Source organism: Cupressus sempervirens, chromosome 6, assembly GCF_028749045.1.
Source record: "Cupressus sempervirens isolate cs-2001-9-10 chromosome 6, ASM2874904v1, whole genome shotgun sequence".
Classification (NCBI taxonomy): Eukaryota; Viridiplantae; Streptophyta; class Pinopsida; order Cupressales; family Cupressaceae; genus Cupressus; species Cupressus sempervirens.
In genome coordinates, this window is record NC_143123.1 from 87741875 (window position 1) to 87813963 (window position 72089).

At 34.3% G+C, this 72089-nt stretch overlaps 1 protein-coding gene across 4 annotated transcripts; it reads left to right on the plus strand.

Annotated features, from left to right (window-relative positions):
- The first annotated feature begins 7404 nt into the window (after positions 1-7404).
- On the plus strand, positions 7405-56711 carry LOC149551313 (phox (PX) domain-containing protein). Of its 4 annotated transcripts, none has more exons than XM_089786873.1 (16): positions 7405-7838; positions 10559-10961; positions 11058-11235; positions 11417-11572; positions 11719-13033; positions 13408-13508; positions 13701-13845; positions 19513-19581; positions 19704-19749; positions 19871-20089; positions 20184-20254; positions 35260-35339; positions 43332-43467; positions 52630-52846; positions 56061-56143; positions 56347-56711. In XM_089786873.1, exons 3-16 carry the CDS (start codon positions 11189-11191, stop codon positions 56482-56484), a joined length of 2823 nt encoding a protein of 940 aa, XP_089642999.1. In that variant the 5' UTR covers positions 7405-7838; positions 10559-10961; positions 11058-11188; the 3' UTR covers positions 56485-56711. The 4 variants fall into 4 exon arrangements, 2 of the variants coding, with proteins under 2 accessions (XP_089642999.1, XP_089642997.1); XM_089786871.1 differs by having other exon boundaries at positions 7435-7838; positions 11433-11572; XR_016352729.1 differs by having other exon boundaries at positions 7472-7838; positions 11433-11572; positions 20167-20254.
- The last annotated feature ends 15378 nt before the right edge of the window (positions 56712-72089 follow it).

Below are 72089 nucleotides of genomic sequence, written 5' to 3' on the forward strand. Positions count from 1 at the left end.
GAATGACAAAAATTATATTATAAAAAAATAATAAAATTAAAATATAAAATATTTAATTTTTTATTTTTAAAAGTATTAATTTTACAATTATCAAATTTGGCCCATATAAGAGCTAACTGAATCATACATAAAAATATATTAAATCTTAATACATTCACCTTAATAAAAAAAAACTATTTAAAAAGCATTAGTTTTACAATTATCAAATTTTCCATATAAGAGTTAAATGGATTCACCAAATCAAATCTTAGAAAAATAATTTCTAAAAATTGAAAAGTTAAAAAATATACATCTATGCTATGCACAACGTATTAGTTTATAAGAAAATTTAAAAGTGATTAATTATGAGTCGTAGAAATTAAAAAAATTAATCACTAGTTAAAGCATAAAATTCAAAATGTATCATAGTAGTACTTAGCCTGCTCACAAGTACTAATAATTATATGTGCTTTGAGAATTCTAATGAAGAGTGTGATTAGAAACCTTGATTGTAAAAATATTTTTGAAATTAAAAGCAACCAAAAGCAAGGGGGTCGACCCATATACAATCAAAAAGCTGGTAACCAGCACATTACCAGCCATAAGCACCAGCAGTCAAAAAATTAACTAAGCAAAGATTAAAAAGTTTGCAACCACGAACAAAGACTAGCAACTCAGCTAAAACCAAAAAGGAGACAAACTAACTACTAGATTTCCACATTGTCCAAAAAGGTACCCAAGCCAACCCAAGTCTTAATTACAGTTGATAACTAGCAAAACCAATACTGCCAGTAAAGTATTAAAAGTCTTTGGATCCAAAGATCCCAGTAACTGATAAGAACATAAAAAAACTTAGTTTTCCTTTTCCCCCTTCCCCTTTGCATGTAGTAGGATTTGGGCCTAGTCATCAACAAGAAACTTGAAGAGCAACTTATGATCCTCCATGTCCAAGCCCGCGTCCTCCTTTTCCTGTGCCAACAATTGAAGGGTTGTTGCATCAGCATGGGTAACTTTAAGGCAAAATTTGGAGAAGGTGAAGAACCCCTCTTCCAAAGCTTTGACCCTTCTTTCTAGATGCATGTATCGCTCGTCCATCACCTTGGTCCTATCTTTAGGCCCCACGTCTCCCTTTGCAACAACCTCCTTCATTTTCTGCACTTGTGATTTATCCTACAAAACCCGTGGGTTAGAGGAAACCTTCAAATTCTCCTTAACAAGGGATGAAATGGTTATGGGGGAATTATCCTTCTTGTTTTTCTCTTCGCAAAAGGTAATAGGTTTGAGGGAGAAGCTGGCAAACACATGGGTGGTCTCAGTTTTCCCTGCTTTTCCATCAGATGCCTAGGTTTGAGTATCATCCACCGACTTGTTCCCAGAGCTAAAAATTTTCTCCCCTTCCTCATTACCATCATCCTTCTTGGAGTTGGAAATATCTTCCTCCTTCCTTCTATCACTGTTGTTGCCAGAGCTATCTTCTTCAACCTCCTCCACTGGGTATCTAATGGACTTCTGTTTGCACCTAGCCTGGGAATGGGCAAGCCTACCAGACCTTCTTCTAGGTTTACCCCCATTATCCTCCCCCAAATCCTCTCCAACAACCTCCACTAATTTTTCAATTTTAATCTTCTTGTTTCCCTTTTGTTCTAAGGCTATGTCAGATTTTCTCTTTTTCTTAGTTTCCTTACTAGGGGATAGCCTAGGGGTGTGCATTTTCATCCCCATACTTGAGCTCAGGGGGGAGTTTTGACCATGGTGTGGGTTTTCCACAACCACCTCTCTGGGGACACAAGGCGAGGTGAAACTAATAAAGGCGAAAAATTAAGCCTTGATGAATTATGGTAAAATTTAAACCTTTAGTCTTTTTTTTCCCTATCATCAACAACCATGTCTTCAAGAGAGTGCAGAAGAAAAAAAGGAATAAAAATGAAGTCCCTATTTCTAAAATGATTCAATAGAGGAAAATGGTAGTAATAGCATACACCAAACTTGCCCTCTAGCGTCAGATACCTCATAAGGACCACACACACATCATCCCAGGGAGCGGGTAACTTATATCTTTTAAATCCACCTTTGTAACGAATCAACACCTCATCCTCCGCGAAAAAGCTATTCATGCTGGCCTCGTCAGTAATTTTGGTAACATTCCTCCATTTTTTCCCTTCATGGAGAGGTTGGTCACCATGGCGATTACTTCCTCTGTAACTTGGAAGGTGATACCATTGATGGTAACCTTCCCATCATTCCAACTATTCACAAATTAGTGCGTGCAATTCTCATCATATCCAGCCATCAACATCATGTAGGGCAAAAAACCCCCTTCCTTCAATAAAAACCAGGTAGCCATTTTGTCCTTAAAGCTCTCAATTTTTGTTGGCTCCAATTGATTTAGGTCCCCCCCATTTCAATTTCTCCAATTTCTGACTCCCCTTCTTCAGAAATACGCATTTGAACTTTTTCGGCTTCGATCTTTCTACGACTACTCACCTTCTTAACTCTTTTGAAAAGATGAAAATAAAAGGTGCAGATCCATTTTTGATGAGCTCCAAAATCCCATACCGAGTTATTATGGGAGTCATGGATGTGAAAAATCATAATTTTCTCACCTCGACGATTTCTAACACCCTGATTAATAATATCTTTCGTACTTCCCTTTGGAGAGCAATTTGAAACTCGCAATGGGTTTCGATAACTACAAAAAGACATTTTTCTTAATTCATAATCACTCCACTTGCTGTTTGTATGGCCACGTTTGCCCTTTATTTCCAAAACACAATAGTTTAATTTAGCGACTAAAATTGTCGTCTTGCCAAATTTGGCCTTACTTTTAAAGTTTATAGACATCATCTTGAATTTTCCCCACCTTTTTCCTTGGATATCAACACCCTTAAATCTTCATTGAGATCAGTTGAATTCTCCCAACATGTGATTGCCATTGCATTAAACCATGTGGCAGCCGCCGCGTCTGCCACTTGATTGCCCTCCTTGTAGATGTGCTACAGGTGGGCCATTTTCATTTCATTCAAGATTTGCTTAATATTCGAGATGATATTTCTAATCTTCCATCCTAATCTAGCCTCCACCTTAACCAAATCAATCACTAATTTGGAGTCCCCTTCTATTGTTAACTCCATAATTTGTCTTTCCCTAGAGAGTTGAAGATCCCATAATAACGCCATAGCCTCTGCCACATTATTGCTACCATTCCCCACCTTACTCGCATAAACCAACAACACATCACCATTCCTATTCTGCAGCACACCTCCAGCCGCTCCAAATCCTCCTTTTGCAACACCATCAAAGTTCAGTTTATATTGTGTTATGGTGGGAGGTCTCCATTTTGTTTGTTGTCTCCTCCTCCTACCTAAGTTATCAAAAAGGAAGAAATCCTCTTGACAACCCCAATTTTTAGTCACCAGGCCTTCAAGTCTACCTGGCTCCTCCTTTGGCATTTTACATTTAGCCACTCTTAAATTTTTCTTTAACAATTTATTCATTATTCCAAAAACCACTTCCACTGTCTTACTTTCCTCCCTAAATATCCTGTTATTTCTTTCTTTCCATATGTGCCAACAAACATATGGTGGAATAATATTCCATAAAAAAACTAATCTTAGGTGGTAAAAGGGGCAATCCAACACTCCACAAACTAGCCCAAGTTATCCTTCATAACCCAAGCCACACCAAATCTTTTCCAAACCTTAGTCCAGATCCCTAAAGCAAACTGACATTCTATGAAAAGGTGGGAAATACTTTCTTCCTTTTCCTTACACAGACATCAACGATTTGTTATATAGAACCCCCTTTTTTTCAAATTGTCAAGTGTTAAAATTTTGCCATGCTATGCTGTCCACCAAAAGAAATTGATTTTAGGAATAAGGTTAGTAATCCATACCTTACGCCATAGAATTGGGCTAGGATCCTTACTGAACATGAAAGTATATACATATTTTACAGTGAAGTTCCCATTTGGGGTTAAGTCACAAGCCATAATATCCTCTTGAGGCAGTAAGGGGAGTCTCTGTTCTTTTATCAATTCTTCCAGTTCCTTTAAGATAACAACATCCTCATGTGAGCAGCCCTCCTTATGAAGCTTCTTCCACCTCCTCCCATGATCAATATAGTCCCCAACTTTTCCCCCTATATCCTCTTTGAGAAGTTCCATTAAACCACTATATTTACTCAAGGTCAACGGTTTCCCATCCATCCACTTGTCTTCCCAAAATCTAATATTGTAGCCATTCCCCACAATCCACCTCAATCCTTCTCTCAGCAAACCTCTATTCCTAACAATATTCTGCCAAATCTTTGAACCTCCAGGGAGGTCATTATTATATAGGTTCCACCTAAAGGAGGTATTAGACAAATATTTAGCCTTCATGATATTTCCCCATCCCATATTTGCTTCTGCCAATCTCCAACCAATTTTTGTGAGGAGAGCTTTATTAAGATCCATCAGCCTTCTAACCCCTAAGCCCCCTTAAATTTTGTTTTACACACCTCCTCCCAGTTGACTAGACTCAATTAATTTTTCTCCTTTGTCCCTGACCATAGGAAATTCCTTTGAATTCTCTCAATTTTCTCTGCCATGTTTTGGTTGATTTTGAAAATGGATAAGAAGTAGATAGGGATTCCCTGAAGAGCAGTAGTGAGCAGTTGTAATTTTCCAACATTACTTAATATCTTCCCTTTCCAACCTACAAGCTTCCTCTGAATTCTCTCCACAATCATGTTCCAAAATTCATTAGTTACTTCCTTAGTAGTAAGGGGAAGACCTAGATAAGTGTCCAGGAGGCAAGCGGATTGGCAATCGAAGATTTTCCTAATCCTTCTTTGAAGCGAGGCTTCAGTGTTAAAGAAATAAATCTCACTCTTATGGTAATTCACCTGCTGCCTTGAGCTTTCTTCATAATTGTGTAAAATCATCTTCCAAGCTTCTGCCTCCATAAGTGAAGATTCCCCAAATAGGAAGGTATCATCCACAAACTGCTGTATAAACTCAGTTTCAACTTTAGTAGTTGGTTTAACACCTTTAATACAACCTGTATTAACTAATTTAAAGAAAGACCTTCCTAAAACTTCAACTATCATAATAAAAAGATAAGGAGAAGGTGGGTCACCCTGTCTTAAGCCTTTCTCTACATTCAAGTTACCCCAGGGAGAACCATTTAGCAAGACAAAATACTGTACTGAGCCCACCATCGTTATGATCAGGTTAATGATCCTATTACTAAATCCTATTCTTTCTAGCACATCATGAAGGAAGTCCCAATTGACCTTATCATATGCTTTGGAAATGTCCAACTTGAATGCCATCCCAAGTTGCCTATTCTTTTCCATTGAATGGATAACCTCATGGGTGGTTATAGCCGCATCCAATATCTGTCTTCCTGGCACAAATCCCTTCTGAGGACTTCCAATGATTCTTTCGAAGAAAGGCTTTAATCTATTCACTAAAACCTTGGCAAAGATCTTATAAATAGTATTACATAAACTTATAGATCTAAATTCAAGCAAGTTCAGAGGATTTGAATTTTTTGGAACTAGGCAATAAAGGTCTTATTTATTCTCCTTAGTAGTTTACCTGTTCTGAAAAAATCCCTAGTGGCCCAAATCACATCTGATTTAACCACCTCCTAGAAATGCTGGAAAAATGTTGAAGGGAATCCATCCAGTCCTAGGGCCTTAAAGGTCTTATTGTGTAAAAATGTTACACAATAGATACAAAAACATTATTGATAACATTACTGATAACTATTATGAATTGTAAGAAATTGATATTCTTAATTATTTTCAATTCTAAATTTTTTTTTATAAAAATCAAAATTTTAATCTTGAACATTACATTTCAAATTGAAAATATTTAAAATAAAAATAATATTATATAATCATAAATAAACAACAACTAATAACACACAAATTAAAAGTACCCTTCAATTTAATACTTTAATAAATATTTTCATGATTATTAAAACAATTAATGATTACCATCTAAATCCTAAAATATTAGTCAAATTTCAAATATTTCATATTTAAAAGCATCAATGAATTACTAGTCATTAATTTCTATAAAGAAACATTCTCATTATATACAAGTATATTCTAAGATTAAAAGAAATTACATTATTATTATTAAATCTAAAATTTAATTCAAAAATAGATTACTAGCTCCTTTACAACACAAACTACATTAAAAAGCAAAACTTACAACGAGATTGAAAGTTTATAGACCCCACTATTAAAAAAAACCAAAAAAGAAAACTTAACGACTTTCTTTGTAAGGTGTACACCTCACATCTACTCAAATACCGTGTCATGCCACTCTTGTAAGCTTACAACTACTAATCCATAATTCTTCCCTAAATGCATATCCACACAATTTTTTTAGTTGAGTGGAAAGACAAGTTATATCATATCTACCATTCTCAGCTCCAATTTGTTTTTATTAATTTTTTATGTGTTGATCTCAAATTAAATTCATTGTTCTTAAAATTTAATAATTTTTTAATAATAATGTATATTTATTAGTTAGAAAAATCTACTTGTTGGAAGTGTATGTCTTAAAAGATCAATATCTTTTATAAATTCTAGAGATAAGTGAATTTAGGAGAGTTTTCTAGTGTACGTCCCAAATTAAAATGAGATTTTAAAAATCAGTTCAACAATCTCTTCTCAACATCACTTAAGAAAATGAAACTCAAGATGCTATCAACATCACTTAATAAAATAGAACTCAATATGCCACTTCAAATACTATAGAACAATTGTTTTAAGATAATGTTAACATTCTTGAGTACCTGTATTCGACACTAGGATGCTTCCTACGTATCTTAAATAAATATTATTATATCTTAATTTTTTACTATTATACAACTTCACAAATGTTTTATTATCAAACACATAATAATTTTACACATATTAATTAAATATCATTTTATTAAAATTCAACTTCATGGTGACACTTATTCAATATATCTATGATATAAGTGATAATATAAATATTAGATCAAAACAAATCATGTATATCTCTTATGTCTTATTTAATAAATTTCTCTCGCAGAATCTCATTCACTCTACTTTCTTAAAATCAATCCTACTTACTAACTACTCCATTGACTAAATATTCTAAAAATATTGAATCTTAATTTTTTTTTCTTTTTGACATTTTACCAAATTAAAACTAAAAACATTTGTTAACACTTTACCAAATTAAAACTGAAAACATGTTTTTCACATTTTACCAAATTAAAACTAAAAACATTTTTTCACATTTTACCAAATTAAAACTGAAAACATTTTTTTCCCCATTTTACCAAATTAAAACTAAAAACATTTTTTAACATTTTACCAAATTAAATACTATTTTATCATATAATTCAACTGCCTAACTTTTAAAATCAAACTCAAACACTGCGGCAAACCACGAATAAGTTTTGGTAAATTGATTTGGTTTGCTTGATTAAAATTCAACTCCTTGCGTAACATTTTTTAACTTGCATGAAATCAGAAGCAGGAGAAATATAAGAAGAGAGAGATTATTAAAACCAAATTTGTTGACGAATGCCTGTAGACGACAAGGCATTAAATTCAGACCAAGCCGCGGACGATTCGATTCTCAGATAGGCCGAATCTTCCTCGCATATAAATTTATTCGTCCATTTTTTCCGTCTATGCGTGGAGATATAATCGGGGCTCCGTGTTACGAGGGTTTGAAATTTTTCATGTTTATTTGATTTTGTGATGAATGAGTAATAGAAGAATTATGGCTCGCAAGGAGGCTGTGCGGGATCTCGTGGAGGAAGCCAAGAAGCGCATTGTTTTGATCTTCATTTGCGTCATCGGCCTGGCATATCTCATGTCTCGTGAGTTCATGTCTTTTTTTATTCTCATTCAATGCTGGTTGCCTTTTTTAATAAAAAATAGGGTATTGTTTTAAAATAACGAGTGCCTTCAGTGAAAGGAATTGCCAGAAGTCGTTGGTAATGTCAAATTCTGCAAGAAAAAATATCAACAACTTCAGATTTTTTGACGTTTTGAATTGACGTCGGATTAAAATTATGGTCTGAAAAGAACGACCGGATAGGAGAAAGTTTTTTCGAAGATTCAGTGTTCTGAATTGTTGGTTGGAATAGGCGTTATTTGATTTTAATGTTTTACGTTGAGAACTTTATAATGCTGGAAATTATAACAAATCTTGTGGGTGATTTGATGTTTTTCATAAAAGAAATTCAATTTATATGTTGAATTGAACTTATGTGGTATAAATTTAGGAAACTTTTAGTTTTATATTTAGAAAGTGATAATCATTTAAGAGATTGGTTTTTTCCGATTGTGTCTGTTTCTTCAATTCTAAATGTATAATTGATGTTATGATGGAAAAAATAAACTTTCAATGACAAATCTACAAGAGCTTCTATGTTTTGGATTGTTGCCTGGAAAAGAGATTGGTTTTTTCGGATTGTGTCTGTTTCTTCAATTCTAAATGTAGAATTGATGTTATGATGGAAAAAATAAACTTTCAATGACGCACTTTAAAGTGATAAACCTAGAGCTTCTATGTTTTGGATTGTTGCCTGGAAAAGACAAGTACACCATCAAATTTGAATGTTTAATCTGATTTATGATGTTAAAAGAATAACAAATTTTTAGTGTTATTTTGATAATTTCAACAAACAGTATTTGATGTTTTGGATTGCTGTTTATACTAAAAAATTTTCAACTCTAAGTTCAAAATGATATTGTCTTGGAAAACTGAACAGGCCTCAATTTACTGTCTAGTTGGGATAATGAGTAGCAATCAAGTTATGAACCGAACGTTAATATTATGTTGACAAAATAATTACTTTTAAGGGATTTCATGTTTTAAAGTTCTTCGATTTTAACTACTGAAATGGAATTATGCTAGAAGTAATGAACACATTTTTTGTGTACTTGGGATAATGAGTAGCAATCAAGTTATGAACCGAACCTTAATATCATGTTGACAAAAGAATTACTCTTAAGGGATTTTATGTCTTAAAGTTATTCGGTTTTAATATTGAGTCGGAATTATGCTAGAAGTAATGAACACATATTTTTTGTCGAGAAACTGACTAGTCCTTAAAAGATGTCATGCTTTAAATTGTTGCTGGAAAATGTGTTTGTTAATTTTAAACTTTGACTTGAAACTTTCACAGAAAAGTTTAACAAAATTTTATACCTTCTTAATAAAAAAAGAAATCTTCAATTAACACCATTAGCAATAGTTACACATAAATCTAATTAATTGAAGTTATGCAGTAAACCCTAAATACTTCTGATGTTGTTAATGCATGTTTTGAAAAAGTGTTCTTCAATTTGAATAATTTAATTTGCAACGCAAAAGCAAACTTGTAACACTGTGTTGCAAAGAATTAGATTTTCTTGAAATGTTTTGAAATTGGATTTGTTTGGAGTGTACTCTTCAAATTTGACGCTGACTGGAAATTGTGTTGCAAAAGTTACAGTCCCTTAATGTTTAATGGCCAAAGATGGTGAAATGTCAACATCTGTATATTTTGGATTCTTTTTTGGAAAGTAATTTACTAATCCAAATGCTGAATTATAGTTGTATTTAAAGATCCTTAATACTACATTGCATAACCAATGAGCCCTTCATTAAATTTGATTTTTTTGGTTTTTTCTTGGAATGGGCATTTTTTACTTAATTATTAAAATGAAATTTTGCTGGAAAATCACAAGCCCTTAATTTTTTCAATGAGCACACCGTCTGTCATTTCTTATTAAGTTTTGGATTGTTGGATTGGTTGCTTGGGTAAAGGTAATATTGACATTGTGCTGCAGAGATGCCAAACAAATAATATTATATTGCAATAGCAACAAAATTTTAAAATTCTTGATGTTTTAGGTTGTCCTGTGGTAAAGGTACTCCTCAGGTCAATGTAAAATTGTTATCACAGCTAAGAAAACTACTCCAACTATTGTGTATAAAGAGGATGAAAGTTACAAACTTTTGAAAAGATCTGATTTTTTGATTGTTCTTTGATAAAAATGCTTGTGTAATGCTAAATCTGAATAATGCTGAACAAATAGCTAACCCTTAGTGACATGTAAAAATAACAAATCAGTGGAAGTGCCGCGTTTTTCAACTCTCAGTTATTTGGAAAATACAGTAGTCAATCATAAAGCAGAATTGACTTTGTGCTAGGAAAATGGCAAAGTCTTAATTACTATGTGCCATAAAAAGAAATCTGATAAAAGATTTTTGATTTTTTGGGTTGTCTGGAAAAGACGTTCAATTTTTTGCCTAACTGAATATTATATAGCAAGCCACAGATTGTGCAAATCCTTGAAGAGTTAACCCTGAGGAGGAAATTAATATGATGACTATTCCAATACAAGTAACATGACACTTAAAATGCAGTTGTTTTTCTTTTTTGACTTTTTGGTAATGGATCAAGGTATTGATGTTTAAGTTAGATTAGGGGATCTTTGGGCATGTTTTTTGGAAACATGTTTGCTAGGTAGTGATTTTGGTTAGATTGGCAGTTTTGGTATATAAATGAAATATTATTTATGAGGTAATTGTTTGCCTATGATACAGTGACAAGCTCTTCAGTATGGATGAACATGCCTGCTGCAGTTCTTGTAATAATTTTTGTTCGCTACATGTCATATGATCTTGATGCCCGAAGAAGGAAAGGAGAACAAGGTTCAGTAGCTTCATTGAATCATTCATCGCAAAATCAGTCATCCCTCAGTAATACTCCTTCTCCATCGCATCAAACACACATTGATTGGAGACAGAAAGTTGACTCTCCATTTGTTGAGGAAGCAATTGATCAATTCACAAAGCATCTTGTGTCTGAGTGGGTAACTAATTTGTGGTATAAGAAAGTAACACCTGATCAAGATGCTCCAAAGGAGCTTATAAACATCATTAATGGGGTTCTTGGAGAGATATGCATGCGTGCCAAGGATGTCAATCTTATTGATCTTTTGACAAGGTGAATAGCTTTATAGTTAATTTGAGTTTCCTGTAGTTACTACTTGAACATTATTTCATCTTCTTAAAACTTATAATAATAAATCTATCAATACAGGGATATCGTGAATCTGCTATGCGAGAATCTAGAGGTTTATCGAGTAGTACAAACCCATATTGGTGAAGAGGCCTTGAGAAGTTTGTCAAAGGATGAAAGAGATGCAAGATTGAAGTTATCTCTGGCAACTGATGACAAACTTCATCCAGCACTCTATTCAGCCGAGGCAGAGCACAAGGTTCGAGGTTATCTTGCCATCTTCACATATTTTTATTATTTTATAGATTGAATAATATTGTGGTTTACCGTAGTCTAAAGATTGCCTCCTGTAACATGGACCTGTTTTTGGCACTTTGAAATGTGTCCGTAATTTTTTGTCTGAGGATTTTGTAACCTGTTCTAATTCAAGTTTTTATCAGTACGGTCTTTTTTCAGGTTCTACAAAGGTTCATGGATGGTGTTATGAGTTTTACATGTAGATCTGAAGATTTGCAATGCAAATTGTTTCGATATATTGCTAGAGAGCTACTTGCCTGTTCTGTGGTCCGTCCACTCGTGAACTTAGCTAGTCCCAAGTATTTTCTGCCACTGGTTCTGTCCTTAAATTCATATTTTTTCCTGAATTTGAGATTCCTCATTCTAATACATCCTAAGCTGCCCTAGATACTATGGTTGTTCATGTTGTTTTATCACTTTTTGTTGTCTTTAATTTCACTGGCAGGTTCATAAATGAACGAATTGAATCTGTTGCTTTAGCCCGCAGTAATAAAGATGAAAAACAAAACAAAACTTCTGATTCTGAGACAAAACAGAGCAAGTCTTCAAGATCGAGGTCTTCGACTGATCATTTTTCTGGTTTCTTAGATCGCTCTGCTCCTGGGGTTGAACTTGTTCAGTTGGGACCTAGTCCTAAACTTGACGGGAAGGAAATGGGATCTATCTGTAGTCCTCATCACGAATCAACAAATAGCTATCTTGGGCTATCTGCAGGAGTCCAATCGAAAAATTCTATAGCTCAAAATTCCCAACAAGAGGGTAATAAAGTCATTGATATTTCTGGAGAGAGGTTTAGGTTTCCTTCTAAACAAACCGAGGGGACAGGAACTCTTGGTGTAAATGATAGAACCATTCCGGCACATCCTTCCTCAGGTGGGGACTGGGCTCAGATGCTTGATACTATCTCAAGGAAAAAAACTCAGGCCCTTGCTCCTGAGCATTTAGAGAATTTATGGACGAAAGGTCGTAATTATGTAAGGAAGGATATTGCAACAAGTTTGTCACATACAGTCAATTCTAGAGTCTTTGATAAGACAGACCTTGGAAGGAAACCATTACGTGAGCAGCCAGATAATTCAGGTATAACTAACACCTCTTTGTCAGAAAGGAGGACAAGTTTTTCTCCTCAGGTAAAACAGTCTACTGATAATTTGGACAGTGTGATGAGAAATGCTGACAAATTGAAGCAACCTCCCCAGAATTTACACATGCACACTAAAGTTGACGACCCCTTTCATCAGCATATGGAGATTGTAGAAGACAGTGGCAGTTCTTATACAAGCGAGGAGGATGAAAATGGCACTGTGACAGGACTTGGTACACCTGGTGTTAAGGTATGGGATAGCAAAAGTAATAGACGTGTATCCACGACTCATGTAAGACACCCTTTGGAAAATGCTGAGGGCGATCGGGAAAATCATGGAAACAAAAATCACCTTAGGTATCACAGGGTATATAAAACTGCATCTGGCCGTAAAAGGGCTAGATCCCGTCCGCGTGGAGATAGCTGGCAGGAAGTGGAACGAACAACATTTTATTTGGGGGAGGGTCCAGACATCTTGACCATTAAGCAGGATGAACCTGTGAAAGTGGAAGATGAGGATAGTGAGAATGATGATCAGAGTAGAGTTACTAGTGGGACAATGGCTTCTTCATCAGATGCCACTTCTTTCATTAATGGAACAGCAAATTTATCTGGAAGGAATTCTCAAACCTCTCATTTAGCTGCAAATTTACCCTGTCAGCAGCTGCGTTGCAAAGTATGTATTTATTTTACCATCAGCTCAATGTGTCAGAAATTGGACTGTATTGCAAGAAAGAATTAATTTTAATATCCAAAATTATAAGCAGAATTGGCTAATAGGTTTATTTGGCATACGTATACAGGAAGATACTATGTTTCCCATCAACAATGAGATTGTGAAGTACATACAGATAGAAAACTAGTTAGGGGAGCGCATACTGCATTTTTGAGCTATGGTGCTTATCATACCACAGACAATTTTGCATAACTGGATTCCTAATGAACTGAATGCTTTGTATAGTCATGTAAATGGGAAGGGAAGAAAATTGCATCTTCTAATTTTTATGGCTCATGAACAATGCAAAAAGTCTTATGGAATTTCTTTTGCAGGTTTTTGGAGCCGACTTTGTTAAAAGTGGATCTAAAACCATTGCTGTATATTCGATCTCTGTGACAGATTATGCAAATCATTCTTGGTCAATCAAAAGAAGGTATTTTATTTAAAAGATATTTTTTTAAAGTTCTATCCATCCATTTATTGTTGCTATCATAAATTTTTGTGTTGATGGTCAGTTCTTTTTGGTATTCTTATTTAAAGCTTCACTACTTTTGGAACCATTTTTGTTTCATGTTGTTTTTGGCCTGACTTTGTTTAAGGATTGTGGAAAATTTGATGTATATAGATTTCGACATTTTGAAGAGCTTCATAGAAGACTCAAGGATTTTCCAGAATATAATCTGAATCTTCCTCCTAAACGAATTTTCACATCAAGTTTGGATGCTTCTTTTGTTCATGAGCGCTGCAATTTGCTCGACAAGTATTTGAAAGTGAGTAATCAATGATTTAATTTCATCAAATATATTGAAAATTGATACTGGGTATGTGCTATATTGCTTAGAGATCTCTTGTTTTCTGCACATCAATTTTTTTCTCTCTGTCTGAAAGTGAGAGAAACAAATTATCCATCTTTAGAATTTAACCCATTTTAAAGCACTTAGTCATTTCTGACTTGTGAATGGTTTCTTGGATTTGATTGGCCACATCATTTTTGCCTCTATCTAAATGTTGGTCTTGCAATGTACCATTATGGGGGTCTATAGTTTCATTCATGTAGAATGATTGGCCACTTTTAGTAGTTCCTGTTGAGCTTTCTTAAAAAAGCATACAAATTTAAATGCCCACAAATAAACTTCTAAATTTTAATAATCACTCTGTTCACAGTTTGCCAATAAGATATAGTGTATGCATACGTATTATATTTTATTCTTTTTAGTTATACTTCCAACCGACTTCTATGTCTTGTTGGGATGCATTTTGACAAATAAAGCTTCAAAACATCTTGTAGCAGCCCTTCCCCAATTCATCCATCAAATATAGTGGAAGTATGTTCATTTTATCTGTGCCTCTATCTAAATGTTGGTCCTGCAATGTACCATTATAGGGCTCTATAGTTTCATTCATGTAGAATGATTGTCCACTTTTTAGTAGTTCTTGTTGAGCTTTCTTAAAAAATCATGCAAAATCAAATGCCCACAAATAAACTTCTAAAACTTTAATAACCACTCTGTTCACAGTTTGCCCATAAGATATAGTGTATGCATGTATATTATGTTTTATTCTTTTTAGTTATACTACCAACAGTGTTCTATGTCTTATTGGGATGGATTTTGACAAATAAAGCTTTGAAACATCTTGTAGCAGACCTTCCCCAATTCATCCATCAAATATAGTGGAAGCATGTACATTTTATGTCGACATGGGGATAGCTCCTAACCGAAGGAGATTACTACTTAACAGTTACAAAAGAGGCAAATCCTTATCTTTGGCTGGTTTATATTTTCCATCTCATCAATTTCTAGAAGTGACACAGAGTTTGTGAAATAGGGTTGACACTGTTAAAACTATGTGTTAATGAATATTGCAAACCATACTCTGCAGATTTTACAGGTACTGCTTGGACTAAAGATTGTGTTGAAGATTAAATTTGTGTTGGCATGCTGCTCTGACACTGAAAAATATATATATATCCTAGATCCATTTTGAGAAGCAGTGATCCCCACTACTGAAAGTTGAGGGAGGTGGTGTCGAAAGAGTTTATTTCAACTTGTCTTTTTGGTGTACCAATTCCTTGGATGAGGCATTTGACCGAGCTTCATAATTTGTTATATTGGAATTTCTTAATTTTTTTGTGTCTGGCCCATGATTTGATGGTTTAATCTGCTATTATTTTCTTCTTCTTATTTTAATTTCATGCGAATCTAAATCACACATTTCCTGTTAATTATTAATTAACTTATCACAATTCGAATTGACAATTGTTCAATCAAACTTTCCTAGCTTTGTTCATGACAGATGCAAATCTGAGTACAAAAACCAGCTAACTGGGAGCATTGAAATAAATTTAAACACGATTTTCTGGTTTAACCATGCAAGTTGAGATGTATAAACAATTGGCACCGTAGTGTGGAAAATATTTGGTTGATCGTAAGTATGAAATGTGCAACAAACAACTTCACCATTTTGATCCGCATAGCACAGACCGGAATTAATGGATATAATAATTTCATGAATGATAATTAGTGTTGGAGTTGAGAAAAGCCAACTCCGAAGACGCCCAAGATCACCTGCATGCGAGAACCTGTCAAAGAGAAGCCAAGAAGAGGAAGAGCATGGAGCAAGGGAAAAACCCTAAACGGACATGAGAGACAATATGTGCAAACACAATAAAAATGTATTTACAATATGCACAATGCCTTATGATAATACAATGAGGGAGCCCGCTTATAAAGAGCTCATGGAAGCTTGTAGAACAAGCTGGAAGGTGGTAGAAGATAAGTGTGACAGCAAGAAGGGAACAAACTCCCGTGTTGTCAACAACTAACCACTACATGCATTAAATACAAAAGTATTAAATAAATGCATGACCTAAGTAAGCTTAAGCAAATAGAATAAATAATTAATAATTAATTATTTACTCTAACACCCCCCCTTAGGTGCAACTTAGGGAAATGCCTTAAGCTCACAAAACTAAGATGAATGCATAATGGGTCCCGGCATTGAGGGCATTTTAGGTACCCAAGTACAATGCAAGAAGATGCAACCTCTGTAAACGAGGAAAGAGAGAAAACCACGTGGGAAAAACCCTCCCCCAAAAAGAGGTAAGAACCTAGTGAAGAACTGAAGAAGTCTCCAACTATAAAAATTGTCCCCTAAAACAGGAACAAGAAGTGATCATGAAGAAGCAGCATCATTGAAGCATGAAGAAGCCGCAAAATCTGCCAAACTGCTGGTTTGAAGAACCTCCATGGAAGAAGAAGGCACGAACCGAGCATGTCTATATGGTAGATGATCCATCTCACCGAAATGCATAGGTAGCCAGCCACTGCAATCGCCTTGTATATAGGATCAACCACTAAATACATAGTATACACTATCGAACCATCGAACCATGGATGCATTAGAACAACACCATAACCCCCCCTTAATGTAGGCGGAGTGTGATGACAGGCAACTGAGAAGGTGGGCCAAAGTCTCCTGCAAATGAACCAAGAACGAGGAGAGAGGGAAAGAGGTACAGACACCTATAAAGACACGGTCTAACTGACTCTGCATGGGGCTAATGTCGTGGAAGGGACACTCACTTGACAAAGGGAGAATGCCTAAAACAACAAACAATAATCCCCCCCATGGTGCTTTATGAAAATAGTGCAAGTACAACTGACTCAAAACAACATTCATGATTCTCGGAATGCAAAAGTGGCACTTTATCTCAGTGCGAAACAAAAAAGTGCTTCAAAATGATAGCTACAATGATCAAAACTGAAAATGAGCTGAACCAAAAGAAAGTACAGCCGAAAACAAAGCAAACCATGCCAGGAAAACGATCCTCGGGCCTAAAACACTCAAAATATCTACCATATAGCAAAAATGCCAAAACTATGATAGAAAGAGCAGAGGCCAAAAGTGAAGAAAAAGGACTACATTTCTGAAAAGGTGATAGAACCAGCTTTCCAAAAATATAAAGTTTTCAAAAAACTGACATGGGACGCAAAAGATATGCATGCCGAAGTCAAAAACAGGACTTCGGACTTTGACTGAAAAAACAGGCAATAAAAAAGCATCAAAACCAAAAAATACCTGCACCAAAATCTTCGTCTCGGAACCAGCTTTCTGGCGCTTCTTTCGGATCGAAAAAATACCTCCTTATGCAAAAGTTATGGCCAAAAAACCACAAGTAGGTCCAAAAGCAAATCAGGAGAGGTGCAAGGCAGGTTGATGACATCGCGCTGACGTCAGCAAGTCATGCGATTAAATTTGACGGCTTGGAGGTTGTCGCTGCAAAAGAAAAATGCCATGTGGCATCGCCATGTGGCAGGTATGGATGATGACTTGGCAGGGGCCACGTGGCAATGTGCCACGTAGCACGCCTGCCACGTGTCACGCGCGGATTGGATAACCTTCCATTGACTGTGCAGTAGTGCCAACTGTCTGGCAGGTTGAGCTGTCGGGCGCTGATTGGATGAAGACAGTCCACGTGTCGGACAGCGGGCAGAGCGGAGTGGGCGGTGGGGACCGGGCGGAGGTGGCCGCAGGGGCGGCGAAACACAGTGGCACCGCCGGAAGGGCGGAGCGGGGGGTTGCCGGCCGGTGGCGGCCGGGCCGGGGCTGCCCAACGGCGGCTCAGCCGGCTGCGGTGGCCGGTGAGCGGTGCGCAGGTGGCCGCCCGGCGGCGCGCTGGCGGCGGCCGATTATATATATATTTTTTGAATTTTTTTTCGCACTGCGTCCGTACGGCAGACCTTGGAGGCTTCAAAAAATCCCCAAAATTGCCCTGTGTCCAAAATCGAAAAGCTTTATAAGAATCCTGACTGCAAACGGCCTTCCGGATCCAATGGTGATGTCCGTTTGGGCTGAACGTGCTCCGAAAATTTGCTGATCCCCTGATTTGAAGAAAAATTACACAAACAAACTAGGGTTTGTGACTCCAAATCACGGCTTCAAAATTTCTTCAACGAAGCTGCAGCAGGAAGGCTCTGATACCATGTTGGAGTTGAGAAAAGCCAACTCCGAAGACACCCAAGATCACCTGCATGCGAGAACCTGTCAAAGAGAAGCCAAGAAGAGGAAGAGCATGGAGCAAGGGAAAAAACCTAAACGGACATGAGAGACAATATGTGCAAACACAATAAAAATGTATTTACAATATGCACAATGCCTTATGATAATACAATGAGGGAGCCCGCTTATAAAGAGCTCATGGAAGCTTGTAGAACAAGCTGGAAGGTGGTAGAAGATAAGTGTGACACTCCCGTGTTGTCAACAACTAACCACTACATGCATTAAATACAAAAGTATTAAATAAATGCATGACCTAAGTAAGCTTAAGCAAATAGAATAAATAATTAATAATTAATTATTTACTCTAACAATTAGGAGGCTTAAGCTGTATTTGTTTAATATAAAATATGAGTTTCATTTGGGATAGTTCAGTTCTTACACCATAAAGATATGTACATAATTAATTATTGAGTAATGTCATTGATGAATAAACTAAGAAACAATTTGTGAATCGAATGATGGCAGCACAAATGAGCTGCTGAGTTGTGGCTTTCTTGCGAAATATGTAAACAAGGCATCATAATTAATCTCTAGATTTCTCTGTCTCTTTCTGTCTGCCTCACTTTCTTTTTCTTTCTGTCTCTAGCGGCTTCCTTGAGAAATATGTAAACAAGGCATCATTATTGATCTCTAGATTTCTCTGTCTCTTTCTGTCTCTCTGTCTGCCCCACTCTCTTTTTCTCTGTCTGTCTCTAGCATACCATACATCAGGGCCAAAAAAGGGTGTTGTTGGTTATTGTCATCTTGTCTGCCTCACAATTATAATGTATGTGCACTAATATTTTGTTTTCAATTAACTTAATACTCCAGTTGACTTTAACCTTAAGAAATAATTGAAATGGTATGTTTATTCTACATTTACCTTAATTCTTATTTGTATCTTTTGATAGTTCATTTTAACTTTTTTTGTTTTCTTCTTTTCAAGCGTTATATTAAGAGAAATTTGATGTGTTTGAAGAATTTGAAGATACTTCCAATAAGGACTGGAATAGTTGGTCGAGAACAGAAATTACATGTGAATGTGTGGTCGGTAAATCTTGAGAAAAATAAAAGCTAAGTCTGATCTACAATTCCTTTTTAGTAGTTTCTGTTAGAGTCTTATGATGGTATCCTTTCTTGGCTCTCATCTCTTTGAACCCCTGGGCTTGTTTTTTTCGTGCTAAATCGTACATACAACCATTGGGAATGTGTGTTCACTAAATTTAACTGGACATATTAGCAATATTGATAATTTTCATACAGGATTATGTCTTCATTAATTTATAACAAGATTTATATGGATGTTGAATTGTTGGACTTCATTTTTTATGGGCTTTTGTTTGCAGGATATTTTCATTTCCAAATATAGTGAGATTGATTCTGTTATTTATTTGCAGGATTTGCTCTTACTTCCAAACGTTGCAGATTCTATTGAAGTTTGGGATTTTTTAAGTGTTGATTCGCAGGTGTGTTTTGTTTGTGTGGGAAATAATCTATTTTTATTTCCTAGTTTGCACTTCCATTTCTGCATATGTTAAATTTTAGTGATGGAAAAGTGGCTTTAACTCATTCTCTGTCTTTTTGACAGACATATATGTTCTCAAATTCGCTCTCAATAATTGAGACATTATCAGGTGAGTGATTTGGTGATGTTGTGGAAGATATACTTAGTATTTCTGTGCTAGTCATTTGTGATATTTGTCCAGTGGTCTTTTTTCTTTCGTGTATTTATCTCTTTACACAACATGTGGGCAGTTGATCTTGATGTCAAACAGCATGGGAAACATTCAAAAACCCTTGAAAATTACACGAAGAATAAACAAGAACAGTTAGATCAGATCCCAAATAAAATGCAAGTAAGGAAAAATAATTCTGCTTCTAATCTGGCAACAAGCAATGTTAAAGAAGAAATCAGATGGCAAGGCAGAGAAACTGAACAAGATCAGCTGGTAAAGACGAAGAAACAACTTGAAGGTATGCACATCTATTTTACAGATAGTGGTTCAGTCAATTGAGAGCACAGGAAATTTTAAAATATCTGAAATAAGTAGAAATGCTGCAAGGTCAGAGGCGAGTGCATCGAGGAATGCTTCTGACATATTTGGGGCAGTTGAGGATGATTCTCCAATACCTTCCGAGGTAATCTTGAGCTTGAATTCCAGTCAAATTCCTCTCCTTGGGTAATTAAGTTCATGTTACAGGATGGTATTTTACAGTTGCATTGCATATTACACAGGGAGATTTCAAGATTAGATATGGTTATTGTGAAGATATGTTGTTTCTCAAATTAGGCTTGCATTTTGTAAAATTTGTATTTCTGCATTTTGGCAAGCTCTTCAACAAAGAGGAGTGGTTAAGTAAAAAGATAAATGGTTATGTTCTATTTTACTTTAGCTATGGTATGCTAGTAGATGGAATTATTATATGAGTTGTCTATGCAAGGCATGATTTATACATTTTGCTTATGAAAATGGCATTTCTTACCAACCATGACTTGTATTCAGCAGTGCAAGGACTGTAGCATGCCAACTTTGTGTATGGCTTTGTATGCTAAACAAGCTGCCCAACGCATGGAGCAAGACAATCATTTATTGTGGATTTGGTCGTGCAGACAGATTGCATCATATTCTATCAGAGATGCCTCAGAGGGAAGGAAGATTTGGAGACCAGAGCGAATGGGAAAGAGCATCATATTCTGTATCAAATTCCAATCTTAATTGTGGGTCTACTGCGCTCATTCTTCTTTGTACCCGTCGCTGTGATGAAATGGTACCATTTCTCCGCCATTCAATTCTTTGACATTCTCCCTGGTTTCCATATCTTCCCACCCCTCGCTCATTTCTCGCAACTTCCCCACTCTTCATTTCATGACGATGTCTGTCGACTCTACGCTGTAACCATAACTGTCTATTTATCTGCAACTCTCTTCTTTCACCATCTCTCTGGTTTCTGTAGCTTTCTATAAATCTGTCTTCTATGTGCTGTGATGAAATTCCACTGTATTTTCTCTGCCATTCTTCTGCTCTTTCGCATTCCCTCTGGTCTCCATATCTTCCTTCCCTCCGAGGCATCCCTGATAGAATATGATGCAATCTGTCTGTGGATTCTACGCTGTAACCAGAACTGTCTATTTATCTGCGACTCTCTTCTTTCACCATCTCTCTGGTTTCCATAGCTTTCTATAAATCTGTCCACTTTGTGCTGTGATGAAATTCCACTGTATTTTCTCTGCCATTCTTCTGCTCTTTCTCATTTGCTCTGGTCTCCATATCTTCCTTCCCTCTGAGGCATCTCTGGTAGAATATGATGTAATCTGTCTGCCTTTGTATGCTAAACAAGTTGTCCAACGCATGGATCAAGACAATCCTTTATTGTGGATTTGGTCGTGAATATGCATAACTTTTCAACAAGGGATATGTTTTTCGTAGATTTTTATGATCACGATTCATCACTGGCCTATTACTTTCTTAGACTTATAGATTGTTGGAGCTTTGGGGGCAACACCAAAATAGGGTTGAGGGGTAGCACCCCTTGTGGGGGTTTGGGGGTAGTGGCCCTCATGGACATTTGGGGGCAGTGTAAACTGACAAGAGTCCAGCAACTAAAATTTTACATAGATTTTTCTGAAGATGGTCTAGAAGATATTAGAATATTTTTTTTTTTTTCCAATGGTCATCTTAGTTAGTCTTTAGTTTATTAAGGAGTTTCTATGTTTGTCTCTAGTTCACGATTGTTTCTTTTAGAAACATCATCTCTGTAAATCTATATATCGAGTTGTTATCTCTACTGTTTAATATAACATTGATTACTATAACATGGTATTAGAGTGGGTTGATGGGATTTCATAAAATTATAAAAAATTGGCAAATTTTATAAGGGGAATTTGAGCCTCTTTTGTTCTAAATTTTTTTCCTGATTTTTTTGTAAAGGAAAAATTGTTGGAGGTTTTTAATAAAATTTTTGTGGTTTGTCTTCGAAGATTTTTGCTAAAAAACATGAGCCTAGTTGATGGTTTTGATCTTGCAATTTCCCGGTTTGAGCAAAAGCTTCTAATTTTTGAAGGTTGCATGAACTTGCATGTGCTTTTTGTGAGTTGCATGTTGTTTGCATATGCTGTTAACCACACAAAGTTTCGTGTTTTGTTGCAAGAAGGTTTCTCTGATGGGTTTTTAAAATTTTTTCCCTTCAATTTTTTTGATAGGTTTTCATATTTTTTAGCTGATAGGTTATTTGTGAGAACTTTGCACCCGGAAATTAAATTTTTGACGGAAAATTTGCAAGAGTTTGGCCGAAAAATTGAAAATTCTTCCCGTTAATTATTTATTGGTCAGTTTTTCTCTCCCTCCACTTTTAACTCTTGTTTTGATATTTATTAGTTGTTATCTCCACTTTTAACTATTGTTTTTCTTTTTCTATTTATTAGTTGTGATCTCCACATTAGTTCATGTTGTGATCTATTCAGTTAACTTTTGATTTTTAAAATTGATTTAGATTTTAGTTTTTTAATTTTTTTTTAATATTAGTTTAGTTTTTTCTTCAAATATTATTTTTTAGTTTCTATAATTTATTTAGTCAATAGAATATTTATTAGACATTATTTTTTTGTATTTCTCTTATTAATTTTTCAATATTCGATAAATTTAATTTAAATAAATAAAACTTATTAATCTATTTAAAAGATTTTAGTAAATATTATGTTATTTAAATTAAAAATTATTAATAATCTAATTTGTTCACATAAGATTATAATTTAAATATCCACTTTTAACTATTGTTTTTCTTTTCTTATTTATTTAAAAAATAATTACTATTATGTTGTGATCTCTAGTTATTAAACTTTTGATTTTTTAAATTGATTTAGATTTTAATTTTTAAATTACTTTAAATTATTATTTTTTAATATTAGTTTAGGTTTTCTTTAAATATTGGTTTATCAGTTTCTATAATTTATTTAGTCAATAGAATATTTGTTAGAGATGTCGCTATTTTTCACATTATTTTTTTGTATTTCTCTTATTAATTTTTCATAATAATTTTTTTGATGGCGTTTTTTTAAATAATTTTTTTTCATATTTGATAAATTGAATTTAATTGTAAAATATTGAAATCATTGAACACGTTTCTTAAGCAATATTCAAATTTCCTAAATATTGTAAATTTTATATCTATGTTTTAATCGTCAACTTTTTTATTTTTGTATTTTCATTTTAAAAAAACTTATATTTACATTATTTAATGTTCATTCTACATTTTTCTCTTAAATCTCATCTCCTATCAGCGCACTCGTTGCATATACAAAAACATGCAACTGTTAGTTACTTTAAATCTTATTTTGATGGGTCTCAATAATTTTATCCTCAAAAATTGTTTGTTTGGGTTTTAATATTTTTTTGGTTAAAATTTATCTGTTGGGTTTTAATAAATTTTCCCTGAAGAATTATTTGTTGCGTTTTGCTATTTTTCTTCAAAAATAAACTTTTGTATTCTATGGTTTGTGTTGGATTTTGTTTTCTAGTTTGATTTTTCCCCTCAAAATTATAGTTTTAATTTTTTTTTCTCAAAAGTTGTTTTGGTTCTATAAGTTGCAAACTTTGTGTGGAGATTTTGTCACAGGAATTTTACCAAAAATCTATTTTTTTGGTAAACTTCAAATCATGGCATCTTTCAATCTGTTTTGGGATGTTGCGCTTTTCAATAATAGTTTGGAGGGTTTATCAAATTTTCTTTAGAATTGTAATAGTTGTTCTCAATATGTGTCTTAGTTTCTAGGGAAGGACAATTATGTTATCCAACATTAGGTTGGACATTTTGTGATTGATTTTTGTTTAGAGGTTTTGCGTTTATTTTCTTGGATACCCTTGGTCATTGACGTAGATGTTGGAGCATCCTAGGTGTAAGTGTAATCTTGCATCACCAAAAAAAAAAAAAGGTTTTGCATCACCAGTGAATTGTATATTTCACCATCATTTAATATTTTAGATTTGACAGAGTATCATGAAGGAGGTGTTGAAGATGAGGTCACACAAAGCGTAATGGAGTATTCTGACAACTATAGCCATGGAGGAGATTGAAGATAGTTTGGATAGTTGTGTTGGCAGGAGCGCAAGGAACTAGACATTTGAAAAATATATGGTGAAATGGAAAGGAAAACTTGTTGAAGATTCATCATGGCTGTCAAGGGAGGTTGATCTCCTTGGTTTTCCTCTAAATGCATGAGATGTTATAGTATCACTTCTCAAATTACTGCGGGTGTTTGATGTAAAAGCACCTTGGGTGTAAGGGAAATCTTGCAGCACTCAAAATATTATCTAGTTTGTCTTGTCAATAAGGGCTATCTTAGTGTAGAGTTGTTATTTTTGGAAACTCGCTATTTTTAGGAAGTTGTTTGTTAGAGCTTAGAATGTTCTAATTTCTTCCTTGGAGGTTTACTTTGGTAATATTAGCTTGCCAGTAAAGTTTCATTGCAAGATCAAGTCTAGTTTTAAATATATTAAAATTTTTCGTTATTGATAGAAAAGTACAGAAACTTTGGACTCAGTTTAAAGGCTTTAGGGGCACTGAAAAGGAGGTCAAACCTTGGTGCGAGTGACACTTCACACTTAAGCTTGCAGAGCATTTCACTCCATTTTCGAAATGGGGTTATAATAGCCAATCAGGTCAACTGACAAAGAGTTATGGGCTCCAAAAGTTGCACTACTTAGAAAAATAAAATTTCTTCATACCTCATTTGAGTTTCGAAAATTGTTTGGGGTCTATACCAATGTAATAACATATGAGTAGTAATATCTTAGGGATAGTCGACCTCAAGTTTTAGGGTTAAAATTTCTAGAACCTTATTTGGTAGTAAAAAATTACCTATATAAAAGACCCATAGGATTATCTAAGACAATTTGAGGATGTATAGGGTGCCCCTGACTTGCAAAATATTGTAATGAAAATGCCCATGTGGTTGTGCATGTTGTATTTCTGAATATTGTAAATCCATTCCATTGAAGATAATAGAAAGCAAATATCTTGTTCTTGTAATTTGCTGTCAATTCTCTATTTTGTTGTGTGTTGGAGTTAATAAGGGGAGTACACTTTATCAAGTGCTATAAGAGTACTAGTTCTTGAGTGTGTAGATAGATCATTGAATATGAGGTAGCTTGCACTAGGACCGTGGTTATGGGTTTAAGTGATAAGTGTGAAAATGCCTCCATGAAGGAACTGGGGCAAAAAAGTTGAGGGTGTGTCAAAAGAGGCTTTTAGAGCTTTCCAAAGACAAGTACAAGCATTGCAAGAGGAGCTGCGTAGAAGAATGAATATTACAGTAAGAGACAAAAGTGAGGAGAAATTTGAAGAAGGGCAAGTTGATCAAGAAGCACCATAAGCGGCTAGAGATTTTGAGGAGGATAGGTTTTTGAGGGTTATTTCTAGGATTGGACATAGACTCAATATTGAAGTCTGTACATTTTTGGGATATCTTAACCCAGAAGAACTAATCCGCAAGATCAATGATCTGGAAGAGTGTTTTGATTATGAAGATGTCGAAGATCCTAATAGGGTCAAATTTGTGAAGGCCAAACTGAAAGGTCATTCAAAAATTTGGTGGTAGGAGATTCAGTTGGAGAGGAATAAAAGAGGGAAGGAGAAAATCACAAGATGAGACTATATGATAGAGAAATTGAAGAGACAATTCATTCTCGTTGACTATTAGCTTGACCTACTCAAGAAAATGCAAGGGTTGACGCGAGTGGGAAGATATGCTCAGGAATATATATAAGAGTTCTATGGATTCCTCATCAAAATATGCCATGCAAAAGTTGACAAAGAAAAAGTTGCCCATTATCTTAATGGGTTAAGGCTAGGTATTAGGAGGAGGTGAGCTTGATTAGAATGACTAGTATTGAAGAGGTGTACCAATTTGCTTTAAGGGTGGAAGAGAAGCTGAACAAGAAATTTGAAAGCAAGCAAGGTGGAAGAGGTTGTGGTGGAAGTTTCAATAGACATTCTTATGGAGTGAAAGAAAGACAAGAAAAGGAATGATGCATCAAGTAGCAGTTAGAATTAGAGGGGAAATAATTTCAATCGTTCCCATGATCAAAATAATGGGGATCAAAGAGGAAGGGGAAGAGGACAAGGACCGCGAAGAGGCTATTTTTGTGTGACATGTTTGCATTGTGGAGAAGGTCATAGAGCTTATGAGTGTCCCCAATATCAAGGAGAACAAATAGAAGACTAGATGGAAATGCACCAGTTGCGTATGTTGACGAAGATGCCAAGTCATCACATTCTGAAGAGGTTGAAAAAGCAAAGGTCCTTGTTACTAGAAGAGACTTGTCAAACAATGAGTATGAACTTGAACAAAGGAAGAATTTGTTTTGCACAAGGTGTAACTGTAATGGTAAAGTATCGAATGTCATTATTGATAGTAGCAGTACATAATCTTGTTTCAGAGGAAATGGTTGATAAGTTGAAGTTAGAGAGAAAGAAGCATTCAAATCTCTACTAAATTCTTGGTTGCAAAAGGATCATAAAGCTTTGGTCAATGAACAGTGTTTGGTAAAGTTCAAGATTGAGAATTATCTTGATTAGGTGTTGTGTGATATTATAACTATGGATGTTTGTCATTTCTTGCTAGGGCAAGCTTGTTCATTCGATCGTTGTGCAATACATGATGGGTATGCAAATGCTTATTCGTTTGTGAAGGATGGAGACCGGCACAAGCTGAGCCATTGAAGGAAACAAAGGAAAAGGTATGCACTAATGCCAAAATATGTTTAGTTGATGGGAGGAAGTTCTAATAAGGCATGTGGCATGGACATGTGTGTTTTGCTATAATTCCAAAAGTTGGTAAAGAGTAAGTAGAATATGTACCTACAAAAGTTGCAAATTTGTTTTAAGATGTACCTAATGTAATAAAATATGAATGATTATATCTAAGGGATAGTTTCCCTCAAGGTTTGGAGCTAAAATTTCTAGAACCTTATTGGTTGGTTAAAAATTACCTATATAAAGAAGACCTATAGGATTATCTAGGACAGTTGTGAAGATGTATATGGTGGTCCTAGTTTGCAAAATACCATAATGAAAATGCCCATGTGGCTGTCCCTCAAATTGCCTCTTAGTAGTAAACCATCCCAAACCTTAGCCATTCTAATAACAAGGAAGGTGACAAAGGGTACCCTTGGTGGATTGCTCTAGTAGTATAAAACAAAAACCTTTAGGGCTTTCATTAACTAACACTGAAGCCCTTGGATTGCTAATCAATCCCTTTACCCATTCCACCAACCTATTACAAAAGCCAAATTTTTAGAGCACTTTAAGGAGGAAAGATGTATTTACCTTGTCATATGCTTCTCACATTCGACTTAGTGAACATTGCACTTTTGTTGTTGGCCCTTATTGAATGGATCGTCTTGTGAGCAACCACTATGCCTTCAATAATAGACCTCTCTAGTGTAGAACCACTCTGTTCCTCTGAGATAATCTTCCCAAATCCTTCTTCAATATATTTGTTATGACCTTGCCACAATCTTGTAAATAGTATTAATTTTTTCTGGAACTAAAGAAACCTTTGTATTATTGAAATCTCCTAGTACAAATCTCTTCACCCTCCAACAAGTCCTCACATAGAATATCCCAATATTTCAGATAAAAGAAAGTTTGCAACAATCAAGGTGCTTTGTCCCCTCCCATCCCAAAGCCTGTCGCTTTCAATGCTTTCGTAGAAACATTTATTACGCTAAGTGGTAAAGAGTTTTGATGTATTAACAAATAATCGAATAAATCATTATAAAGAATTTTACAAATGTACAAAATAGAAAGATTGTAGTAAAAAAATAAGATCAAGTAATCAATCTAATCTAACTAAATTACATTATATACAAAAGATGACCATCAAAGTAATAAAATATAATATTCTAATACATCCCTTAATGGTCAATTTGCCCACAACACCAAGTTATCTCTTGAATTTGACAAACTCATCTCGAATAAGAGGTTTGTTGAGAATTTCTACAGTTATCCATTGTTGGAACATAACTGTGAGCTGTCCTATCTTCAACCATATGTTGAATGCAATGACAATGAACGAACACACTTTTGGTTCTTGCATGGAAGACCAGGTTATTGACAAGCTTGAGCACTCCAAATATATGATAAAGAGACAAAATTTCAGATGGTTTATCTTAGGTTTTCAACCAGTCCAGGCTTCCCTAGGTTTTGTTGAGTTGTTGTTTTGCACGATGCTTAATGGCAGGAATCCTTTCGAACTCCTCTCTTGAAAAGCTGATCTGGGATCAACTCCAAGGTTTCGAGCGATCTTGCGACCTACTGGAATCCGCTCAGTTGAAGATAAATGTATTTGTTCACAGGGAGGCCTTTGCTGGTTTTGATCGATTCAGATAAGATTTTGAACCTGCTTGCTATCACAAAAGAATAATCACACAAAAGAAATATACAAGGAAGGGGGGGCAAAATAGAGTGGTGGATGAGAGGTCTTGAGAGGTAGAGGCAAAGTCTTGAGAGGGGTTAGCTAATCAGTTGGCTAAGCAGTAGGTGAATTGGGCAGTAGAGTGATGATCGCTCTAACAGGATAAGGAAAGTACCGAAAAGGAGTTAGAGGAGGCTAGAGTTGAAGTGACGGTGAGTAGGGCGGCCTATGCACAAAAGGAGGCACAAGCTATGGAGGTTACACTTTTGCTGAAGGAAGCTGTGGAGAACAATTCGAGGACACAAAAAGATTTACACATTCGCATGGACCAAGAGTATGAGTTGTGGAAGACATTGGACACTCCAGGGATGCACTCTCCTCCCTCTTAGTTTATGTTTTTGGGTGTACTTAGTAGTTGTCTCCAATTTTTTAAGTCGTTTGTATACAGACTTTACTTTTGGGGGGATGATGTTGTGGACAAAAGTGTTATGCTGTTGGGATTAGTTAAGATGTTAGTACCCGAAGGGTGTTACGTTATGATTCGATGGTTCAGTCTCACCCCTTTAGAATCTATATATGTAACTCTCCCTCAAGAGAGAAGGCATTTAGTATTATCCATTTATGAGCTATCTTGTATTGGCTAAAGTATGGAAACATTAACAAAGTATATGCCTGATTCCTAAAGCACTGCATTTCTATCTTATTCTTGTTACTGTGATATGCATTAATCTAATTTACCTTGTACGATAAACGGTGATTTCCTTCAAATCCTATGGCAGCATAAAAAACATGTCCAACAAGCCACAATTTTTGAAGAAGAAAAACACCAGTAATGGTTGTTTGGCCCTCAACCAACATCCACACCTATTGCAGGGGAACTACGAAAAAAGGCCGTTTGGGAGAGGATTGCATGCCAAAAGCACGTCATGTTTAGAAAAAATGACAAGAAATGGTAAAAAATGGCCACACACGAGAGTATATTCCTAAAAAAAATCAACTACAAAAACCCTTCTCAGGTTTCGATAGAGAGCCATGAGCCTACAAAAACAAACCAGCACATATTTTTCCAAATCTATAAAAAATTAAAAAATCAAAATTTCTAGTAAAAAACAAATTTAGCACTTGGCTTTGAATACCATATTGTGCTAAGTAATTGATAAAAAGTTTTAATGTATTAACAAATGATCGAATAAATTGTTACAAAGAATTTCACAAATGTACAAAATAGGAAGTTTCTAGTAAAAAATTGAGTATTTGATCTTATGTAACTAAATTACGTTATATACAAAAGATGACCATTAAAGTAATAAAATAATAATATTCTATTAACTTTCTTTGTTAAGGTCGCATTATTTGCCTCCGAGACCAATGGCAGACTAATATTTGAAAGCTTATTCTCAACAATTTCCTTCAACCCCACATCTTAGTTCCATAATCTTTAAAAAAAACACCACCACCTATTTATTTATATCCTCTACCGAGTCAAGTCACCTACCCTCTCTATTTACCAGCGATAGGATTCTATTTCCTGGTCACTGAGCCTTGACTGAATAATGAAAGAATTTTGTGTGACGATCTCAATCTCTATGCCGACACTCGATTTTTGCCACCACTCAATCTCTGTGCCAACACTCTCTTGATTTTTGCCACCAATACATCTCCTCCCTCCTTAAAACTTCCAAGTTCCTCTCTTTTAAGTCTTGCTCATTTTTGAAGTCTATCACATCCATACCATACCAAATATATTTTTAATTTATAGCCTCTAGCTGTCCTACCAACTCCTGCTTTTCTTAAAAAATATCTCTGTAATGAGTGTGATTCTAAACCTTGAGATTTCCATTTATAAACTACAGTTTTTTAAAGAAGACAAAGCTCTCTTTCCTTGCTCTTTGGGGAGCATTCTTCCACCAATCTGCTGCCATCTGGAAGAAATCCAGTTCCCTGAGCCACATCTTTTCGAACTTGAACGGACACTGAAGCGAAACTGAATCACACTTGATATTAAGGATCACAGTAAAACGATCCGAGCTTGTATATCGATCAACTCTCGATTAAAAAAAAATGAGCCCACGGATATCCTAACTTCTTGCCACGAAAAAACTATCCAACTTTTTTGCTATCCCTATAAATCTCACTTCTGTTAGTCCATTTACATACACCCTTCCGCGACTTGATTTCACATAAACCATTATCGAATACAAAATCTTGAAAGTCCTATTGAACCCCGGATGCTCCCACTCTACCACCCCTTTTCTTATTCAAGGCAAAAGTTACATTAAAGTCACCCCGCACTATCAATATTTCATTCTTATTTGTATCAATAATCATTGAAATCTCTTGCCAAGCTTGTCCCTTTTCTATTGTCCCTGTTGGGCTGTAGACATTGATTAACAAAATTGATTGTTGCAAATGAAACAAGGAAATCCTTACCAGCTGCCAGCTTGAGCCATTTGAGATGGGGACAATGTCTACTGCAGATGTTCTTCATATATCCCTAGCTCTCTAGAGGCATCTACAACATCCATGAAAGTTTGTTCCTTAAACCACTACTGCAAGGAGACTTACACTCTCCTTTTGCTGAACTTTTGCTTTTGGAAAACAACACACTTCTGACCTTTCTTAATGAAGACATCTCTTGATCAGGCGCCTCTTTTCAGGGGCATTGCAGCCCTTGACATTCTATGTGGGGATCTTCATTGCTGTGCAGGAGACAATAAGTCATCCCGAATCTTAGTTTTGACTGGTTCTTCATGCTGCTAACTCTTTCCAATAACTCTTGGGTAAATTTTCTCGTAGTAGTCTTAACCTTTGATTTTGTTTGATTGATAGTACACTTCTCCAAAATCCCAACTTCTTCACTCAAACCTAGCACATCCTCCTCTTTAGAGGATTCCTGTCCTCCATCCACACTCTCGCTTTTGGCTTCATCTTAATCCTCCGTTAATGGCTACACTGGGATATCTTCAAAAATGATAGCTGGTTCCAACACCATGGCCATCTCCTTCATAATCCCACTATCCAATGCCTCAACCAAACTTGACAGCTCCTGCCTACCATCCTCCACCGCTGAATCAGAACAAAAAGTTTCCAAAGCAAACACTATTTCCCTTACCTCACTTGCTTTGATCACTAAGTCTGAGACCTGATTTTGCTTCCTTGAAGGTTCTCCAACTAGAACTTCCCTTTCTGTATCATTGCTCCCTCCCACCATTTCTATTGCTGATGTGTCCTGTTTCCCTTCATCCATGATACTTGGAAAACCCTCTTCCTTCCCTATAAAATCTCGCTCCTCCCTGCCCTGCAACCACTCATTTGCTACCATACAACTATCACTCTGGTCCCTTCCCTTTCTTATCTTTCACACATTGCTCTTCAGTATGCCCGTGTCCTGCACAACTTGCATTGCTCCAAAATTTCCTCCTCTCTCTCTTGCCACCAAAGCCCAACACTAGTCTAGATATCAATTGCACGTGGTAGGGGAGGATGGGGTCACCAGTTGATGCAAATCCTGGCATACATGCTAAGGTCCATCTGCTCAATTGCCTCATCTGCTTTAATAAACTTTCCTAGCTTATCCCCAATTGTCCTAAGGGTTTCCTCATTTCAATATTCGTGGGGTAGATTTTAAAGTCTAATCAAGATAGGTATTTCCTCCAAGATGACTTGTTTAGGTTGAAATTCCCTCCATTAGGAATGGCCTGTTATACGTAACCCCATTTCTTTTCTCGCACACACCTTGCAATCACCAATTAGAATCTGTTTGGGAGGGACTTAAACACATAGTGACTTTCTCCTACGGTCGTCACTCATCACACCATTTTCTAATCTGGGTAAAGGTTGGCTACCTGCCTCCCCACTTCATAAAGAAAGCCCGGTCTTTGTACAACTCTGTTGTGGCCTTCCAGGCTCCAGACTCAATCGGCACCTTTATCGCTCTCTTATCAACAGTCGCAGGTCACTCCTTTGGCACCTGATTTGGATTGGCAGGGTCTTTTGGCCTCCACACTGTCTTTTCTGCCTTCTGCTGGCCGTTACTTTGCTCGTTCGCCAAGCTTGAGTACCCTCCCTATTTAGGGTTTCTGTCATTTATTGGTCTTCTCTCATTTCCTCTCAAGGGCTTGGAGAATGAAATCGCTCTATGCTAACATTGTTTGCTTTGTTGAAAGATAGAGTCAGGAGGATTTGGGATTGATCATCAAGGTAACTTCAACTTGTTTGTGTTAGTTGCTTCTATTGAAAGTGATTGCCAGCTTCCTAGGGCTCGATTTGGAGGATTAGCAGCTGGGTTCAAATGTTATTTCTGTTTTTGCACTATTAATTTTTGGTCGATTCTATTAGAAGTTTGGTAATGCAACTGTCAAGTATATATGTCTGTTAGAAAGGCCGTATAAGCTTGGAACTGACTGTCCAAGTACATAATATAAATAAACAGTACATACATCTACAAGAAGGAATAAGTCTGAAATCACCTAGGAATTAGTATTACAGATCTGAAGATAGTTCGGTGCTGTACATGCCATACACCGGATGTATTATGTCTGAGACAGTTTGTAACTACATTTGTGGTTAGGCGTTTCCATTGCATCTCTATTTGAGCAGCAGTTAGTCACATATGTGTAAACTGAACTGAACGTATAAAAATGTTCATTGGCACCTTCTTCATGCTTTATTATATATTTTAAATCTGAATGATATTCTGAAATGCAGAGTGTAATAAGAGCATAAGTTTCATTTATATATTGTTGCGTGAGTATTTGTTATATATTGTTCCTACATTGAATGAACTTAAATTTTATTTGTTATATGTTGTTCCTTTATTGAATGAACTGAAATTTACTTAGCAAACAACAATTAACTCATTACATCAGCATATTGGGACAAATCAGAAACTCGGTATTGAGATTGCAAACAAACTGTTTGACAAAATTCCGGTGAGTTGAAGACAATTTTTTTATCAGATCAAGGGGGTCTTTTTACAATTATATTATTATAACATATCATAATTTAAATTACGCGGGTATATATATCCAACTGTGTATGTATGTGTGTGTGTGTCTAACTATGTATTTATATATGCAGGTGTGTGTATATATATGTGCGTGTGCACGCGCATGTCTGTGTGTGTGCATGCGCACTGTGTGTGTGTGTGTGTGTGTGTATGTATGTCTGTCTGTGTGTCTGTGGGTATGTCTCTGTGTATGTGTGTATGTATTTATGTATGCATGTAGGTGTGTATGTGTGTATAAATGTATGTATGTACCATGTACCAAATATATTAGTTGAACATTCATACCCAAATCTCACCTACCTGGTCCTGCAGTGCTCTCAGTTGTAAATGTTTTTGTCTAGCCCATTTTCCCTTATTTCATGTCCACAAGTCCCCGTGGCAGAATTTGATGTAAGATCTGCATAAATGATTTGGACTAGGGTTTCCATGGGACCAGTTATGTGGTTGAGCAGATGTCTGGTTGTAAGTTCCATTTGGATCTGTACAATACTGCTAATATCCTTGTTGAATTAAAACAAGTTATTTAATGATAGATATGCCTCTAAAACCAGTTGAAGTTTTCTTTGTCTTCAACATTCTAGTGTTGGGATTTGGGTTATATATATATATTTAATGATAGATATGCCTCTAAAACCAGTTGAAGTTTTCTTTGTCTTCAACATTCTAGTGTTGGGATTTGGGTTATATATATATATATATATATATATATACTTTACCTTCCTATATTTTGGGAACATGGTCAAGTATCTGTTATAATGCTTATGCTTATTTGCTTTGGATGTTCTGGATTTTGACATTTGAGACTGGATCCCTCTACTCTGAGTATTATTAAGGCTCTTATATTTTTTCAACATAATATAGCTTAGAGGCCAATTTGATGCTTCTTTTGGACCAATCTATATGGAAGTGCTTAACCGCTTCTCAAACTAAAACTATCATGTACATTCACATTGACTAATTTCCACCATTTGGGGGTGATATAGAATAGATGTCTTTAAGAGACCTTTTGCATTCTTGGTTTTGATGAATGAGGATCAATCGTAATTGGACCTCAATTCATTATGAAGAGACCGCTTAGATATTTTCCATAGTTCCACAGGGTTTTGGGGATGGGTGTGGGGAGGGGAACAGGTTATGGCAAGGGGGTGGTGGGGGGACAGCATTGAGCAGTGGTGGTGGGGATGGTGTTGATATATGTTTTGAGGTAAATCAAAATCTTCAAGGCAAAATCTGTAATATAACATCTCTGCAAGTGCCAAAACTAATTTTCTGAAGCTGAAGGTTGCATTTAGTATGTAGTGGCATTTGCCATATAGCAAGTGACCTGCGGCATGCCAATGGAGGTGGCAGAAGTGGTGCTTTTTGTGTGGGGACATTTCTCTTATGTCCCCAAGTTCTGGAAATGCCTCCCTACATGGGACACAGGTGTTTTTTGGGGGCAGTCACATCCCTATGGAACACTGATATTGTCTATGCCCATCTAAGTTATTCTTTTGTGAGCACTTGATGCAAGAGGGAGAATGTTTTGAGCACCATTAAAACCACTTAACTTTTTTGTCTTTATTACTTATAATTGAATGGTATAAAATGTCAACCTTTTGTGTTTGATGCGTTGTAAACATTTATATTTCCAACTCTGATGCATTGATTACTACAGATATTTACTCTTATGTTCTGTATTTACATCCTCATAATATGAATTTGCAATTTTACTTTTTGCAGTGGACATCGCCAAATCTGAGCACACCGATATTGTACTTGGTGGATGTCATTTTCCAATTGCAAGATGGTGGTTGGATAAGGTAACCAAACCTTTCAAGATGTTAATCATAAATAAACAGTGTGTTCAATTTTTCACTGCAGGGGAAAGTAATTTTTGAAATTATCTAAAAGAATTCTATTATGGGTCCTTCACCCAGCAAAACATATGGTACATGGTTTCTGTTATGCAACTCTTCAAAATAGAACAAGGTTTAAAATGTGCTACCCTGCCTCCTATTTTAGCAAGCTTGTGGCTTTAATATTTCATGTTAAACTTCTAAAATACTAAAAACACAGATTGGTGAGACAACATTGAGTTTCAACTCCAATCTGAAATAGAGACAGCTTTGAAATGGAATTGTATGATATTTTCTGAAGCATAGTGAGACTTCCAGAAAACATAAATAGGGGTGAAATTATCTGATTAGAAACAGAATAGAATCATATTCATTTGTTCTCTTATATTGCAGTTCTTAAATCAAGCTCAAAAATGGAACGATTTTAATCACTAGTTAGCATGTTCATTTCGACTACTCCATTTATTTGTACATCCCCCTTTATGCAGTGAAACAAGGGTATGCATATGAAGTTTCTGTACCTCCTAACTCACAATAATTTTTATCGGACAAGTTAAGTAAGGAGTGTGTATGTAAGGGCAGAAATTGTCTGCTTAGAACAGAATTATATTCATATGTTCTCTTAGCTTACATTCTGTAAATTAACCTTATAAATGGAAAGATTTTAGTCGCTAGTTAGGATATTCATTTCTAGTGCTCCATTTGTTTTTATCTGCCTCTTTATGCAGTGAAACAAGGGTATGTATGTAGAGTTCCTGTACCTTCTAACTAGCAACAATTTTTTATCAGATAAGTAAGGAGTGTGTAAACTTTGATTCTGATCTGACTAAGGGTCACTATCCCATTGTATCAATCTCAAAAATAGCTTCAAACACTTTTAAATACAAAAAACCCGAGAAAAGAACCTGGTCCTTCAAATCTGACTAGTATCAGCATCTATGAACTACAGGATTCTTATTCCATATGTATTAACAGTAAATTCCTGTTCAAAACCAAAACTGGGGAGTGCCAAATGACAAAACAAATTGCAATCAGTCACTAATCACCAATCCATTCCTCATAGAAGACAAGCCAGTATTGGTATCTAGTTCTACAGACCGTGCAACTCGCAAGAGAGCTGCTGCTGCTTTTCTTACCTTAGCAATTATGTCATGGTCTGATCCAAGCAGCATCAAAAGGAGAGACTCTATCCTTGCCTTCGCTGCTTTGAAATGACATGGTATATCCAAAACCGTTTTTGCAGCTTCCCTTAAAATACTCATTGAAACTGGATCTTTGAACTTTGCACTTGAAGCAGGGAGCTCCTGCATCTGAACACTTCAATCCAACTCTAGACACTCTTGCAATCTTTGCCCTTATCACATTATTCTTTACAAATCTGAGCATGTTTGAAAGATAATAGGTATCTTCGAAATCAACATTGTTCCACACATCAACCTCCAAGTAATCAATCCTTATAATTTCTTCTGTTTGTAGCTTCAGCAAAATCATATTATTAAAGTTGACATCAGTTATAGGTCCTCTAGAGGTCATTTCCCTTATCTCAGAATAAAAAAGGAACTGGCTTCCGCGAATTCAAACACGTAGACCCCAACTGACAGTAGAATTTGTTAGTGGTTAAGCTAAGAGCAAGTGTAATGTGGCTATAATCACCTTCACCCATATATAAGATGCTAAGGACATCTATGGCTTTCCTATGAAATAATTCAAATGTCATCCTTATACCCTACAATTGTTATGTTGATATGATAGCATAATTTGAGTGTCATGAATATGAATGATTATATTGGCAATGACGATTTCATTATCCCTAACAGTGACCAATTTCTGATATATAATTTGAAATTTCTGAAAACCCGTGCTTGCAGAATCACCAAATTTTAAGAATTTGTAGTAAGCTAGTTAGTTAGAAATTAAATGACAGTCAAGTGAGGAAGAGAAAAACTAATGAACAATTTATATCTGTGGAAACCTTCTTCTGAGAGAGAAGCTCTATTTTGGCAGTTTGCAATTGGTTACTAGCTACAGTACATTGGAAACTGGCATAGATAGGGAATGTGCAAATGATATGGATGCAATCTGCTCTTTTTTCATTCAATAGGACCGTGGCTATGTATGCAATCCTTCCCTTTTTACTGTAGCTGCATACCTCCATTGTTTGCCTATGCTTAAATGCTCTTTTTTTAAAATTCTCATATCTTGGATGCATGTGCTCCTTATCTCCATTGCCTTCCCTTAAAGTTTAGAAGGAGGTGAAATTTACAGTTTCTCTCTCCATCAATCAGGGAAGTTTCTATGAATAATTGTCTGCCATACCTTTTACAAACCAACACAAGCCTCCTTTTATAAATTTCTCAGGACAACGAAGTCCTCCTGGGCTCAAGAAGAATTTTGGGGACCATCTTCACACTATAACTTTCATGGAATTGTGTTTGCTTCAGATTTTGAGCTGTGGCATGTGTGCTGTTGGTGAAACTTATGGAAATGTAGAACTATTCAGATCAGTTATGCTTTATCAGTACAGTCTCTGTTTTTTGTGCTCTCTAGCCTGTCCAACACTTGAACTCCTAGTTAGCTTGCTCTACCCAATCTATTGTTACCAAAAATCCATTCTTGTATGTTTTTTACAATTTTTTGGATCCATTTGTATCAGTTTCCTAAATCTCCGACTTATCAAAATACTTAACCATTGCCAATTATAATCTCATTTTATGATATTTCTGCCAGGATTCAACTGTGTACTTTCAAAGTCAAACTCATTGACTGTAATGCCCCCTGCTCAGAATTGGATATTTTTCTATTAAGCTGGTTGCAGACTTATTTCATAAATATTGTCCATATTTCTCAACTTCTGAATAATTGATTTGACAATGTCAATTTTATATGTATAGTTTTCCCTTCTTAGAATCATGTCCTTTCATAAAAGATAATTATATTATATTAATAATAATATAATTATATATTAGTAAAATAACATATATTATTTTAATAATAAAATTAATTATATGAATATGCCTTATTAATATATTATTATTAATTTAAATAATAGTATTTTAATACTATTGCATAATATATTTATTTTATATATTATTAATAATATATTCATTTTCATATTTTAAAAGTAATATATTATGCAATATTTAGTATGATTATAATAAATCATAGCTAATTTCTTATTTATATTATTATTATTTTATTGATTTATTATTTATATATATTTTATTTGACGGGGATATCACAGTCCTCTCCTCTCAGATTTTGCTTGTCCTCAAGCAAAAAAGTCATCTATGACTTTTCTTGTAGAACCATCAAACAAAGCATATAATTGGATGCAAGAAGAAATTTAGTATTCATCATAATGAATGAAAGCACAAGGCGTACACAAAGTAGACATATGAATGCATGAAAACACAAAGTAGACACATGAAAACATGAAGTAGACACATGAATGCATGAAAACACGAAGAAGACACAATGTAGACACATAATACACGTGTTCTTGATTAATATCGTATAGTTCACTAGAGTCAAGAAGATGATTTACAAAATTTACTTCTGAGATACAATATTGCAACCACAAGTGATCATTAGTACACGTGTATATATAAGTTTCAAAGAAAATGTGAGTCGTGATAACTTATTCCAAGCTAATCCCATACTTCCACACGAGGTGACCTACTTAGGGGAATGCTTGTTTTGTTTTGCATTTATATTATTCTTTAGTCGAAATGAACACTTAGGATGTAAACAGATTGCCTAGGCACCAAACACAACGATTTTCCTCAAGGTTTTTGTGGATCCAATCCCACAATCCCATCTTGGAATGACCTCAAGGCAACTTGATCCCATCTTGGTCAAACCTCAAGGTAACAATAGGGACACTGATCCTACCCATCTCGGAATAACCAATTGGTTGGACTAGTCTGAATACACTTTTATTCTCTCTCTGTGATTACCTTTATAGGTAAGTAATAAATTATATGTGAATTGAAAAGGTCATTTTATTCCAATTATGAATCTGGTCTAGAAGGAATGCTAAGATGCAATAGGTTGCTTTGACACCAAACTCAATGATCTTCACCGAGGTTTTTGTGGATCCAAGCCCACGATCCCATCCTGGAATGACCGCAAGGCAACTTGATCCCATCTTGGTCAAACCTCAAGGCAACTATAGGGATGCTGATCCTACCCATCTCGGAATAATCGATTGGTTGGATTTTTACACAAGCCTTTTCCATATTGCATCCCTGTTCTTTTTCTTCCAGATAGAATTATAACAGGTCTGAGAATGGTATTATTGGAGTAAATTGATGATAGATAATTGTTTATGCACTTACCTCAGAGCTGCATAAATTTTCTGTTATTAACAGAGTGTTTTCCCTTTTCTGCTGTGAGATATCAATAACTGGATATACCAGATGCAGGCGACTATTGTAGCATTGTATTGTCATTGCCAATTACTGGCTGTATAGGCCGTTTGTGCTGAAAGTGTATATGCTGTTAAGGCAGACTATACACACACACACACACACACACACACACACACACACACACATATACATACATACATATACACAGTTCAGGCTAACAATACTCTCTGTTGCCTTCAATTTTGTATATCTTTATCTTTGATAGTATTCTTCTGCTTTCTAATGCCTTATGTATAATCTGGACACTTCACTTACTGTCCACAAAGCCTATAGTGTTCCACTATGTTTCCAAGAGGACGCTTAATAGGATAAGAGGTTTCTGATTTGAACTTTCTTGATGAATTTTTCGTCAAACAAAATATCCCTTACATGTATGCATTTTACATTTGCTAGAATATACATTTAGCACAACAGTCCAACCTTCCTTCCTATGCTGGGAGCTCTCTTCAATAAGTTACAACTTATCACCATTGTTTCAGTATCAGGGATAATTGTACAGCAACAACTACTAATAGGGGTTGCAAGCATTTCACCAGCATCAATAAATATGCAGATGGCTTGAAGTGGTCACTTCTAATTTAAACCCTTCGCAAATCTTTAGTGGCCAACATAACAATGCCCAACCAGTCATTCTTCGCGAACTTTCCAATGCCTAGACATATTCTACCCAGCTGCTGCATACAACTTTCATTGAAGACTACTCAAGGCAATAACTTTCATTTGATGCCATTGATATATATATATATATATATATAGAATTCTCTGTTAATGGATGCAATGTTCTTCCTTCAGTGCTGGCATGCAGATTGCTGGAGATTATTTAATGCCCAGAAATTTCCAATGGCTTCAACATGCAGATTCCACACTACCTCATAAACAACGATGTTAATGTATTGGCTTGGTTGAGAGTTTTACCTATGAGATTGAATGCTTTTACTTTATTCACTATCCAGCGATAGCAATTGAGGGCTGATGCATGTTCATACAAACATATTAAGGATGCCAATGTAGTCAAAATGGGGCTTTCACAAGCAGCATCGACTTGCAAGGAATCCATATCAAGAAAGGATTCTGAAGGAGAAAGTTGACAAGGTTGATGAATTGATAAAATTGTGTGGCAAAATTGTGGTCAATACTTGCATATCACTGTCTATGTCACAGAGAATGTGCTGTCAAAATACGTGGTGAATATGGCAATGGAAGTTTAGTGTAATACAACAAAAACTAAGATACCATTCAGAGATAACTTGGCGATTTTAGTCTTCTGTATAATCACAGCAAGAAGGTTGGGAGTCTTCAGCAATTAAACTAAATAGATAGAGCAATGTCAATAATATCAATAAAAGGTTAATTCATTACAAGCCAGTGACGGGAATTCTCAGTGAAAAGTTCACTTAATCAGCCATCAGAAAGAGGCAAACATCGTAAAAATCTAAATTTCAGTCTGTGCCAGATAGCTGCCTGACTTACAATCAACACAACTACGGTCACGATAATAGCAGCGAGTAAATGATATTAATTTGTTTCAGTTTGGATTAAGGCAACATAGGCATGTCGTCCGAACACACAATCTGCGTGAAACACTGAGACTGAAAGAAATACGTCATCCTTCACAAAAAAGATAGAATTATAAAGGTCTTCTCAGAAACCACGTGTCCATAAAAGCTTGAGGATTGAAATTTTTGTTGCAGGAAAACCTGTCAATTCATTCGACTGGTCTGTTAAAAAATCACTTGGAAGAAATTCGCTCCATATGACAAATCATAAAATATTGTTTTGGAATAAGGATTTGAGCTTTTAATGATTCCTCACAAATTATTACATTTATAAATTCTTCAGCATATAGAGTTTTAATCTATTTTTCAAACATAATTGAATGAATCTCAATATCGTCCATTAATACCAACAGGATGGCAAGCTCGAAGCTCTGATACCATTTCTAATGTCCCCTGCTGGGACTTTACTTAGATATTTTCCTATTAAGCTGGTTGCAGACTTATTTCATAAATATTCTCCATATTTCTCAACTTCTGAATAATTGATTTGACAATGTTAATATTATATATATAGTTTTCCATTCTTAGAGTCATGTCCTTTCATAAAAGATAATTATATAATTATATATTTGTAAAATAACATTTATTATATTAATAATAAAATTAATTATATCCCTTATTAATATATTATTATTAATATTAATAATAGTATTTTTAATACAATTGCATGGTATATATATATTTTTTGAGTAGTGGGCTGTTATAAATAAAATGTTTAAGTTGTTCCCACAGTTGTTGAAAGTCTGATGGAATTTGCATCTTGGTAACAGTGTTGATTTGCGAGCTCTTACAAATTATTGAAAGCATTCTAGATTTGACTTGCAATGTTGTTAATATCCTAGTTTGGGGAAGAATACATTATTAGCATAAATAGTGTCATGGAATCATCCAGTTAACCCTACATGTCAAGTGTAATTGGATGCTCATCCATCTATGTATGAGTTTTTAAGAACGTACAGTGATGATATTCGCCCTACACATGCCCTTATTTTACATCATTACAAGTCACACTCAAGCAACACCAACAGCTCGATCCACCATAGACTTGACATCAAGCTTCTGCTAAACTCTTTTTACTCTCTGATGAACTGTTGCAGAAATCAATAATTATCTCTCTGACAAACTGGTACAGAAATTAATAATTATCTTCAACTCTCGCAAACCATTGGATGAGGTTTGTGATATTTCACATACAATTATGGATTTGGATATGTTTGTAATTTTAAACCACACCATAAAAGGATCAATGCCAGTTTAGAAGATTATCAAAGCATGAAATTTACTTCTTTCCTCAATAATTGTGTTACTGTTGACAAGATTATCAAAACTTGAAATTTACTTCTTTATGTGATATCAATTATCTGTAGCTGGATATATTGATATTTCTATGGATTGCACGCTAGTTGGCACGTTTTTCATATTATTTATACCTTTACACACAGTCATTTATGTCTAAAATTTGTAGCCTACCAGCTTCTTGTATTTATATAAGGTTAGGCGAGATATTCTCCCATGAACTGAATCTTTAGATCAGTGATCTTTGAAAAGGTATTGAATTATAGTTATTCACTTTTTGTGGCTATCTGGATTTTGTGATGAGTTCTCTCAACTTTGTATTGTATTGGGGTGTCAGCTTACACAATCCAGTGTGCTTTTTCTAGTGCATGATATGTTTATCGTATTAAATGTTTTACCTTCATTTGCAGTAAAAAATATTGTAGAAGCTAAGCTCACATTTCACCAAATTGATTTCATTTGCTTGAACAGGATTCTTCTAGGCCATCTTTAGAAAAATCTATATAAAACTTTAGATGTGTGACTCTCGTTGGTTGATCCTTTGATCTCCACCAGGATATATTATTTTAACATTTATATACAAAAGTAAACATGTTTATGATTATTATATCAAAATTGCAAGCATATTGAAATTTAGTACATGAGATTTAAAATAAGTTTTACATTCCTTACAGGCGCCAGGCATTTTGGGTCGCCAAACAGGTTCTGCAATTAGGAATGGGTGATGCTTTTGATGACTGGCTGATTGACAAAATTCAACTTTTGCGCAAAGGGGAAGTCATTGCTTCAGCAATTGGGAGGATTGAACAGGTGACTTCTTCATGGAATATCCTGCTATTACATGCAGATGAGGGCATGTTTTTGGAGACACCATTTAGTTCATTATAGATATCCTATACTTGAATATCTGGTTTGTTTTCGTTGCCCTTGTTTAGGAGTTGATGAATGCAGTGGGTATTCTGTTCCATTTATTTGTGGCAATTGATGTTTTAACTTTTCTAAGACATTTTTTAAGCCAAAAATTGGGAGCATGAGGTAAAGGCTCTTTGTCCTTCAGATCTGACTGTTTCTTTCCTGAATGATCTGGACAAATGTGCTTGCCTGTTTTTAATCTGTAAGTCAATTCACAAGATGCAAAATAAAAATCTGAGCTACTGCATATACTGAATAAAGAGAAAGGTTTACCAATTAATTAATTTTATTTGCACCAGATGGTTTTGCACTAAATATAATAATGTCTGTGCATCACACACTGTTATTGCTGTTCAGAATGTTTTTTTAAAAATTGGAATAGGCTGTTATTCTCTGCTTTTTTCTTTTCTGAAATTTTTATGCTCAAGAATGACAACACACTACAAAGTATAGGAGAGACACCTTTTCAGTGGTAATGTAGGAGGTAAATACCTGTATCTATTGGAATTTCTAGACCATAGTATTTGTGGTGAACAGGCTTACAAAATCTTGACGAGAGTGTTTTTAATTGCTGATGATTTCAAAGTCAGTCAATCTCTCTTTCCCACTCGCCCCTGCACGCGCTCTGCCTCTCTCACTCTCCCCGTCCATCAGTTTAGACGTCACTTTCTCATTAGAGTTCGGACACTAAAAATCATTAGTGCTTCTTCCGGTTATTTGCGCTTATGCAGATAGGAGTATCTTTCTCAAGAATGGATTATCTTACTAGTCCTTGTTATCTTAACTCTTAGATTATCTCGATTCTCCAACATTCATTTCACAAGGATGAATTATTTTACCAGTCCTTTTTATCTCAATTTTTAGATTGTGTGCATCTCTCATATTGATTCTATAATATTCTATTAATGTGTGTTGTGTTGAAATCATGCAGTAGCTGTGAGACAAATTCTCACATAATTGTAATCATCTCTGCAAATTCTTATCCTTTATCTTCCTGAGTTAATGCATCTAAGCAGTTCATATTTTTGCTCTTCTATTCTGTCACTGCCGTCCCAGTTTTCCCTTTCATGTCATCAGTTGGTTTTGGCTCTACATATGCCGTGTGTGCATGTTTAATTCTTATGGTGACGTGGCATCGTTTACAGTTTTGCTATTGGGCGAATTGACACTAAATTTTTCTATCGCGTGCTGGCTGTTGTTATCGACTATCCTTCATTGTTTATCATTGCGTATTTATTCCATCTTCAGTTACTCACTGCCAACTCACCGTTTCTTGGTCTTTCACCATTAGGCAAGTTTCTTTGTAATGGCTATCAGTTTGCCTTCAGCAGTACTTCTTGGTCATCTATAGACTATCATTCTTGTTTTGAACAATATAGAGTTTTGTTTTAGTTTGCAAACATGGTGCATGGAATAGCAAATGAGAATCTGGGAATACAAAAGTGAAATGTTTGCTTCAGAATCATAGAGGTGAACTTCAATATTGAAGAATACATATGCGTGCTTGAGAGATTGAATATTATTGATTCTGATCAATTTGTTCTTTGTATTAAATGCTCCATTTTCGGATTTTTGTATTTATGTCGCAGGTGTATACAGCTTCATTTGAGTGTGTGCATCTGATTGTTTTCTCTATGTTGTATAAGAATCTTGAATCTTTCCTTAAATTTTTAAGACAGGTTGCAGATCCTTAAGTGACAGAGACATTGTAATGTTTTAGCAAAATTCAATTAAGATATCTTTCTTGGTGGGCTGGTATGTTTCCTTCTGTGAAGATGGTTTTTCCCAGGATATCTATTGTGTTCTTCACATTTGTTTTTATAAACATTACCTTATATGCTTCTGGTAATTACTTAACATATTGTTTGTGCCTAGAATTGCATTTGCCCACTCTTTGAAGATGACATGTTTTAAAACTGGAAGTTTACTGCAAATCTTCATGAAAGTGATTCCTGTGTGCTAACATTGATTGGTTCTAAATTTTTTCCTATGTTATCCGGGGACGCATTTCCAGCCCTAAGCCTTGGGTTTCCGAAACCATCCCTGTTTCAGGGACTTGGGGACAGCCGGAAATGTTTCCAAGCCTTCCCCACCCAAGTAAGAAAATCGGAAACACGTCTCCGAAACTTTGGAAACGGTCAACGTGTTTCCAGTTGGTGTTGACCATCGCGGAGACTTCGTAACCATTTCCCTGTCCCAAGGACTGCTTGAAGTTTCTGATTTCAAAAAAAAAATTAATTCAAAAATCATTAAGAAATGGGGTATTTTTTTCCAATTCACAAGCCCCACACATTGGAAGTCATTAAAAATAATAAAATATGTTATGTTATTGGAAGTCATTGGAAGTCATTACAAACTTAGCATCCGACTATGACTGAAAATTCAGACTTTTGTTCAACAAACCAGGCTTGAAAATAATTGTAAATTAGACTTAGATATTCATATTGGAGAGCTGCAAATAACTACTGCTGGGTTGAGGAATATGAAGCTCATTTCCAGCTTTGATATGCTCTGATGGCAGCAGTAATCGCCCAAAAATACAATTTGTAGCCGATTGCTGCCCAGACTAGATGGTTGCTACCTGTCTTGGAAAGATTTGGCACAATAAATTTAATTCTACTACAAAAACCACAAGCAAGGGCTCTAAAGTCTAAACATATCTCCCATCTTTGGCAGATTGATTCTCTATTTTGGTGTCATCCTACGTTCCTTTTCTTAGGTGCTGATATAAAACAGCATTGAAAAAAGAAGATTAGTAGCACCCAGTCACAGTCAAACCGGGAGTTGTAGACTCAGTAAATAACATTATCAGATTTCCACAATCCATTTCAATGCACAATTGGTTTCTGGATTTGATTGTGTGTTTTTTACTATCACACACAATCAAATCCAGAAACCAACTGTACATTAATAACAGTTCACATTCTTATGAAACATCCTTGACTCTTAATCAAGGATCCCCAAATATAGTTGTAATTCATGGTTTTGAGTTTCAAAAGGACAAGTAATAAACTGTACAGTAGTTTTACATTTTGTAAGCTTACCACTGAACACCATATTATTCTTGTCCATGATAGTTTGCATCCCTGTATGATAAAGGTGGTGATTACCTAAAGACAAACTTGGTATGCCTTTCAGTAGAAAGCACACGCTTCAATAAAAGCAACTGGTACCTACAAGACTAGTTCCTTAGAGAAAGTTCCTTCCATGATCTGTTAGGGGTACCCTTAACTATCGTGTCTTGCCCTTGTTATTTGAACTTCAGTTCTATGGATTGACAAATTTGGAAAATTCTAAGGGAATGCAACCACTTTACACCAAGGATCATATTTGCTTCTCCAGTCCTACCACACACAAATAATGATTAATCCTTCATCATGATCACGATCACGATCACGAAGGTATAGTTTGAGATACAACTTACCTTGATACAGAATAATGAATACATTAGTAACAGCAATTGTGACATTGAATCTGGCAAGGGCTTTAGCTTTCATCCTTATCCACTAGACCTTTATCAATGAATCTATGGGTAACTCCACTATCAATAAGTATGATAGTTGGATAGCCCCACTGCAAGTAAGAACCACAATGGTCATTCAGAGAGCTGCTTGTGAACTCTGAATAGATAAATATCATGCAACTCTTGAGAAAGCTGCAAGGATACCTTTGCAAATGGTTGCACCTTCGTTTATTTCAAGTTTACACCCAATGCTTTTACTTCATTATTGCTCCTTGCAGTTTTGTTTCACCAGCTTCAATCTGCTCATCAGAAACAATCTCTTTAATATTGGAAACACTTTCCTAGTATCTATTGAAAGATATGGTGGCTTTCAAGGACTTAGATTCCCTTGACATTTTTCCAAAAGTCTCTCAAGCTCCTATATGAAAGTAGTCTAAAATTTTCCTTTATGCAGAGGCATTGGTCTAGAAGGTTTTGGGATGGAACTAAGTGCTGGTTGGCTATTTGCAGATGAATGTTTCCCTCTTTCTAATGTTCTGGTATGTTCTTGATTTGACAAAAAGGATGGCATTGGACATGTTAATTTGGGTCTAAAGTCCTATTATGGTGTCTTGAAAACCGTAAGCTCTCTTCTAATGCATTGTGTCTTTCATCTCTCTCCTTTATTCACAGGCTGGTGGGATATTAGCCCTAGTATGTGATAATCTCAACAAATTGTAATAAACAATTCACCAAAATCTCTTGAGAGTGAGGCGAGAGCATACAGTGTGTCAATATTATTATTCAACACCATCTGCACAATATCATTAGGGTGAGTGAGAGCATATCGTGGATAAGTAATGATTTTATATAATTTATTTAAATAAATATCAATGCCCGAAAGATATAGCTATAAATTTATTCAATGATAAAAAATATTTAAAGACATGCTGGATTTGAAACTTAAGTCTCCTAGAATACTCTGAAAAACCAAAAAGTTTCTGATATCAAACATGAATTGAATTTGATATCACACTATGTTGTTGCTTCAAATACAACTTCTTGCAGGAAAACATATTAAAGTTTTTCAGCATAAATACTACCTTTGGATGAGATTCCCTTGTAATTTCCCCATCTCTGCACTAGAGCTTTCTAGCGCCTTGTTGGTCTATCTTTCCATCCGGATAGGCTAACGGCATTAATCTAGAGGATGCCAACCAGTCACAGGAATTTATTTGGTTTCGTTTGGGGAAATATTAAAATCTGAGGAGCTTTTCTATAGTTAAGTCAAACAAAGTGGTTTTATAAAGTTACTTTACGACTTTAAGTCATTTTTATAACAAAAGTAACTTAAGTAACTAAAAGATGAAAATGGTTTTTATCCCACATTGCCTAGTTGTCTGTGTTCTCCCTCATATCGAGGTTATAAAAGCAATAGGCCTTCTTGGGATTTGGAGCATGAAAAATAATACATCCAAAATGTGACTGGTTGCTCTTGAGGACGAAAGCCCTTGAGGCAGTTTGAGAAGTTGGACGTAGCCCAAGCATCTTATTGGAGACTATATTCATAACTAAGTGTGGAGTTGTATGAAAATCCATTGTGGCCGAGAATCTGCACCCAGAAGTAAGTAGCCTAACCAGCATACACAAGGGGAAGATCCCTGATATTACCTAGAGGCCGCAAGATAAATCTGCAGGGTATAGGATAGCAATCATTACAGAGAACGACAGAATGGAAAGGCTATACTGTCAATGTGGGCATTAGATACAGCAGTCCCTGGTCAGTAACATGGTGGTTGGAGGTGCCGGGCATCCCATATCCTCACTGCAGGGAGAGGTAAAGGTGCTAAGTCTTTCGCGTGGGGAAAACTCTGATATACAGTGGGTGCATTCTAGGTGTTGCGGGTGTGATTGGCAACAGTAACAACCCTGGTAAAGTTGGCGATCTCATGCCACAGGGCGTCAGGAGTCTGGACTGAATGCTGGTGGCAAACAGGAACGCTATTCCAGCCATGGCTGTGTGAATAGACATCCCATTCACGGCAGCATCAGGTGCCATTGTTATTTTGTTCTACATTTTGGTTTATATAAAACGTTAAGATTGTTGTTCAGATCATGAATCTGGGTGTACGACATTTCAGAATATTTGTTATCACAAACTATTTATGGGATGAAAACTCAGAGGAATTGGATAGTTGGTTGAATGCATTTTGGAGTATATTGTAATTTCTGAGTTCCTTTTGAGTATTTGCATTTGTTATATTGTAATCTCTGCCATATTGCGGAAGAGTTAAAAGCTGGGATAGAACCGCAGTCACCACTCCTCGCTATGAATATTAAGTTTGATTAGTTCAGGCAATTGCTTTCCGGATTTGGTTATTACACCCCTTTAGGAGATCAAATGTGTTTGGTCCTCTGATCTTAAAATCCAATGGTTATTGTTTTAAATTAATAGTTGAATACAAGGTTCATGTTATGAAAATAAACATGTGAATTTTTTAAAAACAGAGATCAAAGTGGTTTGGTGCTCTGAACTTTGAATCCTATGGTTCCTGTTTTGAATTGATAGTTGAGGACAAAAAAACATATGAAAAAACAGTAGTTGCTTCCAAAGCTCAAGTTATGACAAAAAACTTATGAACAAACGGTAGTTGCCTCCAAAGCTCAAGTTATGACAAAATACATATGAAAAAATGGCAGTTGCGTCCAAAGCTAGGCAAGCACCTTATTTTGTAGTGGTAGGAGGGCTAAAAGAATGAAAATGAGGAGTAAAGTGAAAAAACACCATATTCTTTTTCTTATTCTTCTCTTCCTTCTTAAAAGAAAAAGTTTTTAGAAAGTATTTTGAAAGATGAAAATGTTGTTAATAATGGTATCCAATCAAGAAGTATGCGTAATTCCAATTATACTTTACTGGTTTAAGTATTGATGAACCCGTGCTATAAAAGGATGCGCAAAATCAACCTCAACGGAAAGAGGCCACGAAGAAAAAGATTGATGCTGTCTTGAAAATGACACTTTTGGAAGTATTTCATTGAAATAATAATTTAACAGGATTGGTAATGTTTATTATATAGGTTATTAAATTAGTGTTACGAATATGTTGAGATGCTAACACAACTCAATATATTTGTTAAAGCTTTTAGAGTTTCCTACATAATAGGATATGCAAATCCTATATATATTTAGTATGCTAAGTTACTGATGCTGGTTCTGATGCTGATGCAGGGCAGGGTGCTGATGTGCAGAATTTTTTTTTTTTTGGATTTTGGATGCGTCCATATATATATATATATATATATATATATATATATATATAATGTATACTATAATAATATAATTTATGTATACTATTATAATATAATTTTTGTGTGAAAAGAAATGCAAGAAATATACAAAATGAAGAATAAACCATTCTACAGCAATTAACATATGCAAAATGCCAAAATGGAGACCAAATGAGAAGATAGCCCAACTACAAACAAAATGAGAGGAATGAGCAATGAATGGCCTATATTAGGGCCGTTTTGGGGTTTTGGGGCAAATAGAAGACAAAATATGATAAAAAAAACCATTTTAACACATGTTTTATTGTGTCACTTAAGTGACTTGGCACCTAAAAAGTCTGGATGCCTTGTGGATTCACCCGGATGCTTGATGGATGCTTTCACGGGCATCCTGCAAGCACCCACAGGCAGAAGCCACGCTTCCTGCCCACCTCTGTAACGCTTCCAAAAGCATTCACGCATCTCCACGCATCCTCACCCACACCCTGGCCAAACTACCAAGCATCGGTATCTAAGGTAATATTTATTTAAGTGAAAATAGGGAGCACGTATCCTTTTTAATTGAATCCTTTGTAGCTTCATCGGTCTCTGCCCATCTTTCTTATATAGTATTGGTGCAGGCTTAGGAGTAGGCTTTCTAGAAGGCATACCAAGTACAGTTTTTAGCTTGCACATGCCATATGTTGTGTTATCCAGTTATGGATTGGATTTATTTGTTTCTGTAAGGCCAAGAGACATACCATCAGGTCAAGGGAGATTACGGGAAGCTGAGAGTATTCCCTACAATGTTCATCTGCATTATCTTTGTAGGAAGCTTGACCAACAATTAACCCTCCGCTACCTTGGACAAAGATATGTGGCTAGCTGTGAGTATTGCTCAACATCTTGGCAGAATTTAGGATTCTAATATCCTTTTACATATTGTAGCAGTTAATATCCTCTTTTCCCTAAAAAAATTATGATGGGTTTTCATTTTTTTTTCGTAATTCTTTTCCCTTTAAACAAAATCTGGTGGGTTTTAATAATTTTGTCTGTTGAATTTTTTTATAGTTTTAGTTTATAAATTTCTCATCAAAAAGGGTTTGCTCCTGTTGGGAGGGCTTTTCGGTTTCTAGAAAGGTTTTACTATCTTTTCCTAAAAAAGTGATGTCTATGCTGATCCATGTCTCAGTTTTTGTGCAAGCTATCTGCTTGGTTTTTCAATTTTATCCTCAAAAGTTGTTTCTGGATTCTCTAATTTGCAAAGTTGTGTGGGATTTAATTGTGGCTTTTTACTGTTTTTTCCAGAAAAAAATGATTTATAATTGTGGTTTTGGCAAATTTTTTCTCAAGAATTGTGACTTTTGCAGTCTATTTTGGGGATTTCGTTCACTTCTACAAAAAAATTGAGGTTTTGCCGATTTTTTGTCAAAATAGCAGCCGCTCTTAGTTTGTGTCTCTAGCTCTACATGGAGAGGCAACTTTGTTATCCAACATTAGGTTTGATATTTGGTCAAAAGTTTTGAAGATTATGGGAGGGTTAGTGGCAGACTCATCTCAGTGACAGGTTCTTGTCTCTTGTTGTGGAACCTTCTGAAGAAGTGGGCAGCCTTCTCTTTTATTCTGGATGGATTTTAGCTTTTTTGGTCATATTGACATTTTGTAGATCCAGGGAGGAGGGTCTTAGCAAAAATAGGATTTAAAATTTTTTTTATGACCACAAGACATGTACAGTCTTCTTCAGGGCAGTTAGATGATGGCCATCATGAGAGGGCATTAGAATATTCAATATTGTAATGTTTCTTTAATGATAATCTTAGTTAGTCTTTAGTTATTAGGTAGTTTCTATTTTTGTTTTTGTTAACGATTGTTTCTTTTAGAAACATCATCTTTGCAAATCTATATAAGAAGCTCTTATCTCCTCTATTTGATACGATATGATTTATCACAACAATCTTTTCTATCCTTTTCATAATTTCTTGAATTACAAATATTTTTGATGTTAATGGCCATGGAACTAACTATATGGTGATGGAATGATGCATGGACAAAGCTCCAATCAATATAAGGTAAATGCATGCTTATTATAACTTATTTTGATTTAAGTGTTTTATGTTGATGTCAGATGGTGATGAATGTTTAAAAGTATATTTGGTTTTGTTTGTTGAATATATGCAGTGCAAGATTGTTTTATCCTAATAAGTTATAACACTGTAAATGATTGTTGTAGGATTTTCCCATTTAAGTAAATTCTTCTTATATTTAGCATCACTGTAATACTAATGTAATTTTGTGCATCTTGGAATATAACTAGGGTGATATTCATAACAAATTGAGTTTTATGTGCTGTAGATTCTTTGGCCTGATGGTATATTCTTTACCAAGCATCCTCGGAGACATCATCCACCTTCCCAAGATGTGGGATTATCTGTGCCACAAAATCAAGGAATATTGACATCAGCAAAGGGAACAGAATTGAGGCAACTGAATGACAAAGATAACCCATCTTTACCAGATCCACAAGCGGAAGAAACTCGGCGAGCAAAATTTGTTCGTGAGTTAATCATTGGTAAGTTGATCTCTTTCTTATACTTTTGAAATAGCTTATTTTGAATTATTTTACACCTATGCAATAGTATGTATTACTAAAATTGGATTAGGAGAAAATTTGATTTGTCAAATATATCTTTTTATAAAGAAACAATTCAATAGACTTGTTTTGGTTCAGAATTCAGCTTGGGATTCATAGAATCATGATATGCCACACCAAGAAGTTCAATTTGTAATTTTAATGTCATGGGTTAGATATGCTCTGTCAAATTCTTCTAACTGAGAATAAGAAAAAGGTTGACCAGTTTTTCAATAAAAAATATTTCAATCCATCTTTGTTTGGTCAATTGGCATATAAAGTCTCCTCAACTTCGTGTAAATATGATTAGGTATTTTAGAGTTCTAAACGATTTAGAAGTGAATTTATTTAACACCAATGTGAATCATATTTCTAGTAGATATGTTTTTCTTAGACATTATCATTTGCACTTCGTTGGTATCTCAAATGAACAAATTGTATTTCAGCTTCATATATGTAGGAAGTTAGGACTGGTGATCGGCATTTTGCTCTTGACAGTCAATCTGAACTTGAATTATGTAAATGGACCTTTTGTCCTGTTTGTTGGTAAAGCATTAACTGAAACACATTACTGTCTACTTTACAAGTTCAAACCTCTATATCATTTACTGTCTGGAAACAGGTGTGACAATCAATCTAAAGTGTGTTTATCTACACTTTGTGTAATGTCCCATTTCTATCTTGCCCTAGAATTTTACCCTGAACTCATAAATGCACAAAAATAGGTCTAGACTCTAGAGTTTACCACATATAGGATTTCTTTGGTCATGTAATCCCAAACAACACAGTCAGGGTTCATACAAAATTTCATAGGATCATAAATACCATATAAGTGAAGAATGTAAGCCAATTCAATTGATGTTGGAGTTAAGGATGACCCAACCATAGGATTGTTAAGGTAGGGCGACTAGTTGAGGTGCCCCAAAAACCTCCTACCCTAGGCCCAAGAGCTTAGATTGTTCCCTCTTTGTCTCCTGTGGCCCTTGCCTTACATATGAGGTGGGCTATCTAGCATAAGCTCCTATAGCCGTTCTCCCAATCAAGACTACTACACTTCCCTTACCATTATTAATTACAAGTGTTAGAAAATATGAATAATGTTTTGTGTATCTATTTTTTAATTTTAAATACTTACACCAATAATATATTTATCATTATAAAATAAGATAATTGTAAATTTCACATAAAGTTATTAGTATTTGTGTGTGTGTGTCTGTAAATATATAAAGCACATTTAGAGATGCCTATATATGTAATTACTCGTAATTTTGATTTCTACACTACACAAAGTTCAAATAATAATCTCCAAAATACTTCTTGTCTAATATTTGTATCAAATGATACACTTACCAAATAATGATAGTCTAAACTATTCAATTTGTTTCCTTCTATTACTGTTCCTCTAATTCCTTGAAGTTGATCCTTCTTATATATCTACTAAAGCCAAAGGGATTGCACAACTTGAGGTTGATGAGACATATACATGCCAAATTATATCTCTTCAATCGCATCTCTCTGATATACTACCAATTACCCTTTTTATAAAATTAGTGTTTAACAGGGTAACCATTCAATAGAGACAATTAGTGTTTAACAGGGTAACTATTCAATATTGTCTCTATCTTGACAACGATCATTACTAGTTAAGAACTATCACAGTCTTTTGTCTTGTTCTTTGTAGTGATTATCATGCTACTTTATAAGATGCTGATTAGTATCGATCTACTCCTCAACATCATTAGTTCGTTTTTCTTCTGCTGTTGATTCATGCCCTAGGCCCCTAAGTGATGCCTGCTAACCAATCAACTTGCTCTCAGTTGACTCTGCCCCTCAATTGGTTCTGATACATATATTCTTATTTTCTCCACAACCAAATATTCTGGCATCGAATATTTTAATTCAATGAAGACGAATATCCTCAAACTTCTCTTTATAATTTATTCTGGTCCCACAGATAATCCATAACAATACTGCAGCATTATTTTATTGATTTAATCTTCTGATGTCACTAAATACACCCATCACTCCAACTGCGCTAAGAGTAACAAAGCAGTCAGCTTCCATTGGGTTAATAAGTACCTTGCCATCAGGATCACAGTCACTAATATTGGACTGCAGATACTATCTAATTTGATGAGAGAAGAGGCCACCACCAATCTTTCGAACAAATATTCAGATTGACAGAGTCATATTTAATTCAAAAACAATATCTCACAGCTACAACTTAGTCTCTCCAGCAACTTCACAAAATTGGAGTTCTCTGCATCTTCTTACTGCTTTGGGATATTTTAGTGCTGAGAAATTAAGACAATTTTCTGATGTTTGCACAAGTGTTTCATGTTGGGGGTTGACAATTTGCTCCATTCAATTCAAAAAGCCTTTAGCTGGAGCATTCTCGATATTCTGTACATTCAAATTTAGTTCTGTAGTGTTTCCTTGATACATGATGATCTAGGCATGCCATCCATATCATGTTTCCCAACATGTATTATTGCCTGAATAAGTTCAATGTCCATGTCTAGGATTGACTAAAGTACAAAATAATCTTGGTATTTGAAGACATTTTGCTTGTTGGCGCCCTAGCATATGAGGTGCTTCAGGAACTCTCAGATTAACCATAATATCCCACTACTGTTTGCTCTCAACAGGGACAGCCTTATCCACCTTTCTTGAAACCTATCTTCGTAAGATGTTAAATCTCTTTGACAAGAATTAGAAGTGGAACTTTTGAGGTAGCAGTTGCCAGATCAGATCAGTGGTGCAATTTACGTGACTTAAGCTTCTATGGTGTGTTTAATATATCAATATGAAATATGCTGGGAGACTGATAATCCGCAACACTTAATTTGTAGACTCTACATTCCTTATACTTTCAGTGGGGACATGCTTAAAGCTCCTGCTTATTTCATCCAATGTTTTGAGCATATTATGGGTAGCAAGTATGCATTTCTTGGTATGATGGATAAATGCGCAGGTAAGTTACACCCTAGAAGATCATGGACAAACCAGATTCAACATCACCTCCATTTTATTAATTTCTTTGTAACCCAAATTTTAAATATATATAATGTACATGTTGAATAATATTTTTTGAAGGGCCTAGTTTGATTTGTAAACTATTTATCAATGAGTTTGCTGTATTCCTGCTTCACAGATAATGCCCCTGCTGCTCTTGTTGGTCTGGTAGGACGAAAAGAGTATGAGCGGTGTGCTCGGGATATTTATTTCTTTCTACAAGTAGGGTACATCTAACCACATGTTGGTTTTCTCTAAAGTTGAATTTCTTTTTTAAATTTTAAATTCTCTATCAGGACCCATTTTTCTTCTCAATGCATGTTTCATGCTATTTATTTGTGTTCATTCAGTTTTGATGATTGGCTGTTTGTAATGAATCAAATGTCATTTGATAAAGCATCACGATCTTTTCCATTTATCTGCAGTCAACAGTTTGTATGAAACAATTAGCTTATGGACTTTTGGAGTTGCTGCTTCTCGCTGCATTCCCTGAGCTTGATGATATTGTGAGCTCCTGCCATACTGAAAAGGAAGGTTTTGTAGTACATCAAGAGACTAAGTGATTTGATTCATTCTTTCTGAAATTTTTTGGTTCGAATATGGTGATTCTTTGTGAGGGTGTTTGAGATTTATGGAACAAGTCCTTGTATAGAGTTGGTCCACTTGATGAGTCAGAAACATGGTTATGGGCAATGTGTTCCCAAATTTTGATGGGATTTTACCCTTCGTTGATCTTGTATTTTTAGAACACAACAAGAGCTATGAAAATGTGTTGTACGATTGAGTTGAACTTCTTCTTCTGTAAAAGTTATCAACATTTGCAATGTTGATATGGGCCAGATCTATTTTCAATTTACAATTTACAATTTACAATTATATGCTTTCATATCCCCATTTACAAGATATTAAAGTCTTGATTTATAATTAGTAAATCGGTTTCCAAACAACGAGCTTACTTGTCGCATATGTTGTCTAATCCACTTGATATGAGTGCTGCTTATTAGTCGATATGCTTTTAATGTGGAATTGTCCTTGTAAATTTTTGCTTTGAAAATTTGTTTCATGCTGTGAAACTGCTTTAAAAGTCACAAAACAACCTTTATAAACCTGTAAAACCATTTTGAGATGACTAGAAAATCTGTTCACGTTTAAGAAAGTGATGTCCAACGTTATATATCTATTATTTTATGTGAAAAAACTCCTTATCTATTTGTTAATGAGTAAAACATTTATTACTATTTTTTTTATCAATCAATTTGAAAATTAAAATAATCAATAGCATTGTATAAAATAATAGTAGAATGGATAAAACTAATTGTTTAAATTAAAAAATAATATTTTTAGACAAAAACAATATGTATGTTTTTTTGGATGAATTATAGTATAACAAGTTTATTTTTCTTTAAAATAATTATGACAACATTTTTATTAATAAAAAACAATAATATTCTTAAGTGAATAAAATAAAAAATACATAAATGGAATGGTAACATTGAAAGAAATAAATATTAATAATATCTTTAAAACTTTAAATAGTAAATTTAAGATTATTTTTTATATTAAGAATTTAAAAAATATTTAATTTTTTTTTGTTATCTATTTAATTAATTTAAACAACTTAGTCTAATAGAGATTACTTTTCATAAAAAATAATTTTTTAAAACAAAAAATTAAACTAGCTTATATATATTATTTATATATAAAATAAGCCTCGAGATATCCTTCTCGAAGCGCCTATTGCATTGAGTCAAGTTATGAAAATAGGCGCCTCGAGAAGGATATCTCTCGACTTATTATATATATATAAAATATATATAAGTTAGTAGTAGTCACAACACAAAATGAAAGGCATTATTATTGTTATTCTATAAGAGTAAATTATAGTTATAAAAAATATGATATTTTATATGTTCACTTCAAAAATATATTTAATACAATAAATTCCCTTTGAAAATTAAAAATGTATTACCACATGTATAATAATTAATAAAATAAAAATATTCTTAAAGTAATTAAAATTTAATTTAAAATTGAAATTACTCTCTCTGTCTCCCTCTCTCCCTCTCTCCCTCTCTCCATGTTTATCTATTCCATGCCCTAATTATTCTCTCTACCTCATCGGTCTTCTAATCTCAATTCTCTCTCTCTCTCTCTCTCTACCTCATCTCTCCACTTCTTGTGCCTTTTTCCCAAATCCATTCCCTCGTTATCTCTCCCTACTAATACAATCTCTCTCTCTCTCTCTCTCTCTCTCTCTCTCTCTCTCTCCCCCTCCCTCCCTCCATCTTCCTCTTTTTTTTTTCTTCCCTCTTCATTCCCCCATCATCATGTCCATCTATCCCCTACCATAATTATTCTCTCTCTCTCTCTCTCTCTCTCTCTCCCTCTCTCCCCCTCCCTCCCTCCCTTCCTCCCTCCCTCCCTCTCCCTCTTCTCACACTCTTATTTTCTCTGTCTCCCACACATATCTATCTCCCTAATTTATCACTTTAAGGCTCTCCCCTTCCTCCTCTCACAATATCTTCCTGTGCGCTCTCTCTCTCTCTCTCTCTCTCTCTCTCTCTCTCCATCTTTGTTATTTCCCACCACATCTTACCGTCCTACTCTCCCTCACAGATGCCTCTCTCTCTCTCTCTCTCTCTCTCTCTCTCTCTCTCTCTCTCATGTCTATTTATCTTTTAAAATATCTCTCTATGTTATCTCTCTCTCTCTCTCTCTCTCTCTCTCTCTCTCTCTCTCTCTCTCTCTCACACACACACACACACACACACACACACACACACACAACCTCATGCCTCTTTTCCTCTTAAATTCTCTCTCTATGTCTATCTCATGTCTCTCGCCCTCTCCCTCTTCTCTCCCCCATCTCTCTCTATCTTTGTCATCCCCTCCTATTATTACCATCGACTCTCATTGTCTCATGTTTCTTTATCTCTCATAATCTCTCTTGGTGTCTACTTCATGTCTTACCCTCATCTCCTTCACTTATTTTTTTCTATCTACCACATCTCTTTCCCTATCGCAATTGTCTCCTTCTACCTCATCTCCATGTATCCTATCTCCTACCCTCTCATACCATTTATCCCCTAATTAACATATATATATATATATATATATATATATATATATATATATATATATATTTGTATCATCTCTCTCTCTCTCTCACACACACACACACACACACACACACACCTCCCCTCCCTCGTGCCTCTTTATCTCTAGAATTATCTTTCTATGGATATCTCATTTCTCTCACCCTCGCCCTCTTCTCCCCCCAATCTCTTTCTATCTCTGTCATCCCCTCCTATTACTACCACCCACAATTATTGTCTCATGTTTCTTTACCTCTCACAATCTCTCTTGGTGTCTACTTCATGTCTTACCCTCATCTCCTTATCTTATTATTTTTTTTCTATATACCCCATCTCTTTCCCTATCACAATTGTCCCTTTCTACCTTATCTCCATGTAACATATCTCCTACCTCCTCATACCATTTCTACCCTATTTACCATATACATCTCTCTCTCTCTCTCTAACAATATCTTTCTATCTCTCTATGTTAACCTTCTCCCTCTCCCTCTCTCTCTCTCTCTCTCTCTCACACACACACACACACACACACACCTCCCCTCCTTCATGCATTTTAATCTCTAAAATTATCTCTCTATATTTATCTCATGTCTCTTGCCCTCTCACTCTTCTCCCCTATCTCTCTTTATCTTTTTCATCCCCTCCTATTATTAACCCACTCTCATTATCTCATGTTTCTTTACCTTTCACAATCTCTCTTGGTGTCTACTTCATGTCTTACCCTCATCTCTTTGTCTTTTTTTTTTTTTTTTCTATCTACCCCATGTCTTTCCCTATCACAATTGTCCCTTTCTACCTCATCTTCATGTATCCTATCTCCTACCTCGTCATACCTATCTCTTTCATCCTCTCCTATTATTACCACCCACTCTCATTGTCTCATGTTTTTACCTCTCACAATCTCTCTTAGTGTCTACTTCATGTCTTACACTCATCTTCTTGTCTTATTTTTTTCTATCTTCCCCATCTCTTTCACTATTGTAATTGTCCCTTTCTATCTCATCTCCATGCATCATATCTCCTACCCCCTCATACCATTTCTCCCCTAATTACCATATACATTGGTATTGTCGTCGTCATCTCTCTCTCTCTCTCTCTCTCTCTCTCTCTCTCTCCACCCATCACCAATTGTATCTATTCAATGCCCTAATTTTTTTTCTTTCTATCCACCCCATCTCTTTCCATGTCCCTAGTTTCCCTTTCTACCTCATCTCCATCTATCCTATCTCCTACCCCCCTCATACCATTTCCCCCAAATTAACATATGCATCTCTCTCTCTCTCTCTCTCTCTCTCTCTCTCTCTCTCTTTCATGTTTCACTCTCTCCCTCTTCTCTCACTCATTTTTTCTCCATCTCCCTCTCCCTCTCCCCCTTGTGTTTCACCCTCTCTCTTCTCATTCTCTCTCATTTTATCTCTCTCGCACACATATCTATCTCCCCTTCTCTCACAATAACTTTGCTCTCTCTCTCTCTCTCTCTCTCTCTCTCTCTCTCTCTCTCTCTCTCTCTCTCTCATTTCCCACCACCTCTTACCCTCTCCTTCTCCTACTCTCCCTCACGCATGCCTCTCTCTCTCTCTCTCTCTCTCTCTCATTTCCCACCACCTCTTACCCTCTCCTTCTCCTACGCTCCCTCACGCATGCCTCTCTCTCTCTCTCTCTCTCTCTCTCTCTCTCATTTCTCACCACCTCTTACCCTCTCCTTCTCCTACTCTCTCTCCCTCTCCCTCCCCCTCCCCCCCCTCTCTCTCTCCCTCTCCCTCTTCATCTCCCTCTCCTGTGTCACCCTCTCCCTCCTCTCACATTCTCTCATTTTCTATCTCTCCCACACATATCTATCTCCCTAATTTATCACTTTAATGCTCCCCCCCCCCCCCCCCCCCCCACATCACAATATCTTCATGTGCTCTCTCTCTCTCTCTCTCACACACACACACACACACACACACACACACACACACACACACACACACCTACTTATCACTCAATATTTCTCTCTCAAATGCATGTCTCTTACCCTTTATCCCCTAATCTGACTCTCTCTCATGCATGTCTCTTCCCTCATATCACTTTATCTCTCTATGTCTACCTCATGTTTCTCGCACTTCCCCCTACCCCTCTAATATTTTCTTCTTTTATTATTGCCTAATTTCTTTGTCTCGTTTATATTTATCTCTCACCCTCTCTCATAGTGTCTACTTTATGTGTCACCCTCTTTCCCTTGTCTCACTCCCTCTCACATGTCATACACTCATTTTCAAAATTTATTACATGTATATGCTTTGAATTTATTTATAAAACTTAATTTTATTTGTAAACTTAAATTTTATTTCAAAGCATTTGCTTAACATTCAAAATTTAACAATACTGCTAAACCTTCGTTTATCTAGGTTTGACTACATTCTAAGGTTTGTCCAAATTTTAAAATTTCAACCTTAGTTATAATTTTTTATGTAATATCTAATTCTTTGTTCCAATTTTTTAAAATAATTAAATATTTATAGAAAACTAAATCTTAAAATTTGAAAATTAATTGATTATATTACAAATTAAGTGGTGTCTATGATTAACTTCAAATAATAAATAAATTATGTCCACTTAAACATACTAAAAGATCTTGTATGCAAAGCTTTCTGAAGTAGAATTACATAATATTTTTATAATTTCTAACTTAGAAACTATTCCATAAAAATATATTTTGAAGTGTTCCTATTAAGGTTTAAAATTAGTTACTAAAATTCAAACTTTATAATTTAAAAAAAAAATGAAACTTCTATTTTTTCATAAAGATTTTTTAAATTAAAAGGAAACTTCAAAACTCATTATTTTAGTTATTTTTTCTTTTTTCTTTTTAAATTATTTATTTGTTTAACATTCACCCTTTCTTATTTTAAAATTATTTCTATTATATTTTAAAAGCTTTCTATTTGATAAATTGAAAGAGTATTCAACAATAATAAAATGTTTAGATAGTATGTTTGTTATAGATTTCTTCTAGATCATAGATTTATGTTATGTTTTATAAATTTTAAAAAATTAATAATTAAAAAGATACAAAGAAACCATTCTTCCTATATATTCCTTCTTTCTTTATTTTTAATTATAAATTCAATATTTTATAATTATTTATTTTATGCAAATATTTGATGTTAATTAAATTCAAATGACATATTTCTATTATGAATTCTTAAGAACTATTTTGTTTTGCTTCCTTTAAAATCTTACCAAAGGACCTCTTCAATCACACTTTTTACAAAATCTTGATTATTGAATATATAAACTAAATAGTTACAGTAATAACATGTATTTGTAACTGCCTCTTTCATATTTTTTCCCACTCATGTTTGTGTAACTGTCTCTCTTTTATATTCTCTTACATTGAAATTTGCTTTTAGAATCCCTAACTCTCCAAAAGCATCCCTAACTCTCCCTCCAGCCATTAATCACCGCATCATATTCAAAGGCTATAGACAAAGAACTTTTATGTAGGAAAAGAATATGAAAATGCTAAGGATCATTTACTTGTAACTAGAAAGGATCTAAAAAAAGCTTTAAAAATGCTACTGAATGTCATGCTCATAAGTCAATCGCATAACGGTTTTCGGTTGCAAACAAATCATTTGTGTGCCTCAAACAAATACATTAAAAGTAGTTCCTGATTGAAAGAAAAGAATCTTATATCATCAGAGCTATCAAATTTTCAAAATTTCAGTCATGCTGGAGAAAATGAGACTCACCCGAGGAGAAAGCCAACCCAAAGTACTTGCTCAAATTGATTGAAAACCTTGCTCGAATTGATATAATAGTTTCTCAAAATTGGGCAGCTTGCTCAAATCAAAACGCTTAAGATCACAAATGCAGTAATACACATCTAGCAGCGTACACAACTCCAAATATCAATTTAGATTGCCCTACTTCATAGATTAGATTGTATATTTCTTTTTGAATTTATCTGTGTATAGTTTGATACAAAAATACTACACATTTGAATAAACAAAATAATATACACAACGAAAACCTAAATTTTACCAAACTACTATTTGAAAGTGTAATCGTAGCCAAATAATATATATTAAAAGATAAGATGAGTTAGTATTGAAGCAGTTTTGAAAAGATTATAGCGCAAGGTTACCAGATTATAGGTAACAAATATTTTATCAAAAACAAGATTAACTTTGCAACATTAAAATTGCTACCACTAAAGATTGGCATTGTAGCACTATCGTTTCAATACCATATGTCCAAAATAGAAAGAAACAATACTAAAACTAATTGACAGATGCAAAACCTAATTCACCATAGCAGCTCTTGAAATGTTTTTTCAAATGTTGAGGCATTGTATTTTCAATCATCATAGTATTCTAGATCTGTTTAGTGGCAAGAACGTGTATATATCAAAACACTCTTCCATTTTCGCAGAGACTCAAGTTACTTGGCTTTATTTCATTATAACTCCAACCGTTACATCTTCTCAATTCATTTTTATTCTTTTGTAATTGTCGAACCTTTTATATTCTGTAATATCATTCTAAAATATACAAGACGTGCAAATGGCTGTCAATTTTTTTTAAAACGTTAAATGTTTACATTGATGAATGCTTTCATTGTAAAAAACCTCTCGACTTAATAAATATTTTTCAAATATTTTTATTATCATAAACAACAAATATAATGTATTTGATTAATTGAGAAATTCTCTATAAATTTTTTATTAATAGAAAATGTATCTTGTTTATTACTTTATTTTTTATTAATTATTTTGAAAATTAAAACAAACAATAATATTATATAAAATAATAATAGAATAGATAAAATTAATTGTATAAAATTTAAAACTTATTATTTCTTTTTATATAAGACATGTATTAATTAAATTAATTATTAAAATTGAAAAAAAAATTATTTTAATTAAACAATATCATTGATTGAATAAGCATAAAAAATTTAAATCATAATATTTTCACATTTGAAAAAATAAAATAAAATAATATTTAAGATACTTTTTATGTGACTAAAAGAATAAAGAGTTACTCAATATTTTAATTTCATTAAAAAAAATTGTCATCTATTTAATTAATTTAAAGAAATTCAAAATTAAGATTTTTATATATCACAAATTCAATATATATTTTTTAAAATACAATTTTTTTCTATTTGTTAATAAATAAAATAATCAAAATAAAATATTTTTTATTAAATAAGAATATCAAAATTAAAATAAACAATAATAAGATGTCTAAATATCTAAAATATTAAATAAAATAGATTTGTATTAATTGGAAAAATATATTTATAATTTTAATTGTGGTAATAAAATAAAAATAAAATATTATTTTTTAATAATTAAAATAATAAATATAAATTGTATATTTTATTTAAAAAAAATTAGAGTAACTAATATAAGACCCATAAATTTCTAAAATAATAATAATAATAAAATTTATCTTTTAAAAAAAATTATTGTTTCAAAATTTTCTACAAATAATGTATTAATCTTGCTATGTGTCGAATTTCTGCCTATAAATATAGGGTTAAATATTTTGAATAACGACAATTTTTAGAAGATTCGTATGTTGAAATGTATTTGACATATTTGCATGAATGAGGTTTAAATTGAATTTTTAATTATCAGTATTTTGGTAGTTGTTTATTTTGTATAGTGTTAAAGTATCAATTGTCCATTCAATATATTGATTACTACTAAAATGGAATAACTATTGCAAGCACTAATACTTAGAATTTGTGAGTTTGCGTTTCAAAGTCCTTTGAATAGACATAAAATATGTCAGAAACGACTTATATTGTAATAATTTTTTGGTTTACTGTGTGGTATGATTTTAAGTTCAAATTAGTTCTATGAAGAATTCTTCAATTGTTTTGAATTCAATTTTAGTAAGTAATTATTATAGGGATTGTTGGTTTTTTTTTTGGGTGTAATAACGTTTACTTTACTTTCTTTTCAAATTTTTTGATCAAGATTTAATGACTCTGTATGCAGTATGTTTCATTAGCATCTCTATGATTGATATCAAAGACCTAGATTGTGATAATCACTTGGTTTATTTGAGCTAACTTCGATAATAATTATTTTCTTGCAAATAAGAGCCTTTAAGTAGTGTTACTTTGATTTTCTCTTCTTATTACATATTAAGGTTTGCAACCCGACAGTTGGTCATCAAAATATTTTTCATACCTCATTTGGGACGAAGGGGAGTTCTATATCCAAGATTTGATAGATGGGTAGGGTTCACTAAACAATTCTCAAAATATTAAACCATTAAGCAGGCATATATAAAACATGAAAGGACAATTGTGGTTATGCTCTAAATAATTCTTTTTTGAATATGATAGTTTCATTTCGAATCATTAGGTTTTTTATGAACAAAGTAAAGAGTCTTGAAGCTTTAAAAGAAAAATTACTTTTACCTCGATACAATAATGACAAATGGCAAGGGAGACAAGAAGATTTTGTCTTAGAGACATCATTCATATGTCACAATGAAGGAGAATGGACTTGATGCTCCCTATAAATCAAGATAGTGAATGGTGGTTTTCCCTAGAATTTTGACTAGTTGAGTAGGTTGAGATATCTTTCTTTTTCTTGTTTCTTGAGTTATTTGGTCCATTTTCAATGATAAGAATTTGTGGCAAGGTAACCTATCTATTGGGCAACTCGATTTTTTATACCATGACTATAGAGCCAAGAAAGCTCTTTGATTGGGGTAAATGATGTATGCAATAGGAATTACTTGGATAATCTATTCAAATTTACATAGTTGGATATATAGATATTTAAGTTAAAACATGTACAAAATTGTCTATCAACTATTCCTTGCACATCCAATGATGCAAGTGCTAATTATAGAAGGATGCTGGCAATTTGTGGGAGTGATTAAATTTTATATAATATTGATTGCTTTCGTTCAATATTTAAATATTTAAAGTTTTAGAATTTATTAAAATTTAGTATGCAACTTTTGTTTCTCACACGCATGCTTTGAAGAATACAATCCAAATAAAATCTTCGACTTCTAAGTTCTTTTTCCATTAAAGGATGATGATTTGCTACTAAAATGTGCTGATTTGCCTACCAAGTCATGAATGGTCACCTTTAAACATCACACACTAAGGAAAGAATTAAGCTTAGGAAAAAAAAGTCTAGTTTCACTATGTACGACACAACAAAATATTCTGTAGTAATGCATAGAGCTGAGCACCTCTCTCCTCTGAATATTTCAATACATGTTATAATATGTGATCTACATTCAACTCTGAACTCTAGTGTTATATGTTAATCATTTGATTAACTAAATAGAACAAATATTTGTATAGGAAGCATTTTATTATTCTACAATATTATCATTTTTATTACTTCACTATATTTTATGGAACTACTTAAACATCACACACTAAGCTTAATTCCTATATTTTGCTGTGTCATACATAGTAAAAGTAGACTTTTTTTTCTCAAGCTTAATTCTTCCGTTAGTGTTGATGTTTAAAGGTGACTCTGAATCATAAATAGACAAGTCACACATGTGGTTGGAATTCAAACATCATGCAAAACGTTTTCCAAGGGGAAAAAGTCTAACCAATACATTCCTAATATCAAAATCCTTAGAATAATCAGTGGTATGCTGCAATCACCCTTAAACATCACACGTTAAGGGAAGAATTAAGTTTGGAAAAAAAAAAGTCTAATTTGACTATTTAATACTTCTAGTCCAGAAATTAAGCTTAGTGTGTGAAGTTTAAGCAGTTCCATGATTCAGAGATCTGTTCGGGGATATAAAACACTGAGAATTTGCTATCGAGTTGGGGGACTCTGCATTTTGTATCGATTATAGTGAGGACTTGCCACATCAATTTAACAGTATCTTTTGACATTCAAAGTAGAATGCAAGCACTAAAAAATCTGTTGTATGAATAATGCGTTTTTTTATGATTGTTCGATGCTAAAAAATAACAGAGGCATTTGAACTTTTATGCAATAGCCTAGCATTTAAATTTGAATATTTTGCATTTGAGTTTGGGTAACAAGTAGTTAAGAGTAAATTGACATGAGGTCAAAAAAATAATTTTAAATTTCGAAAATGGTGTTTAAAGCTTCGCTTGTTATCCTAAACTTCGTTTATGAATGAGAGTGAGGTTTAATTCAGATTTGGGGTGAATGCCAAATTTTCACAGAAATGTATAACTGAGATTTGTACTTGGGACAAAGGGACTAAAGGAGTCTAAAACAGGCAAGCCAAAGTGTGATTGATACCGTCACATATACATTTTGCTTCCACTCTGAGTTAGATGTGAATTATTATAGATAATGTTTATTAAATTAATATATGAGCACATGAAAAGGATATGGATATTAGTGATGATCAATCTATGGCAGCTCCAGATAAAGATTTGCGTTATGATATGATAAAAATATCAAAATAAGTATAATCACTTGCTACTTAGCAATGCCAACAATTAAAATAAATGGATTGTTGTGACCCTAACGGCATAAGAGTGCAGGATGTAGGTGGATGGTCCTTGAATGAACCATTGCAATCACCAAAGGAGGTGGAACCCTTTTGAATTAACCATTGTAATAATACTTTAAAAAAAAAATGGTATAAGATCCTTTCATGAAACATTGTAGCTAATAAGGAGGTGTAAGTTCCATAAATAGACCATACAAAGCTTAATAGAGGATGACTAATCAATGTTGAAGAGAAACATATACAGTCAATCTTTGGTATGCAAATTTGAGATCATGTGTGGAGAAATAAAATTAATAATAAAAATAAAATCAACTAATCATGATGTTGCAACCGATGTTATGAGATTTGAGACTCAATTCGGACTTGGCAAGCTGACTTTTAACATGGACTTGGGAATACTTAACAAAAAAATTGGCAAAGGTTTGAACTCAATGACCAAACTTAGCAAATTGAATAAGCCAAAATATTCAAAGATTTAGAAGGATTTAAATCAAGCACTTTTTTTAACAATTAAACCTTAAAGACACAATACCATCATTAAATAGAAGATGATATAACCATATATACAAGTAGACAAATCACATCACTATAAGCACAAAATTTAGTATCACATCACTATAAGCACAAAATTTAGTTGAAGAGAATAATACACAAATATATAATATTGTTAAATGTACACAAGACTATTGGAATATGAAATAAAGACATCAAAAGTTTCCAAACAAATATCAAGACATAAGCTAGAAGTCTATGGCTTAGAAGAGCCTACATCCTTCCTATAAACAACATCTAAGATAGGTGATGGATGATGACATTAGTATGATAGTTGCTTCCATCTCAATGTCATATGGGATAGGTCATGGATGATGACATTACTATGATAGTTACTGTCGTCTCAGTGTCACCCACACCAACAATGTCTACTTATACTTTATCATCCTTTGTCGCAACTATTGCCTCAAACTCTCAATCCACCTAGTCAACCTAGTCAACCTCATCAGGGTCATTGTTGTTGAAGATATGATCCTTAGCCATAGCTTTCCAATTGGATCGTGGATTGACCTCTAATGTGATGGGGCTCAATTCATTAGACAACATCACTCAATGGAAAATATGAAGCAACAAATGTTTCTTTTGGAAGATTTTGATAAAGATAAATTAAAAATCTCAAGATTGTTGTAATAACATTAAAATAGAAAAAAAAACAATATTCATAATTTATACTTAAACTAATGTAAAAATTGTAAAATTTGCAATAATAAAATTAGACACTTTTAAAATAAAAGTAGAATGCTCAACAAAAAGTCACACACTTTGGGTTTGTGTTTTGTTCTACTTAAATAAACTAGAAAATAATATAAAAGAAAAATATATTCTTAATTTTTTTTCTTCAAAATACATACTTATCAATAAATAGGGAGATCTTTAGAATCCTTCATAGACACATCTAGATGCACCAAAAGTAGTTATATCCAAATGTGATTCAACAATCATATTTTTACTCTAAATTATTGTTGGATTCCCTACAATACAATAAAAAATGGGCTCCCAAACTCTTTTCTCCATATTTTTGGGTTTGAAACTAAAACTATATTAATTTTAGGGCATAGGAAGATATACAAGTCAATATATATTGCCTTAATTCCCCCCCCTTTTCTATTGATTTAGTATAGGGTTCAGGACTTGCCAAGGTTTGGGGAGTTTGGGAAAGACTTAAAGGTTGAGACTCTAAGGTTTGACCGACCTAGCAAGCCTTGGAGTCATCGAGTCTTGGTACCTCTAAGCAAGTCTCATTTCTTTGGTTGTAGTAAGAGGTAGATTTTACATAGATAAACCATTATGAAATTTTAAAATGTCTTCTAATTAAATATATGAAGTATATATTGATCTTCAATAGAGAAGATATAATATCAAACACTTTCCTCTTTGATAGTATTTTAATAAAAATGTGCAAATTGTGATAACAAATCACTATGTCATACCTTTAATATATAGACAAAGAGGTGAAACAAAAAATGGATACCAATTCTACAAATATCCAACCCGTATCTTGGAGAGCATCTTCTAAGAATAACAAGCATTACTAGTGACTTCATAGGACATCATATAGACATTATTAGTGCATCTTAAAATAACACACGCAAATGCAAAGATATTTATGAGTCGTACTCTTTGATAAAAATATAAATATACACATTAAAAAAGAAATGATGTCTATTGGTTTAATATTTTTTATATTTGAAAAATATAGTATTAAGCTAAATATTTCCATAAAGATAAGCCATATATTTCCATAAAGAAATGAAAGTAATTCAAGTTTATCCAAATTTAAACTTACTAATGCAGTTTGTGGATATTATAAATTATGCAATAATTCAAATTTATAATCAATTATATTAATTATGTCGCAATTAATTTAAATAACTCTTAGCTTAATAATACATCTCACCTAATCATAGTAAAAAACAAAAGCATACTTTGCCATGAACGCCCAAAGAAAAAAGTCTTATTCCTTCCTCAAGATGTGAATGTGTTTATTGGACATCTTTGTGCATTCTAGGGCATGGATGAACAATAAATATTTGTTGATGATTGGTAATTATGTATCATTATAATTATAGTTAGAAAAATCATTTCAATTACTTATGTGATAATCTACGAGTCTAAATTTTTTATCTCCAACACTTGTGTGTGAAAATCTATAAATGGTCCTTCTATTGAGATTAACATAACAAAAAATATTATTATAGATGATGTCACCAAGAAACTTAGCTAAAGAATATACATTTCCTTTTATTTTGAACCAATTGAGTCCCAAAAGTGTATTAAAGGAAATCAACTCCTCCCATTTTGGAAATAACACACTTAATACTCAATTTCATGATCAAGTATGTAAATTTATTGATTTCAAAGGCTAGTGCAATCAAGCATATTGAGGATTTTCATTCAAGATTTGAAGGCAAGCATCCAATTTAAGGTCTCCAATTCTCCGTTTCTTCAAGATCCACCCAATAAAAGGAATCGTATCTCATTGATGTAAGTTTCTCTCTCATGAGGGACAAGTAGGAGAATTCTCAATAAAGAAAAAAGATCCACACATCCATTTCTTTTCTCTCTCCTTCTCATTGAGGCTATCAAGCATGTCAACATGCTTAATCTATGATTAGTAATCATAGATCTATGCATTTTTGAAAGTATCCTTGATTATATAATACATTGCATTCCAAGATTTATTAATGCAAGAGTGTTCATAGATTTACTATATCACTACATCCATCCATAAGAATTTCCTATGCAATGTGAGTCTAACATTATCTTTCTTACATTGCTTCCTTGATGCAATCTCAATTTCATTTCAAGGTTGATTCCTAAAATGGGGTTTAACCAAGGGAAACCCCTTTTCCATAACATTTCCCCCTCTTCTCCATGTACATAAATAGATTTTCAAAGTTTTTGGATTTGAAATATGGAATCTCAGATGCAATTACAAACCCTCTAAAAAATTCATCAAATTTGGATCTATATGAACTAGGTTGATAGTTTATACCATTATCCTAGGACTAGGTCAGACTCATTGAACTCGTCTTGCAATTTTTAACTGAAAATTGCATAGCAAACAAATCAATTATCAAAGGCTTAGATCCAAAGTTATACCTAATTTTGACATTCCAATGACTACCAAACTCACATCTAAAGCCATTTTCCTCTTTCAACTTCAAGGTAAGAAAATTCAATTCACTTTGTCTTGCACTTACTTTGATAGATCATATCTACATTTCTTTAGTCATTTATCATAGTTGGAAACTACAATTGGAACAATTGTTATGTTGTCATTGATGTAAAAACTATTGATGAGATGGTTTTCTATTTAATCTAAGTGTCATTTCTATTTGATTGATGAAGAGGATTTGAGAAGTTGTTCATAACAAAAGCATCTAGAGGATAGATTGAATTATGAAGAGGAAACTACAAATGGACATTTGATTAGTTGGACTTTGACAAGATAAATTGATTGTTTAAATCATGTTGCAAGAGGAGAAGACAATAATGTACAAGATTCGAAAGTGTGAACAAAGATAGATCAAATGTGTAGGCTTGATCAAGTAATAGAGAAAAAGACTAAAGATTTTTTATGAACATGTTGAGTGATGCTAGTATCAACTGAGCCACAGTATGTCCTAAGACAATTTAATGTTGACCAAGCATCAATATTGACTGAGTGATAGTATTGATGTTGGGCAAGAAGTTCAATAGCAAATGAGTAACCCAATGATGACCATCTTAGAACATGGTGTTGGTCGAGGAACAACATTTTAACTATTTGCGAGGAATCATAATTTCCAGCCAACTAAGTTGATTTCTTGGGATATGGAAATCATGTTGAAGATAAGGATCAATGAGTTGGATCATTTAATTCCAAGAGGATTAGGTAATGACCTAAGAGATGTATTCCAAGAAAAGTTTCAAGAAAAGAAGAGATAAATAGAATGGCAAATAGATACAATGTATTTGATGGATCAAATTGTGAACCCTTAGATCTATGGTGGTGCTTAAGTGGAAAAAGATCAGAACTACCTATTTAAGGAGGTA

What these genes read in the sequence shown, in the direction of transcription:
- LOC149551313 (XM_089786871.1), top strand. Translation starts at nt 7,721, where the DNA reads ATGAGTAATAGAAGAATTATGGCTCGCAAGGAGGCTGTGCGGGATCTC. An exon ending in GTCAGCAGCTGCGTTGCAAA is followed by an intron (nt 13,034 to 13,407) that starts GTATGTATTTAT and finishes TTTCTTTTGCAG; the next exon opens with GTTTTTGGAGCCGACTTTGT. An exon ending in TTTTAAGTGTTGATTCGCAG is followed by an intron (nt 19,582 to 19,703) that starts GTGTGTTTTGTT and finishes TCTTTTTGACAG; the next exon opens with ACATATATGTTCTCAAATTC.